Source organism: Rattus norvegicus, chromosome 14, assembly GCF_036323735.1.
Source record: "Rattus norvegicus strain BN/NHsdMcwi chromosome 14, GRCr8, whole genome shotgun sequence".
Lineage (NCBI taxonomy): Eukaryota > Metazoa > Chordata > Mammalia > Rodentia > Muridae > Rattus > Rattus norvegicus.
In genome coordinates, this window is record NC_086032.1 from 62111528 (window position 1) to 62183186 (window position 71659).

Here is a 71659-nt window from a genome sequence, read left to right on the forward strand (position 1 = left end):
AGGTCACATTCAAGAGTTTGGCTTCTAGATAAATGTGGTGGCATACTTCTTTAATCCTAGCACTTTGGAGGCAGAGGCAGGTAGACTTCTGTGAGTTCAAAACCAGCCTGATCAATACAGTGAAACAAGAGCAACAACAAAGTCTGGCTTCTCTCTCACCAGCAGTGAGATGCTGTTAAAGAATTGTGGTGGGAGAAGATGGCTGAGTGGATAAAGTTCTTGCTGTGCAAATATAAGGACCAAAGTTCAGGTGCTCAGAGCCCATGTAAAAAGTCAGGCAGATGTGGCAGGTGTCTCTGATCTCCACTGAGAAAAGGAATTCCAAGAGAAAGTTGGCTATCTAGGCTGGCTGATTTGAGCACCTCAGCTTTCAGATAGACTCCACCTCAATAAATAATATGCAAAGCAATCGAGGAAGAGACTTGTTAATTTCAGGCTTTTTGCATGCATGCATACATAAATATGCATAGATACTTATGAGCACACATGCATACATGCATGTACATAACACACACACAAAAGAATTGTAATTAAGAGAATACCATGATCAGAGTTTTACAAAATGGCTTTGCTAACAACAGTAAGAATGATTAGGAAGCAAAGAATGATTTTAAAATAGATCTATAAATTCATTGGTAAGTCTGTCCTGGAGAGATTTTCTTCTCTTTGACAGTGATGCTCTGAGATTCCCAGCCATCTGACGAGAACTCAGGAGATATTCTAACTGATAACAGCACCAGATACAAGCAAAGTAGAGATGACATCAACCAAGCCAGCATTTGACAACAGTTGCTTCAGAGATCTGGGTGAGAACAATCTCACTGAGCCCAGATGTTATGAGTCAAACTGATTCCAAAAAAAGATATGTTGAGGTCTGTATTAGTTATTTTTCTTTTTCTGTGATAAACACCATGGCCAAGAAAACTTACAGAAAAAAATAATTTATTTGGAGCTTATGGTTCTAGAAGATTAAAGTCCGTGATGGTAGAGAGGCAGCAGGTGTCCGGCAGCTGGAGCAGCTCCTGAGAGGTGAAGGCTTACAGCTCAAACCACATACAGGATGCAGAGAGAGCTAACTGAAACCAACATGAGTCTTCTGGAACCTCAAAGTCTACCCACCCTAAGTGACATTCTTCCCCCAACAAAGTCATACCTTTTAATTCTTCCCAAATGGCCACCAGCTTAGGACCAAGTATAAAAATGCTTAAAATGCTTGGAGGCAGAAGAAGTGCATCTCTGTGAGTTCAAGACCAGCCAGAGCTCCAGGACAGCCAGAGCTCCAGAGAGACATTTCCAAGACTTATGAGAAATATCAGCTCTAACTACCACAAGTTCCTAACCTCCAGCTCCACGATGTATCTTGATTTAATAGAAATGTCACCCAGGAAAGTGAGTGGAATGTGTTCCTTTGGGCAGCCTGTATCATTATAACAAGGGGAAATTTGGAACTGTGAACAGTGGACACAGACAGAGACACCATGACGACACACAGGCAGAATGCGCTAAGTATTTAGAAAAGAAGTGCAATGCGTTTTCCAACAAAGAAATGCCAGAGTAAGGGTTATCCCACAGGTTCTAGGAAGATTGTCTTAGTTAGGGTTTCCATTGCTGCGAAGAGTCACCATGTCACCGCAACTCTTAGAAAAGAAAGCATTTCATTGGGGCTGGCTTACAGTTCTGAGGCTTAGTCCATTATCATCATGGCGAGAAACACGGCAGCAGACGGGCGGATGCAGTGCTGGAGAAGGAGCTGAGAGCTCCACACTTGGATCCACAGGCGGGAGGAAGAAACGATGAACCATTAGGCCCACTCGAATCCCAAAGCCTGTCTGTGCCTAGTGACACACTTCCTCCAACAAGTCCACACCTACTCCAACAAGGCCATACCTCCTGATAATGTCACTCCCTATGGAGCTACGGGAGCCATTTTTACTCAAACCAACACAAGGAACATGGTTCTTTTGAAATCTTCATGTCAGACCTTCAGTCCCCAGAACCGAGAGACTATCAGTCTCTGTGGTTTCAGGTGCTCCAGTGTGTGTAAGTATATGTATATGTGTATAGCTTTGTAGTTGTGGAAAATCAGAGCTTTAATGTATGAAGGCACATCTAACTATGTAGCATTCCCAGCACAAGGACCAGACCCTGCTCCATAAACTGGATCAGTAAAGGAGTGTCTTACCCCCATCCCCAAATGTGAGGGTCTATAGTAGACACCTCTTGCTAGTGAACACTAGGCCATGCACAGGGCTTTGTGACTTATGTCCTGATCTTATAGGGCTTTGGACTAAGAGAAATGACACCCAGGACACGTAGACCTGAGAAATCACCGGCCAGGATCTTCGTGCATACTTGAAGTTAATGTAGGTGACTGAATCTTGGACAATTGACCAGGTCTGGTGCTGTAGTAAACATGTCTGGAAAAGACAGAAGGGAGGAATGTAAATGATTTGAGACCATAGGGTGCATTTTGGGGGTTTCAAAATGTGCCTGCAAGTGTCTGTCAAAAGACAGATTCTATTTCCCATAACTGAAGAGTGCTGTCGTCAGAGACTCCCTGCAGAAGCAGCATTGGAGTTTTTCTGGTGCTGGTGGTGGTAGTGATCTCGTGTGCGTGTGTGTGTGTGTGTGTGTGTGTGTGTGTGTGTGTGTGTGTGTGTGCGCGCGCGTGTAAGAGAGAGGGAGTGTAGTGATTTCATGTGTATATGTGGAGAGAGAGAGAAAAAGGGAGGGGGAGAAAGAGAGATCCAATATTGTTCAGGATAGCCTTGAATTAATTATTCTCCTACCTCCACATTCAGGGTGCTGGGATTACAGGTGTGTGTAGTGTCACCCGGCCCAGCTAGTAATGTGATTTCTGAAGCTAGGTCATAAAAGATGACACAACCTCATGGGTTTCTTGGAACATTTTTTGTTGATCCCTAGGTGCCTTCTGGTGAATCAGTCCAGGCCACGTGATAACTGCAGTTCATGTGACAAGACAAGATCATAAATGGACTCTAACCCCAGCCACCATCTGGATGCAGAGTTTTGCGAAGACACAATTTTGCACTCCCAGAACTCTGGGGGAGAAGAAGTGATCATTGTTAATTTAAGCTCCTAATCTGGGATGTGTTAGGCAGCTGTAATAATGGGTGAAGAGGTTCAGCAGTAGTGTAGATATTAAAACAGATATTGTGACCTCCCTTTGAATATCAGATAATTAAAACAAGGACCCTGTGGTGTTGGAGAGATGGCTCAATGGTTAGGAGCATTGGTTACCTTCCAGAGGACCTGAATTCAATTCCTAGCACACAGAAAACTGCCTTGTAATTCCAGTCCCGGGGGAGTCTGATGCTTTCTTCTGACCTCCTCAGGCACTGCATATACACAGTGCAGAAACCTACAAGCAGGCAAAAAACTTATATACATAAAACAAAAGTAAAGGTTAAAATGTATCCAGATGTGGCAGTGTACACCTTTAATCCCAGCACTTGGGAGGCAAGTGGATTTCTGTGAGTTCCAGGACAGCCAGGGTTATGTGGAGAGACCCTGTTTCCAAGAAAGAAAGAGAAAAGAAGGGGGGATGGGGGAGAAAATAAAGAAGGGAAGGAAATAGGGAAGAAGGGAAGAAGGGAAGAAAGGAGGAAGGGAGGGGGAGATGGACAGATGGAGGGAGTGAAGGAAGGATAAGACACCTCAAGAAACTGAAATTGAATTTCATGCTGGGAGAGGAAGCAAGTTAGGAGCCTGGTGATAGCCAGTGGGGGAGCTTGTCTCCTGGAAAGAGAGGTCATCAAGTTCCGATTATCAGTCAGACAGCCTTGCATTAGAAACTGGAGCTGAACCAATGACGATGGACGTAAGAGCACACCTTCACCAGTACTACTTAGGATACTTCTGACCCTCCGTCTAAACCTCAACCTTAAGTTATGACCCCAAAGAGGCACTCAGGGGGTCCCAAACCTCTCTCCAGTGTAGTGACACTGAACCAACCTCTTTCCATTTTTATTATTACTTATCTGTTTCATTGACATACTGAAGACAAAGGTAGGTAAGCCTGACTTGTGGAGGTGCTGGGGACCAGGTTCTGACTATAACTTCTCCCGTGACAGCATGAGTTATAATATTCATACCTAGTCTTTATTGGACATCTACATGCTACATAAGGTAAGTGCTTTACCCTCACTGTCTCATGTCACCTCCACAATAGCTTACAGGTGTATATATCGATAGGCCATTCCCACTTGACAGATGGACAGACTGAGACCCGATGAGATGAAGGCACTTGCTTAGGCTTCTGTGGTCCCTGGGAATGCACATATACTCAGAGAGAGGCTGCTCCACAGATCACTGCAACACAAGCCCTGAAACAAGAAGAGTAATGGTCCCAAGAGGGGACAAGGTATGCTCGGCATTGATGGTGGTAATGGCGGTCTCCTGGCCTTGCTTTGTGGAGCATGAACCAGAGGAAGCAGCTCCTAGGTCAGGTCTGCACCACCAAGCAGGTGCAGCTTCTTTGACACAATGCAAGCAGAACAAAGCACTTATTTCTCCAGAAATGAATGGCCTGATCTACTTGCGGACCTGTGTTTAAGACCCAAGGGAAGCACAGAAGGAGGAAACAGGATGTGGACTTTAGTACAGTCAGCCAGAGTCACCCCGTGAGGTCCTCTCCAGCTGCACCACAGATCCCGTGACTCCCAGGCCTAAAGCTCCCGCCCCCACCCTCCACCCCCAGCATGGACATGGGGACAGGGTTCAAACTCTTCCACAAGAACAGGCTTGCTTTTCTTTATCTTCATCTGACTTCTCTCCCTTGCTTCCCTCTTGGTGCCGCCTGCCCAGCAGACAACGTTCTAGTGTCCTAAGGTCCTACTACCCTTGCCTGTGACCTTTGCTCCTTATTCTAGGAAAGCACCACCCTCATCTCCTTTGACTTGCCTCATGACCACTGAGGCCCCACTGCTGTTCTTGCTGTCTCCTGCCTCCCCTGTGTCTGCCCCTGCATCTGAGGTCCTCTCATCTCCCTGTGCTTCCTCTCACAATGGACAGAAGGTCTATCAGCCATACTGGCACCCAGCCTACGTGAGGAGTTTTCAACGCACCCTTCATTGATGCCTACACTGATGCCCTTGGGGAAGGATGAGCTTTTTTATGTAGTATCTGCTTGAACTTTTAAACTTCTAGTAATCTAATCCTCTAATGCCTCTAATCCTAGCACTCAGGAGGCTGAAGCAGGTCATGAGTTTGAGGCCAGCCTGGTCTACATAGCAATTGTCAGGTCATCCAAGGCTACACGGGAAGACCCTGTCTCCAAAAAAACATAGTAATTTGACTTTACCATTTGCTTTACCATTTATTAGAAAAAATAAGAGTGCACTCCAATCCCTTGACTTCACAAATATTGTTGCTCAGGGTAATGCTAATACAGGGGTTAGGAGACCGAGCTAACTGTTTTTGTTATTCTTTTGGGGTCCCCTCTCTCCTCTTCCTCTTTCCCCCTCTCTCTAGTCTTAGCTGTCCTGGTACTCAGGTTGACCTTGAACTCAAAGATCTACCTGCCTCTGCTTCCTGTGTGCTAGGATCAAAGGCTTACATCATCACCACCCAGCTTATTTATTTATTCTTATGGAACTGGGAATTGAACCTGGAACCCTGTGCATGCTAGGACCCAAGTGGAAGTTGTTCCCTGACTTCCACATGTGTACTGTGGCAACACACTCACACAGACACACAGACACAGACACACACACACACACACACACACACACACACACACACACACACCACAATTTTTTCTTAAATTGCAGAGTTATTACCAGGACCCACCGTCATCTCATCTTCTGGTTTGCCATGGTGGGGACAACTTCTTTAGTATAACGGACCCTCAGAGGTACTCAAAACACATTCATAAGATGAAAGGCATAGATAGAATTCACTCTCAGGTTGAGGCCAGCTCCCCAGCAAGGGTTGACACACTGGACACTATTTCTGTGCCTCTCTCCTGGGACAAGGGATGGTCCTTGGAGGTAGGACTGCGTGCTCACCAGCTGGGTGGGTGCAGCTTACCTGCCGTACTCACCTGCGTCCACGGAGACTCACCAGTGTAGGGAGCTAATGAGAGCTTGTCTTCATCAGCTCACAAAGCCCTACCACCAGCCTTTGATTGGATTCTCTGGCCTTCAAGCTGAGAGGGACGCAGATAAAGAGAAGTCTCTCTGAGATGCCACAGATTCCCAGAGACATGGAATGTGGGGGTGGACAGAGACAAGAGCAGAGGAGAGAGGAAAGGACTGGGAATGGTGTAGTTCTCTCTGCAGATAGCCTTGAACCTTGACCCCGATTCCTATTTCTGCATCTTACCTCAGTAGCCGAAAGCCAGAACTTCCTGCCTGTGGCATATACTACCATTTTAAACATTTTATTTGAGACCACTGGGATGGCTCAGTCGGTAAAGCTCCGAGACACTAGACCTGATGATCTGAGTTAGATTCCCAGGACCCATGAGAAAGTTGTTCTCTGACCTGCTCATTTATGCTGTGGTAACACACACACACACACACACACACACACACACACACATGCTCACATGTATATACATGCACATGTGCACACACACTAAAATGAGATGTAATGAAATATTTTTTGAGTTATATGAAAAACAGTATCCATGGAGGGAAATGAGGCATCACCCCTGAACAAGAATAGACTCTGGGCAAAGCCCAGGTTCCCAATTGTCATTTGAGGTTTTCTGTCTCTTATTATATTTTCTTACTAATGAAAAATAACATAAGTTCATTATGGTAGGTAAGTGAAAAATGGCAGAAGGAAAAATACAAATGGGGTATACACAATGGCTTGTAATTTCACGACCCCATTATGACTATAAATTTTTATGTCATTATAGCAAAAAGGAATAGTGCAGGAAAAGCAGTGGGGGTATGGGGGAGTGGAAGGGAAACTGAAGGAGAGGAGGAAGAGAAGAAAATCAAAAAAAGATAGAAGATAGGAAAGGAGGGGGAAAGGAGGGAAGGGCGTGGCAGGCTTCGGGTGAGTTGTCCTAGAGTTTGACCTTTGCCAGGATTCTTAAAGGCCAAACTAAGGATCACCTAGTCAGAATGACAAGGAACAATTGCTACAGATCTTGTTTCCAGCTCTCCTGGGTCCTGTATTTTAGCGGGTTCTGCAAAATTGAGAGTCCCCCATCAGAACGGTGTCTGGCTGAAGTTGTTTTGGGGGACAGGAGGGCAGTGGGGAGCAATGTTTGTAGAAAGAGAAAAACTATCCCACTGCTCCTGTCCAGCAGGGCATCTGCGACTTTTAAATTAATTTAATAATGTCTTCGAGTGTGTGTAGGAGTGTAGTGATTTCATGTGAGTGTGCGCACGTGGGTGCCATGGTGTGCTTGTGAAAGTCGGAGGGCTTTGGGAGTTGGTTCCTTCTTACTGAGGGTTCTGAGAAGTGACCTCAGGTGTCAGACCCATGGAGCAAGCACTTCTATCTGCTGGGTCATCTCCCCAGCCCACACATGCAATTCCGAAGGAAGTCCAACCAGTCTGTGTAGTAAAGGGCGTGCATATCTCAATCAGCCTGTATGTTAGCTGAGATCCCTAATGGGCATCTGTGGTACAGGGACTTTGAGGGCCCTGTGCCTGGCTGGAGGTTGGAGTCCATAGGCTTTAGCACCACACTGGGAAGCCATGGAGAAAGTTAGACCATAAGGGATTCAGATGATCTGACCATGAGATTTAAGCTTTCATTATGAAAACGTTACCTGCTCTGTTGCATTTTCAAGTTTTTAGAACATCCTCTGGCTTTAAATAGCTGGGGTGTGGTGCTCTGTGGGCTGACAGAAAGGACAGAGAGGACAGAGTGGGACCAAGCTGCAATTCAATGACTAGGAACAGCAGGCCTAGAGTGTGAGGGAGAAAGGATCCCAGAAGCCCGAATGCATGCCAGAAGTCATGACTAGCACTTAGACATCCTCAGCTGAGGGGACTGAACCTGCATCCCATTGTTTTAGAGACAGGGTGGATCCCAAAGGGAACATCTCGGGACCAGAGCAACACTTGGGTGTCCACATGTGCACACACACAGCCACAGTCTTGCTCATTTCTCTCCTTCACACTATGAATGCTGTACCCTACGGTAGTGGAAATGTGGAAACATGGGGTAGAGGTGGGGTTCCATTTGTAGAGTGCTTGCCTAGCATGCTTCATGCCCTGGATTTGATCCCTGAAGTCCACTGGGTATGGCAGTGTATGCTAGCCATCCCAGAACCCAGGAAATGGAGCGGGAAGATCGGAGACTCAGGGTGATCCTCAGCTATACATCATGTTTGAGGATAGCCTTGGATACATAAGACCCAGCCTCAAAAAGAAAATATGGAAATAAAAAAGGCCACCTGACTTTCTTTTCTGGTGCTAAGATTATAGGTGTGTTACAACATCTGGCTAAAGATTTGTTCTCGTCTGAAAGGCCTAGAGCCCCAGAAGCCCGAATGCATGCTAGCTGAACTGAGGACTTTAGCCAGTCGGAAAACCTGATCACACAGCATGCTTGCCCTCTGGTGACTTTTACAGCCAGGTGGTTATCATCAAGTTTCCGCTGGACTCAGTGGAGGAATTTGAACTTCAGAGTACGGAAGGGAGAAGCAGATTCAGCCCCGGGTTGCTAAGAGGATAAGAAGAGGCACATTGAGGGTGTACTGGGGAGCAGGCAAGACTTCAGGAATCTGGCAGCTGTGAACTGGAAGTGCATCCAGAAAGGGGGCTCTGCAGGAGGACTGAGATAAAGCCAAAGAAGCACGTGGTCGTTGAGTGTTGCAGCTATGCAGTTCAGTCTAGGCACTAGAAACCCATGGTTCGCTGGCTACCTCTGACTGGTAGAAAAGAGTTCTGTTTTTCTTCGTGTAGGCATTTGTCTCTCTACTTGTTTATTCGTTCATTTGTTATTTGTGTGTATGTGTGTGTGCACGCACACTGGCGCTCACATGAGTGTTTACGATATGTAGGGAGGAGGGCTAGATGTGTTGTGGTGCTTACACTGATATCAGAAGACAACTTCTGTGGAGTGAATTTTCTCCTTCTACCTTTCCCACCCGTGGGTCTCCCGGTATCAGCACAGACCTTCATGCCGAGCCTTCACCAGCTGAGCCAACTCAATATAGAAATTTATACCTATATTGAAAACCAGTATAGGCATTTATAAGAAATAGCTTGGGGCTAAGGTCACAGAGGACGTACTTAGAGTGTGTGTAGCGGCAGACTTGGACCTCAACACAAAACAAACCAACACACTGAGATTAAGTTTTGCTTAAGTTTGTGCAATTCAACCAAGGCTTAGGTAACGAATGAAATCTAACTAGTGTTCTCTGCTCAGGGATTCTTCAGACCTGGTCTCTGTTTCACTGATGTTAACAGCTCCCACGTTTTGATCATCCTCTCAATACACTGATAATCTAATTAAATATAGCACTTCTCCCAGTCAGCACATCTGGCACGCTCCCAGGAGCAAAGCCATATAGATCTTATCATCACTACTGTTTGAGGTATGTCAACGGATGCATTTGAGCAAAGGTCACATAGCCACCATTATCTGAAATAACCATTATCTGAAATAACATTGTTCTGGGCTGGGCTGATAGTACCCTTGAGCTTCCTGAGTGTCTAATTCACATGGCAATTACTTGATATGTAACACTAGCATGTATTTAACGTCTTTGAAGTATGAAACTTTGTGGGGAGGTAAATAAAATGACAATAAAGACAATGATGACTCCAAATTGATTCCAGAATCCTAAGAGCCACATCTCCGATTAGACATTCAAAACCTCCTGTAAACTAAAAGTCCCGAGAAAATGTCTTGCTCAGTTATGTCTTGCTACAAGGCTGTCAGGTTTTTGTTGGGACAGACAAGGTTAGGTATGATCTCTATCAGTTCTCTGTCAGGGTTTCCTGGGATTAAATGTTGTCTTGATCTCATCACTATGAGAAATATTTTGGGGAGAAAATACCTATGTTTCCATAAGGTTGAGTAGTTTTTATTAACTCTAGCTGCATTTAATACAGAGGAAAGTTTCTTTGTTGAATGGTATAAAATTAATCTTAGAATGTTCTAGGAATACTGGAAAAGCCACATTTCATATTAGTAGTTTAAGCTTGTGGTATCAGAATGTACCATCGAGTCGTGTGTGCACTAAAATATCCTGGTAGCCGTGTGGTAGCATACTACTGTAATCCCAGCATTTACAGTCAGTGGCAAGGGAATTGCTATAAAAAGTTTCAGACACATCTGATCTACAGAGAGTTCCAGGTAAGTCTGAGGGACCCTGTCTTAAAAGCAAAGAGGCTGGGTAGTAGTGGAAGGACGCGCACACCTGCACTCGTATGTGTACACGTGCACGCGCACACACACACACACACACACACACACACACACACACACACACACACACACACACGTGCGCACCTTTAATCCCAGCACTCAGGGATTAAATCCCAGGAGGCAGAGGCAGGTGGATCCCTGTGAGTTTGAGGATAGTCTGGTCTACAGAGCAAGTTCCAAGACAGCCAGGGCTACATCGAGAAATCAAATCTCGAAAAAAATCAAACAAGTATGAGACTAAAGAAATGACTGAAGAAACAGTTAAAAACACTTGTTCCTCTCCCAGAGGATCTGAGTTCGGTTCCAAGCACCCATACCTAGCTTGAGGGGACCCAACATCCATCCTCTGAATAAGTCGATGAATTAATATGTTGTGTTTAACCCAAACTATCCAGGATATTGTAATTTCAGCAAGCACTCAGTATAAAATGTAAGACTTTTATAAGTGTAAAATGCAGGGTGTGTTTTACACTTCAGTTCAGGGCACCTTACAGTCTTCTTACTCCTATTTTTCATCCCACTGGGCTATCATCAGCTAAAATGCATGCACAGAGAGTTTTACACTGCCAGCAGCTCCAGGTCAGCTAAGCAACTGCTAGGGTCAAATGTCACTGCATAGTGACACTGAGCTTGGGTCAGTTGGAGGCCTGGGCTCTGCACCTAGCTGCCATTTGCCTGATAGTGTCAGTTTTTTGAACCGGGACAGTGCACTTGTCCGGATGTGATTATTGAAAGGAGCTGCTGTCCTGACCCTCAGCGAAGACTTGTTCTAGGATCACCTTTGCCCACCACAGCAAAATCCAAGCGGCTCTAGTCTTTTCTGTAAAATGGGGTTGTTTCTTCCAGAATACTTTGAATCGTCTTATCTATAATGCCCAATCCAAAGTAAATGCTCCAAGGAAATGGGCAAGAACAGTCTCCACATCCAATCTATATGTGACTGAGACGTGTGGACTGTAATCCCAGGTCAATGGCTAGAGTGAGCCAATAAAATGGTGTCACAGCACTGAGTTTGGGGGTTGCTTGTTACGAAGCACAAGATAACAAGTGTAGACACTGTCTCAAGTTCTAATTCCTGAATCTCCCCGCCCACCTGTTTTTCCCTGGGCTCCTTCGGTTGAATTCCCTCAGAATGGGCCTCCTGTCTACTGTGGGGGCAGAGTGACAGCTCCCAGACTGACTCATTTGTTTTAGGTCACTGGTGCACTAGGGTAGCAGAATTCTCCTCCCCCAGTTCTGGCTAAGGTGGTGCCTATGAGCACAGAATCTTTGAGATGCCAGGAGGTAAAGCATGCTTTCTCTTTTGGTCTAGGTTAATTACAGAGGAGCAGAAGGAATTCCAGGGCCTGCCTACTGGAGTGAGCGGTTTGTAGAGTACATTTTGTTGGTGTCCAAGTCAAATAAGTAATTAACATAATTTACCATATTGGAATTAATATTTTTTATTTTTCTTTTTCACTTTACATCCCACTCACTGCCCCCCTCCCCTTCTCTCTTACAGGTGGAATTGATTTTTAAAACAAGACTGAAAAGATAACCTGCATACAGCTTCAAAAATCAGCTTCCAAACCCGGTAAGATTCATTAACCACAAAATGCTATGCTTTACTTAGCATAGCTCTCAGTAGCTAGTCCACAAGACCAGGGAAAGAGAAGGCTGAGTGAAGGTGGGACTAAGTCCTCTCTGTGTCCCAGTGTCACTGGGAACCCCAAAAACTACAGCTTCCCATGGTGGTGTATGGTGAGGTTTGAGTAAGGAAATACACCTCTCTTGTTTACAGCACCCTGCAATTGGAAGCAGTACTTGGGGGCGGGGGTGCGTATTTCTCCCTTCCCTCAACCCGTTTTAAAAAAATACAATTAACACAGAAACAAAGATCCCATTTTTTTTAAAAAAAGTAATCAACAGAGGGCAAAGCCACTTCCTGGGGTGTACCTTACATATTTACAGGGGGAGGTGTAGCATGACCTCGAGAGTTGTGTTTAAAGGCAGTATTACAAAATATACAAAGGTGTTCTTTCTGTTCACAGTACATAAAAGAACCCTGCCTCATTTCCAAATGAGACACTATAAAACAAGTCACTATTTACTATAAGTTATGAAGTATTCTGTACAGATGCATGGCTATAAATTATGCCGCATAAATGGCTCTTGGGGAACGTTTATCTACAGAGGGGCTCGGGCTGGCCCTCAGCCTCTTCCCATGCAGTATGATGGAAGAGGATGGCCGTGGAACCACACAGCCTGACCCAAGTCAAGCTGAGGCCCGTTCTTGTGGGGAGGGGGATGGGATGGGAATGCTTGCAGAGCCACCATGGGGACTGCACATGAGCACAGCGTATGACTATGGCATCCTGTGCCATACAGGCTCCCACATGCACACTCCCAACCCTACTTACTGGCTTCATCTTGATTCTAAGGGCATTTTAGCCATTTCCCATCTCCTCCCTCCTAAGCAATCCCTTGGAACTTTGTAGGCATGGAAGGGGTAGGAAGCTCATCTGTGTAAGACGATGGGTTTGAAATGAATACATGAGCAGGAGGGTGAGGGGGTGGATGAAACAGAGCATGAAAAGCTGGCCCGGAAAGTCTCCTTGCACAAAAGAGAAAGATAGGCAGACCCTTCACCAGCAGATGACCCAGGCAGTAGCAATGGAGAGAAGGCCTGGGACACAGGTCTTACAAGTTCCATCAGAAATATGTAGCAACAATGTCTCCTATTCTAGTCCAGCCCTAGGCATAGAAAAACCAACAATGTGCCAAACACGTCGTGAACCCCATTCACTCCATCCTAGGAAGCTGAGCACCACGGACTTCAGAGGACACTGTGGTCAGCTGCTTGGCCTGACTATACCAGACGATGCCTTAATAGAACATGCCCTGCAGTGTGAGCTAGAAAGGCTCACACCTATGGGCTACAAACATTCAGTGTGTTTGAACTTGGCTGCTCTGGGGCAGGGGTGAGTAGGAGAAGTTATTGGGTAGGAGTGGACTTATAAAATGAGAGATGTGGCTGAGGTTTTATACCAAGAAACAACTGCTTTGTACATATATTTACAAATACTCTTTACATTGGATCTTTCCAGAACCTTCCCTAATGCCTCCCTCTTAATGTCTTTGGGTGAGGATGGACTTTGAAGGCATTATAGGCCATGGGTGGATGTGGTCATCTGTGGGCCATGTTCACAGTCTACATCTCTGTTCTGTCTTATGGGAGGGAGGCACCCCTGACTCCTAGGTGCTCCTAGAACACTGTAGTGTTGGACAGGGCCTTCATGCCCAGAACTTCCACTTGGCCCTTGCCCTCATCTTGGCATTCTTTGCTCATAGCTGTATTGTCAAAGCCCCCAGAAGCCTTGACTGGGACGTCCTGCTCCTTTTCCTCCTCCTCCAGGTTCTTGCAGCACTTGCTGCAGCGGCAGCACTTGCAGCCACACACCATGCAGCAGACACGGCAGCACACACGGCAACAGCAGCAACAGCGCCTCTGGAAGCAGGAGGTGGCCAGGGAGATGATGTTGTCCCAGGGTTTCAGAGAGTGCATCCACAAGGGTAGGAAATTCCAGTCCCGGAGCTTCAGGGGCAGGATGCGAGGGCAGCGGGCCTGCAGCATCCGGAGGCACAGGACCAGGAGGATCAGCAGAATGATGGGCACACCCACGCCCACCAGCACTGGCCAGCCAGCCAGGGACAGGCCAAACACTGTCAGCGGGGTCAGGAGGAAGAAGAAGATGAGATAGAAGACTGCGAACCAGCGATACTTGGCAGAGATGTTGCCCAGGCCTTTAGCCAGACGGATGGGCAGACGGGTGAATGGGATTGGGTACCACAGCAATATTCCAGAGATGTTGAAGAAAAAATGGCACAGGGCAATCTGAAACAGAGAGGGTAGGAAGAAATAAAGGTCACCCATAGTCTTCCTTGTGTATAGTATAACCAAGTTGGCTCAGGGCGTTATATTCTGGGAACACACATCACTTTACTGTCTAGAGATCAGGAAAGAAGGAAGCAACCCCACTGAATAGCTCAGCCTTCAGATCCTAACGGTGTCATCTGACATGGCTTTTGCCTGCCGCTTCATCCATTGCCTCATAGCAGAGTAGATGTTCTACATGCCCACCTCTTAGGAACCCATAGCTCCTCATTCACAGCTCCCCATGGCTTCACCCAGTATTAGTTCTCCCTTATGGATATAACAGAGGGCATGGCTCTCATTAGAAAATAGTCTGCATGCTAGGTATGGTAGTGTTGCCCATCCCTTGCCAGCCCAGGAGGCAGGACCTCTCAAGGCCGTTCCTAATATGTTTGGGGACAGCATGGGCTTCATGTGATTCCGACTCAAACACAGAAAAAACACTGTTCTGTAAAACCAGACACGTTTTAACCCACTCAGAACCCAGTAGCAGTTGCTGACCTGGAGGGAACTCCTCAATGTGTTGCCTGGGCTGGCCAAGGCAGCCAGAATGGCAGTCGTGGTGGTGCCAATGTTGGAGCCCAGCGTGAGTGGATATGCCCTCTCGATGCTGATCACCCCAATACCTGTTGAGAAAGCATAGAACACATGGAATGAGCCCAAGTAATCATGGGAAGAGGCAATGGTGATCCAATGAAGGCAGGGACAAAACCTCACCGATGAGTGGCGTCATGGCAGAAGTGAACACAGAGCTGCTTTGCACTATGAAGGTCATGCCTGCCCCCACAAGGATGGCCAGGTAGCCAGTCAGCCAGGCAAAGGGAAAGGGGAAATCTGGAAGACAAAGAGAGGGCATGCCATGAGTCCCTAGGACTGCTGGCACTTCCTTAGTTAGGACTGAGGAGCAAGCCAGAGTGAGTGAAGGGTTATAACCCCACACATGACCTGGAATTACCAGGTAGGCTTCTAAAACCCTTCCCTCATCTACATCATCTTAACAAGTTCACATAAGCCAAGGATATGTTGAGAGCAAGACCAGATTGACAAAGATGGACACCTAAAAATACACCCCCCTTCCTCAGCCTGGTCTGGCATCCCTGCACATTTGGGGATGAGCTGTGAACTCACCCCTGTACTGTCTGTATGGAATTGGGCCCCTGGTTCTGGCAAACCCTGAGATGCTCAGAGCCCTACTCAGGTGTCCACACACACACACATCCCCCGAAGGCTAGAACAGGGTGCAAGTGTTGGACTTACCAGTATTAAGGGTCTTCTTGATGACAGTGGCAACCTGTCCCCTGAGCACAGAACCCAACAGTTTGACAATCATGATCAGACAGCCGCAAAGGATCAGCAGGGAGACAGTGAGCAGGATGATGCCCACAGCGAGGTCTGGGAGGCTGAAATTCACGAAGATGTGCTGGCCTGAAGAGAGACAAAACAGGCTGGTGAGGAAATCAGGGCCCACCCTGTCCAGATTGCTATCTATTCATTCTTTCTCATGGAAACAATCTTGCCTGGCAACTAGAAATATGGAGACTCACTTGATGGTGTCCCAGTTTGCCTTGACAATGTTGTTTGCTAACTTCAAAAGAAAACTTGGGTGTGTGGGGGGGTGGGGGAGGAACCCACCTGTCTTGTGTGCACACCTGTCGTGCCCATGCCAGGTGCCGTATACACCAGAAGTCAGAATTTGCTACCATAGAAGTGCATCAGTATAAGCACCTGATGTAGGAACTGCAGTTCTTTGCATGAGCAGTATGCTAACTATTGAGCCATGTCTCGGCATCTAAGTTTTGTTTGAGAAAGGATCCGGTATAACCCAGGCTGCTCTCCAACAAGACTAGCTTGATCGTCACTCCTACCTCTACCTCCTATGGTTAAAAGCAGGCACCACCAGGCCTGACCCTGGTCTGTGTTAATTGCACTCCCTGAGACTGGAAAGTCAAGCAATCTTTAAATCATGTGCTGAGGAAGCCCTGGTGCCCAGCCCAGTTCTACCACTGGACCCCTTGATGATTTCCCTAGTGATGGTTACTACAAAGCATTGAGACATTACTAACTAAAGTCCTTCCTATGTATCCCTTGTGTCAAATCCAGGAAAGCATAGTTCTACTGACAGTTAGCAATTAAGGCATTGGGGATGACATGTTCATCCTGATTCTGCAGGGATAATCACACCAAAACATGGTGGTAGGATAGAAGAAAGTGGAATTCAAGAAGGATGAAGGGCTTTCTAAAATACAGGAGTATCAAGTGGCCTCAGTGCCTTGCTCAGAAGGAACTCACTAAGTGAACAGACCCCATATAATCAATTATCCCTGACTTATTGACCAGGAGATCCTAAGGTACACCAAGGGAGCACTGTGGAATCCCATCACAAGCGCTTCAGGTGGCATAGAGTCGCTGGAAGTCCGGGCATAGTCTTCCCTTCTTTCCTGTAATCACTGGTCACTGTAATCCTGATACACTAGTCAGATTCCTGGACTACCCACCCAGCTGGCCAGCCAATCAATTCCCACTCACATTTAGCAATGTTCTCCTTCTCGGTCACATTCTGGATGGTCCAGGTCTGTATGCCATCAGTCCAGCAATATGAAGGAGAGGTGCAGTTATCAGGCGAGGGGACAGTGACATTCTCCTCAATCTAAACAACAATGACAAACATGAGGTGCAACCATGGTGGGAAATAACAAAGTGGGGACCAATGGGACATTATCCTTGGGTTTCTACAATGGCTCCATAGCAGGGTACTTTCCTTCCCTTCATCACCAGTCTTTAGCAGAACATGTATGCATGCATGGACATGCTACACCCCAGAATTAAGGGTGAGCTGTACCCCACTGCACAGCAGGTTGGGCAAATTCCTAGAGCAAGTCATAAATTGTATGCCAGTTCAGAAACAGTCTGGAAAGCAAGATGCCCCTGCTGCCAAGAGTCAGCCTTCCATGAGACATACACAAGACCAAGGAGCAAGCATCTAATAGTGATGCAAAGGTGGCCCTGAAAGGCAGAGGCCAGGTTTCCAGGTGCCCAATTTTTCCCCCTCCCTGACTTCTGACTTGCTGCTTTGAACCCTTCCAGTGACACACTTATTCATCCCAGTGATAACTTACTCATCCACCGTTTCCACACTTACCACATTGCTTATAGTTTTACACCAGATCTTGATCAGGCTCTTGTTCTGGGCTTCTGAGTCACCCATTGCAATTTGTTGGATGACTTTTTTATCCAGCTGAGGGGAACAAGGAGGTAGGGTGGGTCAGCATATCCTCAGAAGTGATGCCTGACAAAGTGATTACTGCTGATAGGGGACCTGTGAGCCCACTGGTATAATAAAGCCCTATATGTAATGACATATACCCTTCCCTACCCTCCAACCTCCTGCTGAGAACAGTATTATCCTGTTGAGAGCTGGTGGCTCTCAACCTATGGTTCTCAGCACCTTTCACAAGGTTCACCCAAGGCCATCAGGAATATCAGATATTTACATTATGATTCAAAACAGAAAATTACAGTTATGAAGTAGCAATGAAAATAATTTTATGATTGGGGGTCACCACAACACGAGAAAGTGTATTAAACGGTGACAGCATTAGGAAGTTTGAGAACCACTGCCCTGGAAACTGGCAGACATTCAGAGCATGACTGTATGGCAAGGGTGCTAATAATCAGCAGGTCGTAGAGACCTACTGTTCAAGTCCTGGCTGGCCCTTTCCACCCGTATCTAGGACAGACACCAAGGATCAGAAGGCATGACTGGGCTCAGCTGGGAAAGGTGGGTAACCACCAATAAAATGGAAAATATATTCACAAATGCTCACTAACCACACCCAATTAGCCCCCATTCCTAATAGGGCAAACCAGGCTATGTCAAAGAAAACAGGTGACACAGATACCCCTAACCTCTGCCTCCTATGGCTTATGTCCTGCTCCCCGGCCTCTTTAGGCTCAGAGAGGTGAGCTGTACGAACAGCCATTACCTGGATGATGAGCTTTGTGAAGGGGTCTGTTATGACTTTCAGAATGTCTGGGGCATCTTCTCCATTCTGGAAGCTGAAGGTTTCCAACACAAGGTTGGTCAGTTTCTCCAGGTAATGGGTGGCAGCCTCCAGAGGTAAGAGCACCAACACAGAGAGCCAGTTGAAGAAGTCATGGACAGTAGCTCCTGCAAATGCCCTATGGGAAGGAAGCCACCACAGCTCTATCGTATTCTGAGGAAGGGGGTGCAAGTCATTCACCTAAGTACACACAGGTGGCTGGGCTAAGACTTTGCTGACCGGTATACTATTTTAGGACTGGAATTGTAACAAGTTCTGTTTAGCAGAATTACATTAAGAATACTCCCAAGCCCTCCTTGTTCAAAGTTTCAAGACTGGAGTCACTCAATTGTTAAGAGCACTGGCTGTTCTCTAGAAAAACCTGGGTTTGATCCCACAACTCCAGTTTCATCAGGTATGCAGATGGTGCATACATACACACATTAGAAGCAAACACAATAGTAAGCTAATAAAAATCCATCAAGGGGTTGGGGATTTAGCTCAGTGGTAGAGCGCTTGCCTAGGAAGCGCAAGGCCCTGGGTTCGGTCCCCAGCTCCGAAAAAAAAAAAAAAAACTAAAAAAAAAAAAATCCATCAAGATTTAGAATTATGAATGGTTTCCCTACATGTTTGTATGTGTACCACACCCACGACTGTTGGGTCACCTGGATCTGGAGTTAGAGTTGAGAGTCACTACATGGGGACTGAGAATCAAACATAGGTCCTCTGCAAGACCAACAAAGACTTAACCACTGAGCTGCTCTCCAACCATGCCTAGACTACTTTTAAATTGCTTGGAAGGTAGAGTAGTGGGGCAGACAATCAGAACCTTCTGATTAACTCAATTCTTTTTTGGGTATGGGGAAGGTATTGAGACAGACAGGGTTTCTCTGTGTAATAGCTCTAGATGTCCTGGACTGGAACTCAGAGGTCCACCTGCCTCTGCTTCCCAAACGTTGGAATGAAAGGCCACCATTAATTGTGTGCGTGTATGTGTGAGTGTATGTGCATCACAGCAGCACAGATCTCAGAAGCCTAGAGACTGGAGCTACAAGCAGCTGTGGGCCAGCATATGGGCATAGGAGTGGAGGGAGCTAAAACCAGGTCTTCTGAAAATGAAGGAAATCAACCAGAAGGTCCATTTTTTGGCCTATGGTATTAGCTAGTCTCAGTCTTCCTGAATAAGGCAACCAAAAGCTCTGCTGATGGCATAGAATAATTCAGATTTCCTGGTGCTCGGTAAATGTACAGGAGTGGATTAACAGTGGATACGGTAATTGCTGTAGCTATCAATAACCCAAACTTTTGTCACTATCTAAGGCAATAATCCAAACCTTCAAGAAGGATGCCACATGTAACCAATATTGGTTGTGCAAAGCATCCTGGGATTTATACACTCAAGGGGATGGATCTAAGCTAAGTCAGTTATATCAACATGTAGGTAGCTCATTAGGTCTTACTTAGGTTTCTTTTCCATAGGCTACAAGGAAGCAATGGGTATAAATAAATGAGCCAAAATTTTCCAGAATTGAAACCTAACTGGATGGAATCCTGGCTGGGCCAGTCAATGACATCACTTTGTTTCCTTTGGCTTCAAGATGAATATGATGGGGGATAGAGAAGGCTGTCTGGCTTCACGAGGTGATCAAATTAGAGAGTGCCCATCTTAATGTGTGTTATCATGTTCCATCAAGACATGTCATCAGGGACCAAATGAGGTGGCTCAGGTAGATGGACCACTGTGATAGCATCTCCTGTTGACTCACCAGCAGACAGGACAAACATGACCAATCTCCCCCCAAAACCTGCTATAATGTCAGCTGCTTGACCGCACCACGATGGCATCATAGACAAGCTGGGAATTGCTTCTATATTTTAATAAGCTCTGGCAGGAGTCTGTGGCTGGCTGGTTAGAAAAGAAGCGGGGGGATGGCCTTCATTCCCATGCTAACCACTGAGACAGAGGGTTTCCCTTTGTCTATTTCCACCTGCCCTATTTTCGTACCTCACACGTCATAAAAAGTATATTCGCCTGTGCTGGCTTACAGGTGAAGAGATTGGCAGAGCTAGCCCGGAATGGATGTTTTAGGAAGTTATAATTATCTATGACTAAGTGAGACAACGAAGCCTGCCCCACCCAACTGGCCTTTCTTACTGCCACCCAGCAGTACAGTCTGGCTGCTGCTGCTTTTTCAGGCACCCTGACAGGATGCCATGTGTTTGCCCACATGCCTGTTTAATCATTACAATAACTTATTGGTGCTGGCTGTTTGTTATTCTCGCTCTACAGATCAGTTAGTAGATTTTAATCTGGGATTCCCAACCCTTGCTGGACTCCCCAGGCTCCTAGGTAAACCCCTGAGCGCACCTTCATGACTGTTAAAGGCATTGTGAGCACAAAGCCTGTGCCCCGAATCACCCACCTTCTGAACTCATTTCTGTCTCCTGCCTGCATAAGTGCCACAATCGTGTTGGTGATGGAGGTCCCGATGTTAGCACCCATGATGATGGGGATGGCAGCGCGGACTGACAGCACTGAAGAGTGAGAAAGAAGAGTGAGGGGACCTGCAAGGTGGGGGAGCCATGCTCTACACACCAATGTGCTGCGTGAACAACCATGGCTAATTATTCTAGAACGAAGTTCTGTTTCTTTAGGAGGTGGTGTGTCATATATAACACTATCAAAATCCAGAGAGGGCAGTCAATGAATCTGCATGTACCCCATTCTTGGATGTAATTTTAGTGTAATTTTAGACCCCCTAAAGTCCCTCTGTCCTCCCATCTCACAGGGATTAGTGAATTAGTGAGCCAGGGAACCAGTGATCAGGGAATGGATGGGTCCTGGAGCTGAAGAAACATGTACTTATTTCAAAACATTGTGTTGTGTAGCTTAGGCTGGCCTCAAACTTACTTTGTAGAAAAATTCTAATAATAATATTAATTTTGGCTAAAATACTGCCATGAGGGAAAAAATGGAACGATAATTGTGACACGCCCTAGGTAATGCATCAGAACTCACAGGAGGAGGCAACCATGCTGACGATGATTGACGAGGACGTGCTGGAGCTTTGCACCATGACTGTCACCAGCACCCCTATCACAAGTCCAGCCACAGGATTAGACATAATGGAGTTGTTGCTGAAGAACTGGCCGGCCATTTTTCCTAGAAGACAAAGAGTGGTCATTTGGAGATAGCTGAGAATGGTGCCACGAAGTCCCAAGTGTCCACACAAGGGCAGATGGCTGTAGCGTAGGAACCTAGCTTTTTTTTTTTTCTTCCTGTTCTTCCCTACGTTGTTCTAAGAGGGAAGCTGTCTGTCCATGTAAGACTCCAGTCCCACCATCCACCCTCCACCCTCTACCTCTGTCTAGCCTTTTTACTCTATAGATTCCCTCCTTAGCCAGCCTCTTTCCGTTCATCTTTATGACACCCCTAAGTCCCCTAAGTCCTCTAAGTCGATCCTTTATTCCTCAGCATCTTCAGCTGCAGCCCAGCCTGAATTCTACAGGAGTCTTTTGGGGGTGTACCTATGTGACCCTCAGTCTTTCCTCCACCCATTTTATAATGGAGGCTTAGAGACTGGATGTGCATTATTTAAGGTAATCTTAAGCCAAACCCCTTATGAATGTTTCTAAAGATCAGAGAGACCACATTCAACGATGTGGCCCCTGACAATTGACCTACCTACCACCCACCCTCCTCCATCTCTCAGGTCAAAAAATCAGGTCAGCTAGGCCCATGCCTTTAATCTCAGAATTTGGGAGGCAGAGACATGAGGATGTCTGTGTGTTCCAAGCCAATCAGAAATAGTGGGCCCTGTCCTAAAACACAGGATTGGGAAGGATGAGATCAGCTCTCTGTAATCCCACTGTGTTCATTACAGGCTGTGTTTAAAGTCTGATTAGTGACCTCTGAGCCTTGGTCATCTCTTCTGTGTGGGAGGGACCTTAGAGAGGGCTCTTCCAGACAGGGCCACTCAGGGTGCTATCTGTGGTTACCCAGAGGGTCCAAAGTTAACTGAGCACACATGGGCACTTCATTCTGGGTTTCTGGGACATTGGCCACTGTGATCTATGCTCAGGCCAGGGAAGGTATCTACTGTGGGCTCTTCCCAGCAAGGGTCAGCTTTGATCTTTCCCACTTGCTTTGGCCTAAGGGAAGACTTTTTTTTTTTCAAACTAGAGAAGCCTTGAGGCAGCAGGGATCCTGCAGATAAAGGGAGTCAACAGTTTCCTGCTGGAGGTTGGGTACAATGGAAAGGATTCTGATAGCTGACATCAGCTCCAGCCTGGGGTTAAAGCCAGAGCCACTTAGATGCTTCAGTTCTTTGCTGTATGATGGGGGATGGGGAGGAGACAGTCAGGTTTGCCCTCACCCATGTCTGAGATAGTCAGTCATGTTGAAGTGCGAGAAGTCCTGTGAGCTGCCCACCTAAATTGAAAAAGTAACCATTGGGGTCCTTACCTCCAACAAGCTGGAAGGCACTACTGAGTACATCCAGGGAGCACACAAACAAGTAGAGAAACCCCAGGAGAAGGATGAATTTCCCAATCCCCTGGAAAATGCAGAGAATCTTCCCTTTGGAGTCTCTCTCTGTGATCAGGAAGAGAGAAGGCAAAATTAGAGTCCTTCGAGCTGAACAGAGATCCTTGGCAGGGGAGCTGACACACAGCTCTACTTCCTACCAACTGGCTTCTACATCAAGGCCTAGATGTGGGGCAGCCTCCACTGAACCCTCATGTTTCTACAGAGTCAGAGGGGAAGGAGAGTTCAGTGTGGTCTGGGCCCAGAGAAGCAGCAGAACAGGATGGACGAACGGTCAAGTGAACTACAGTGTTGCTGAGGTAGTGAGCAGTTAAGCTCAACAGTTAACTGTTTCTCAAATCATCTTCAGAAATCACAGAGAGTCAACCCCTGCAATCAAAAGCTGAAGTTTGTTGAGGGCCTGGGCCTTGTACAGCCAATTGAGCTAGCAAAGTATTTCTCACCTCTCTCATTCAATTCCCTTCTCTGCCTACCACCCTCCTATGCTAGGTGACTCATCATGGGCTTGATTGTAACCCCAAACCTGAAATGGAAATATAAGCTCTTGCTCACCCCAGGTCTTGTGGGTCTATTCTCAGCACTCATAACATAATCAGCATTCACAAAATCATGACCTTGATCCCTAGGACTTTGCGTCCCCTAGTTATCCTGCTTTATGAGGTAAATGCTGTGGACAGGCTAGTTCCCTTCACCCACTTACCTGACCATTTGATCCCATTGTCTTGGAGTTCAGGCAGGTCCCAGGGGTCGTTCCCCTCAGGGGGCTCCTCTATGAGAACCAGGGCGGAATATGAGGGTAGAAGTTCAATCTTGGCTACAGGAGTCCCGCTGTCATTTGCTGAAACAAGTAGCAAAGGCCATGAGAAATGGGGAGCTGAATTTCCATGGGTCCTCAAAGGTGGTTGTCCCCAATTGGTGAACACTTACTTTTGCTGGTCCCCTTGTCTTTGTCTGGTATGCTAGACTGTGGACCTGAGGCCCCTTCGATGAATTTATTGGGGTTGGGGTGGGCATTTTCCAACTCGGGCCAAGGAGCCATGGTCTGTAAGAGAAGACAGAGCTTAAGGGTATAGCCACTGATATAACAGTTGCCTATGGGAAACATTGCTTGCAAATCTACTTAGGAGTGGGAGAGGCCAAACAGGTCTCTATACCAATGGTCTTCACTGGCTGCACTGGAGCAAGTTCAACTGTAAATCTGCGTCAAACCTCACCTAGTGGCCACCTAGACAGCCACACGTGCAAGCGTGTGGTGTATATGCTCCTAGACAACCCACCCATGTTCCCTACCATCTGGGGCTTCTAAAGTGTAATAGTGCCACTCTGGAGGGTGCCTCTGGAGGGTGCCTTTATGCCTCTGGGTATGCGGTACCAGTGTTCTCTCTGTAAGACATACACAGCTCTTCACACATCTATTGGGGCTTCCGAGACTGGTAGTGAAATTAAAAGGCTAATGAGTCGAAGCTAGCACCAAGTCATCCTACCACCAGCAACAGCCCTTTATCAGAGGGGCATTGTCTGCAGGTACTGCAGACTTCCTTGTAACCCATTTTCTCCACAATGTCCCTCAGTTACAAGCCAGTTCACCTGGCTAGCCACAGTTTGTGCACTCTGTCCTGACACCATTAAGCGGAACAATCCAAAGGACAGAAAATTCACAGAAAAGGAAGTACAAACAGCTAACATTCTGACTAGAACCTGAGTTCCAGCCCCAGCACCAATTCAAGATATGCAAATTAAGTGGCATTAGCAGAGTGTGATCTGCGCTGCAGTAGCTAGGAGTGCTGTCCCACACCTGCAATCCCAGCACTCACAGAGGGCTTCCCAGAACCAGAACCAGGATCCAAATGATATCTATTTCCTGCTTACAAAGCACAGGCCCTACCAAGAAAGGGGTATCCTTGGGACCTGAAGTTCTGTCTGTCCTGCGATACTACCCAATACATATTCACTGAATAGAGGGCAACACTTTCCAAAAGATCCTTCCTGCTCAGTCATTTACAGATTTGTGAAATAAGAAATGGGGCAGTGTGTTCTACTAACTAAGAGCAGATCAAAGTGTCACAGCGGGCAAAAGGGGTGGCCAACAGGAGTGCTCTGTACCAAGAATATGTATGGTTGGACCAGGGTAACAAAGACCCTAAATCACTCCCTAGTGCGGACGGATGTCCACGTCTATCCAACTTCAGGTTAAAAGGTATATGGCATGTGATGATTTGGAAGCCAGACACAGACAGACAGACAGACAGACAGACAGACAGACAGACAGACTGTAGACAGAAAGACAGACAGACAGACAGACAGACTGTAGACAGAAAGACAGACAGACAGACAGACAGAAAGACAGACAGACTGTAGACAGAAAGACAGAAAGACAGACAGACAGAAAGACAGACAGACAGAAAGACAGACAGACAGAAAGACAGACAGACAGAAAGACAGAAAGACAGAAAGGCGCGGGCGCCCGCGCGTACACATACACACACACACACACACACACACAAGTTAATGGTTAATGCCAGATAGAGAACTCACTAGGACCCTACTTAGAGAGGTGAGATTGGGAAGGTTGTGAGTTCCAGACCAACATGGAATAACTAATGTAGTAGTTAGATACCTTAGCCCCTGCTCTCCAACTAATCAGGGACCCCCCTGGCCAACCATCTTGACAGAATATGGAAACTCCTGAGAGAAGGAACAGGGACGTGTCTGACTAAGTCAGTACATATTAAGTGGGGAATACTCTTGCTTCAGCTCATATGCAAAAATGGAGCCAATGGCCACTTTCAGGGCACACAAGTCAGATAGAAGAGGAAGAGTCTATGACTCAGAGCTCAAAGCAGAGCTTCCTGCCTGTCCTAGGTGAGTGTACGAGTATCTGACCTGCATTCTCCCTGGGGCTATCAACATGTACACCTGCTTCGGTTTCAACTTCTAGTTCACCTCAGCTAATTCTTCATTCTTCAGTCAAGGCACATGTTTTCTTTCAGCATAACTTTCCTGTTTCTAACTCTTGCCATCACTGTCCCAGATTTTCAAAGCCATCCCTGACTGCTCCCAAATCTCCCAGACCTCTGATTGGCTCTGCCTGGAAGAATTTCCTGATTCAGTTGAGATACCATCCCGCCAGCCAGGGCCTCTGCATTCCCCAACTGAATGGAAGTCACAACTCCCCTAGTGTGATCCACGTCTCCCATGGATGAACCTTCCTAGCACTTATACACCCCAAAGCCCACTGCCTATTGTTACCCTCAATAGATGCCGCGCCTCTAGGTGTGCCTCCCCCACAGTGAGTCTCACTTCTGTCCTGAGACAATGCTTCACAAGTCAACCTACATCTTCCTTCCTCTCTGCTCTGGCCTTGCCCTTCTCAATCCTGGCACGTGCTAACCGTGTGACTCATCTGGCACTTCCTCACACATCACTATGACATCTATTAATTTCTAATAACAAGGACCATTTAATGAGCATCAAAGAGCTCAAGCTGGTGCCCAACATACATTCTTATTCAGGTTTTACTCACAAAGGGGATGGCAAACGCTGAATATATAGTTCTGCCAGGCCGGGTCTCACCTACAATATTGAGCAGTCACATCGAGAAGACTTGTCTTCCCACTAGTGTAATTTTACTTGTGGAATTAGGAAGGGGTGGCAGGCCAATAACTGATATGATCTACATTTCTGGTGTTTTCCTAGACATTAACAGGGACGTACCAAAGGATAGATATCTAGCATTGCCCCTGTCTCTACTAAATTAAATGTCATGATCCCCTCACCCCAAATTTAAGACAATGTACCAAAGGACCATAGACTACTGTTCCAGAGGAAAATTGGATTTTTTAGATTGCAACTCCTCTGCACCCTTGGGTAAGGCTTTTTGCTTTTTGGTTTTCCTGTACATAAAATGACAACTATGTCAATGGGGGTTTTCAGAACAGTGCCCAGCACACTGACTGGCCCTTGTGGTTATGTAGTTATCCTAAAATGACCATGAAAGATTTTTCATTAGGATATACGATTAGAACTTCAAGCTGGGGTTGGGGATTTAGCTCAGTGGTAGAGTGTTTGCCTAGCAAGTGCAAGGCCCTGGGTTCGGTCCCCAGCTCCGAAGGGAAAAAAAAAAACAAACTTCAAGCTGGGTGTGGGGACACACCCAGTACTTGGGAGGCAGAGAAAAGAGAGCAAGTTCAGAACTGCCAAGGAATCAGTGTGACCCCATCTCGAAAGGGGAGGGAAAAAAACCTTTTCAGACCAAGCATTCAAGTTCACCAACAGTAGCAAATCTGAGTTCAAGGCCAGCCTAGTCTAAATAGTCCCAGGCTAGCCAGGGTTACAGTTCACACACACACACACACACACACACACACACACACACACACACACACACACACACACACAGCCAGGCAAAATAATGAACTCTTGCCTCTTGCAAGGCCAGAATTCAAAGGGTTGGTGCAGGAGAATGGCAAGCTGTAGGCTATAGATCTGGATCAGGAGAGTGGATATAAAATAGAAGGTAGGATGGATGTACACCCAAAGATTGCCATGAGCTATTTGGGGTTACTGAGCAGGATGGCCCTTCACATAAGGGACTCTATTCTTGGAGGCGTGCTGAGAAATTTCTAGAGCCATTTCCCACTTCTTAAACAACCGAACCCAGGGCCTTGCGATTGCTAGGCAAGCGCTCTACCACTGAGCTAAATCCAACCCTATTTCCCACTTCTAATAATCTGAAACTCAGGGATTGTCTAGCTCCTGAACTTCCATAAATAAAAAGCTCTCATAGGGCAATAACCTGCTGGTTTCTCTCCCAGCATCCAAGGGTATGAGACTAGCTAGCGAATGGAAAAGCCAGTACTGGAGGCCTGCTGAGGGAATGCATGCTGATTGTGACTAAGTAGCAGTTCCAGCCTGTCTCCCTGATTGGAGGCTGTCCTCATCACCATATGCAAATTGGATCCACTGGGATTGGTTGGCTAGAGCAATTATTCCCTAGAAACTTTGGCCATGATGGATGGTCAAGTGTGACTGGGGCGGTTATTTCCCTGTTTGCTACAGGATGTGTTTCTGTGACCAGATTTCCATGACTGGCCCAAACCCAACAAGAAAGAATGTCCCAAGTCTTTGTGGCATTGTCTTCACCCCTCCCGGTGCCATTTACTATTAGCTTATGCCAAAAGGGAGATAGATTTCTACTAATCACCTGTGCTCCTTCTTGGGAAACTTCCTTGTTCCGAGCCCAATTACTTGGCATAATATAATGCTTCCCCTATGAAGCAATGTGGTACTCAAAATTGCTGGGGCTCTTTTTGTCTAACCTCCATCACCACTTGTCAAGTTTCTGGTAGATCAGGACAGGATCCACTTGGCACAGCCATCTTGGGCCAGCATCTGGAAGCATCCACCCAGCATCCATCTGGCCATTCCCTTCCTGACTCTCCAACCTCACAGCTATGTGTGCCCTGAAAGTAGGGGACGTATGACAACCATCTAGCTAGCCTCTGCTGCTTTGGCACACTAGCCCCCATGCTCTCAGCCTCTTGTGCTGTCTATGCAGGATGAACCAGAGCCTGCATCTAGGACTCTGGAGCAAAGGCTGGACCTGGAGCAAACAAATCTAGGTCATCATTCCAGACAGGAGAGAAAGAAAAGAGAAAGTGGAGAAGAGAGAGAGAACCCAGGGGGAGGGGGAGAGAACCCAGCACACATTCCAAAGCCAGAAGCCTTTTCATACACCATAAAACCTCACAGCCAGGGGTTATAGGGAAGCCTTCAGGCCCTATCTAACCACCAAAGACTTCACCAACGCAACTGCAGGAATCACTCCTCTGTCCCTGACCATATCCCCAAATAGTGATCGAAAATTCTGTGTAATAACTGGCTGCTTTTTCCAACAGACTTCAGACCCAGCAGTCCTCCTGGTATGAGTGCTGGGGAGGGGACAAAATAGTAAACAGGGCAGACAGAGGGATTCCATGTGAACCTGAGGTCACTGACCCAGAGACATGGCAGACACTAAACCTGCTTCCTAAAGGAAAGGTCTTAACTGTCGAGCCCCTCCAAAGGTTTCCCCTATACCCAGATGCCACTGTTCTCTCTGCTTTCCTGTCCAATGCCATTCTTGTGTTCTTGCTACCTTCCAGAAGCAGCAGGCAAGGAGGGAGAAATACTGCATCTAATAGGGTATCAACTGCCTGACAAGACCAAGTACCATCCTAAGGGCCCCAGGTCCTGAGGCCACCCCAGGCCTGCTTCCACAGAGCTGGCTGTGAGCCTCACTCTTGGCTCCACTCACTTCATGCAGCCACACACAATGCCAAGAGGAACTCATTCCTCCTGGCAGCCTCAGAAGGGGAAACTTTCTGGGCTCTTCTAGGACTCAATCAGGGAAACGTGAGGCCGTCACCCACACCCTTCGCTTTGCATTCTTTGGGCTTCTCCAACCAGGACCTGATTGGGACAAGCTGTTTTCAGAGCTTGCCCCACTAAGGCCTAAGGATGAAAAAGTGAAATGGCCCAGGTTAATGGCCCTGTGTCCTCTCAGATATGGCCATAGCACAAGAATGACCACTGAATTAAAGAGAATGGTTGTCACTGACAGGTGGCCCAATGTTGAGACTTACAGGCTGTGATGTAAGTCATGTACACAGATTAACTCAATTTTTAGGGTTCTGTCTCACTTTCTTTATTGGTGTGGGGCCAGATGTACCATATAATCCACAGAACTCAGGGCCATCCCCCTATCTCAGGCTCTCCAAAGTAGTGGGGTTGCAGGTGTGCAAAGCACAGAGCTCAGCTAGTGGGTCTTTGAGACCAACTTTATCTCACTCTACATAGAGATTTGCTTTATGTAAATCCTTTAGTACTAACTGCAGGGCTGTATGACAGAGAGGAAAACCCGAGATACAGAAAAATGCTCAAAGTCAGAATGAGCCAGTCTTGGAGGCCATTAAACTCCATAAGTGTAAATGTTCTCAGAGGCCTGAGTTCTTATGCTTTGAAAGAATGGCCTGGAACCAGGGGGTGGGATATCTGCTGCCCCTTAGCTTCCTGTGAGCATCAGAAGAAAATAATCCCCTGAAGGGAAGGTAGGAGTGAGAGCAGGAGGGTGTGGTTCCCGTGGGGCATGCCTGAAATTCCAACACTGCAGAAGCTGAGGCAGGAGGATTGTCCCAAGCCTCAAGGATGGTCTGGGCTGTGGCACTTGAAGGGGAGGGTGACTAACTGCTCTAGTTCTTACACCGGAGAATGGCTTTAGTTTTAGATTTTAGATGAAAAAATACTATTTTTTTTAAAAGACATTTAGCCTATCACTATAAACCTGGACTCATACAGACTGCCACAATACCTTTTAAATTTGTATTTATGGTATTTTTTAAAATACATTTCAGTCAGGTGTGGTAGGTCAAGTTTATAATCTCAGCACACACTTGGGAAGGCTGAGACCTAACAAATACAAGGCTAGTTGGACCTACATGAGATTTGTCTCAAAAACCCTAAGGCCAGCTGTGTGGGATAGTGACTCCAAAGCACGTTAAGGTTAACCCTTAAGTTGCCAAGTGTCATGTAGTTGACCTGTGACTATTATGCCTTGTTTAGGGGAGTTAAAAAGCTAAACTTGTAAAGATAAGTACGTGACCATCTTTATTGAAATCAGATCCCCCAAAATACTGTTTTGGGGGCTTGCTTTTTTCCCCCCATAAATTCGGGCTATTCTGTGCCTGACAGCTACAGTCATGGTACTCTGGAGGGCTAGGGGAAGAAGGTAACTTGTATGGCATCCAAAGCTATTCCAAAGCCTGCCCTTCTTGCTACTATTTACAAAAGCTTGTAAAACAGAAAAGGTCATTATCAGCTGGCATAGGATAAGACAGTCTCTCAGTCCCCAAACAATGGTCCCTGTAGGGAGGCTCGGGTTTTCCAGAAATGCCTAACAGAACAAGCTTCAGTCTACAAGACAGGAAAGGGGACACACATGACAGAGCCACCCTGCCAGCAGCACAAAACTCTCCTGGGAGCCCACAAGTAGTTAGTACAGGACATGGCATCAACAGGATTAAGATATGCCCACAGCACCTGTGGTAGACACCTATCCCCATAGGAACTGAACTCCAAAACACACACACTCCTCTTTCTGGCCTAAAAATACTGTCTCCCTGGACCCTGTGTATCTCCCTCTGCCAGAAATCAAATCCTAGGTTCTGCTCAAGATATCTGAAGGGCAAAAACCTTTGGCCAAGTCCCCAAGAAGGGCTGCATCCTCCAGCAGCTAGAACAAACCTAGAAATTGCAGGAAAGACCCAGGTGTCATTAGGAGGGTCACTGCACAGCAGGGACCTAATAGGAAGTCACACAGGTTAGTCACCCGGACAAAGCGTGAGTTCAGCCCAGCAGATCCTCCCACCCCAAGCCACAGGCACAGCTAGTAGAAGCTCCAGGTGAGGCATGTCCACTAAGAGTGAGTTGTCCTGACAGCAATCACAACAATCTTTTAAAAAAGTTTTAGGAAAGTGTGCTCTTATATTCTCCTCTGCAGCCCAGAGCCAGTCAAATTCCTTGAGGGGTGTCTAAAGAAGTCACTTAAAAACTCAGTGAAGGTTCTTGAGAGCAGAAGCAGCCGGCAGCGCCGTAGCGGCGGCGGTGTACTCACCAGCGCTCCCTTCGCAGGTAAGGGACAGCAGGAGGCACCCAGGTGGAGCAGGGCTGAGCGCCCGGTATATATACAGCGAAGGTGTTGCGCAAAGAGGCCGGCGGCAGTCGCTGTCATCACGCCCCTCGCACATTCCAGGACCGCCTGCCGCCGCCGCCGCCGCGGCACTGCCTACCTGTGGGCTTAGTGAGCCCATCGCCACCTCGAGAGCTGCGGGGGAGAAACCTCAGACCAGGCCCGCAGTAGGAACGGCCGAACGGCCTGCGCCCCGGTGGAGCCCCGCGAGCCCCGAATCCCTGCCTCCCTCACAGGCGGGGGTTCCTGCGAATGCAGGACAACTGGGCCCTTGCCCTCTGCCTCATTCTCCTAGAGAGTCTCTGTGCTGTTCGTCTCATCTCCGGGGCTGGAGAGGTTAGACACTAAGCCACAGACTGAGTCCTGGGACAAGATTCTCCGCAACAAAGCCAGAATTGTTCCAGATGCCTCTGCCCTGAGACTTGTCTGGCCTGGGCAGTTAGAACAAGGACGTGAATCTCAAAACTGACTGGGAGTGGCAGGCCTGGAAAAGGGCCGTTGTCTCTACTGTGTGGACGCCCTGGGTCAGTCGGTTTTCCCCCACCTCCACCCACTGTAAGGTAGCCGGGAGATCAGCCCCCGGGAAGTCCCCAGGCTAGTATTGAACAGGATGGAAACTGTGGATTTAGCCTCAGATCAGAACTTAAAAGCCTTGCCTGAGGCCAACAAGCCAAGACTAAGTAAGTCATAGGGTAATGGCACACACAGGCTCACACAGAATCTGCTAAAACAGAGCTAGATCTCCTTTTGCCTCAAACTTCAGGTTTCCAAGCTCCCATTACTAATGTTGGGAAGTGCTGCTCTGGGATAAGTTTTCAGGATCTTAGCTGCTGGTCTTGAATTCCCTGCTCTGCCCCCTTGCCTTTCCCTCCCTTTTCTCTGGTGTGAAGTGTGCCCTTGGCTCAGGGCACTCAATGTGTTAACCGGCCTTACATTTCAAAGGGACCTTTCAGTGTTGTGGGGGAAAAGGAAGGTTAGACTTATCACAGTGCTAATACTGTCTACAGCAACACAAAGCACAGGACTGGGCTGGAGGGTTGGAGACAGGGAAGAAACAGGTGGCCCTGCTGAGGAACAGTGTTTGCTCTGCAGGGCAAACTAGGGAGTGCACAGCTCAGTAAGCAACTGTCCAAGAGCACAGGCCAGAGGAAAAGGATCCACCCCCACATGATGAAGGACCTCTTAGCCCTGCCTGTATCCAATGGTGAGCAGGGTAGGCTGCATTCCCCACCTACACTGTTCTCAGGAACCCTGAGGCCTTCACTCAGTGGTCATCTATCCTGTGATCCTGCCTCCCAGTGGCTAAAGGTTTTCTGGAGCTAACTGCCTTGCCCCTTGCTTTAAAATCATTTCCCAAAATGCAGCCCACCTAACAGCTCTGTGAAAACCTTTGGAAAGGCCCCATATGTTCTGGTGGACAGGGAAAGTCAAGACTTTTACAAGTATTTATGGCTCTCAGGGTGGTATCTTCTTGGTTCTAGCTTGACTACATTAATCCTCTGCAGTGTATGTGTCTACATTCACTCTCACCTCCTTTATCAGAACGAGGTCTATCATTTGATCTCTGATACCAAATATCTTCATTTAGTAACCTAAAGCCTGTGTTTACATAAACTTCTATAATTAGCCCAGCCAACCTCCGATTATTGCGATTAATGCAGCACTGTAAGGTAGGATTCGGTCAGATCGTGTCATTAATCTGAAATTGAGGTCCAGACCATCTTCTCTGTGCTTCAGACTTGCTTCTGTGTAGCTGTTACAGGTCTAAAGTTCAGTGAGATGAAAACACTTGAAATCCTATCATTGATTTTTGTGTTTCCATGGTTTGGCTTTTTACTGTAAAAATGTACACATGCTGATACCAGTCAAACATGTTTGACTCCTCATATAAAAACAGAAATTATTTGTGACCTATGCTATGGAGAGCTTACCATGAACTCTATAACAATTTGCATAGTAATGGCAGACACAAGAATCAGATGATCCTCTCTGGCTAGATAGCAAGACAGGTCGGGGCTACAGGAGACTGTCTCAAAAGAAACAAATCCAGGTGCTGTGGCTTTAATCCCAGAGGCTAGCCTGCTCTTTAAGTTACAGGATAGCCAGGGCTAGGTAGATAGACCCTGTCTCAAAAGTAAACAAAACAACAATGAGGGCTGGAGAGACAGCTTAGCACTTTTTGCTCTTACAAGACATTGTTAAGAGCACTGACTGCTCTTCCAAAGATCCTGAGTTCAAATCCCAGCAACCACATGGTGGCTCACAACCATCTGTAATGAGATCCGATGCCCTCTTCTGGTGTGTCTGAGGACAGCGACAGTGAACTCATATAAAAAAGAGATTGTCTCAGGTTCTGTTTCTACATGGAACTCAGCCCATCTGTAACTCTAGTTCCAGGGAGACCTGAGGCCCTCTTTGACCTCTGTGAACTCCTATGAGAAAAATAAAACAGAACACATGGACAATGTAATGTCACTGGTAGTAATGATGGTAAGCCAAAGAAAATGTACGTGCATCAAGAAAGCCAGGGTACCAGCACAGCTCTGAACAACCTAGATCCTCATCCCGGGAAAGAGAAATTAGCTGAGAACACTGGAATTATTATATTACTATATTATTAACTTTTGCTGTGGTCAAGTAAAGAAAGTGCATCTTACCAGCATTATGTTAATTTAAAGCAAAGGCAGGAGAGCACAGTGGCTCCCATTAGTTAAACTCCTCAAACCAGCCTGGCTGAGTTCTAACATCAGGGATGCATACTTAGTTCAGGAGCAAGGATGTGCCATCAAAGTCACTCTGCCTGGGAGGACGGTATGGCTTGCCCAGGCTCAAGTCCCTAACTAGTCTGAGGAATGGCCATTTCCTTTGTGAATAAGTTTCATTAATTTCCTTTCATTTGGTTGAGACAAAATAGTGATCATAGAGAAGTCAGGCCTTGAACTTGAGATAACCCTGCCTCGGCCTCCCTTTGTTTGGATGACACTGTGCACCAGCACACATTGGTCAAGCTCTGCACAGTAACTGTAATGTGATGGCGCCTGACCTAAGAACACTGGGTGGTTCTAAGTCCCAGCGCTTTAGAGGCCATTGGGTTCGAACTCCTTGCCGGCTGTCACATGAACAGTACCGTGGTCAGCAGAGCTAAGAAACCCTGCTTACTCCGCTCAGGACACAGTTCTTAAGTTTCCCACACAGTGACTCATTTCTTCCTACAAGATAAGTTTATCGCTCCACTTTATGGATGAGCAAATTGAGATAGGGATGGTCTTGCCCAAAGTCACAGTGCGTGATAGAATCTAAGCCAGGTGATCTGGCTCCAACGGTTTGCAAGGTCATCTCAACTCTGTTGCCATCTTTGCAACTGGATTTCTAAAAACAGTTTCTTAGAAGCTAAGACTCACTCAGTGTCTCAACGTTGTTGTTTAGCAGAAACAGAGAAGAAACAGTTATGAACACCCGTAGCCCAGTTACTCAGGAGGCCTAGTCAGACTGCATGACCCCCAGCAGTATGAGGCTACCTTGAGTGAGAAACTGTGACAAACTAGAGATGCTTTCCTGCTGGGAACAAGCTGATCAGCCTCTTGAAACTCAAATCATCGTTTACTAAACCCAAAGCCACCCCCTAATTCCTTAACTCGCAGCCCTTATTCTGAATTGACCACACTTTTGTGTGTCTGCCTTCTTAGGGGTGGATCTTGTTTCCGTCCTTACATTATGATGTAACTGTGCAACTTGTGGAGAAAGCTCCCTGTTTCAGCAGCACCCAAGTCATCAGCGTTAATTTTCTACTCTTCATCTATTATAGTCTGGGTCCGCCCAGCCTGAAGAGTTATGCGTTATGCTAGAATTCACTGTGGCTAGATCATGGAGGGAGGGAGGGAGAGAATCAATGTGCCTGTCTCTCTAAGAACACAGTGCTAACCCGGCATCACCCATATAAATGCTCTCCCTGACAGAACTATAATCCTAGCACTAGGAAAACTGAGGCAGGAGGATTGCTTCACATTTGAAGCTAAACTGAAATGAGTATCTGGGCCACAGACGTTAGATTGTCTAAAGGATGTTTTAAAAAGAGAACAAAACTTTGTTTTGCCTTAGGTCCCAGAGCCCCTAACAGCACTACTCAAAGTATTTTGTACTTTAATATTGCCTAAGGGGACGACCGCTGGAAGGCTTAAATGGATGGATAACTAAACCTCGCACACTTCCGGAGGCTGAAGGAAGGAGCATAAGTTCCAGGCAAGCCTGGCTCCAGTGAGGCACTGTCTAAATAAAATCATTGTCTGATACATATTGACATACAGAAATAGGGTATACTCTCAAAACAAAACAGAATGCTAAGCCCGGACTGGCTGGCCTTGAACTCCATGTCCTTCAACCTTAGCCTCCTAAATGCTTGGATGAGAGACCATGTAGACAAACCGAATTATAATCTCCAGTATGAGATAGCCAAGGCTCTGCCCTTGTCAATTAATCTATCCATGCAATTAGTGGATTAATGGTTAATGGAGAGTGGTCTGCAATAAACTCCAGTTTGGCTTAGATCTTCTAGCACCGATTCTGGGTTTTGCCAACAAGGCCACCAAGATGAACTTTGGACCAGAACTATGAGCCAAAATAAACATTTTCTGTGACTAACACGTGTGTGATATAACATCCAGTGGCCAGGTAGACGGATTTTCTGTTTCATAATTCTATGATGAAATCAATATATTGCACCAACCATGGGCAAGGAGTAGCTATGTATGGCTCCTACACAGATAGGTTAGATACAAGGATACAAACTGAGCATAGATAAGGAGGGAAGATTATGTATCATTAAGAAAGTCTGTATCCGGGCTGGAGAAATGGCTCAGCGGTTAAGAGCACTGACTGCTCTTCCAGAGGTCCTGAGTTCAATTCCCAGCAACCACATGGTGGCTCACAACCATCTGTAATGAGATCTGATGCCCTCTTCTGGTGTGTCTGAAGACAGCTACAGTGTACTTATATATAATAAATGAATAAATCTTTAAAAAAAAAAAAAAGAAAGTCTGTATCCAAACGTGCCAACTTCGAAGTCAGAAAAGAACTGTAAATCCTCGTTTGAGCTTCCTCGCCCATTAAATGGGTAGAGCGTACAGACCAGACCCCCTTACCTAATACACAGGTGATGAAAATCTAGTTCCTCAGGGGTTGGAACACAAATCAGTCAATCAATCAATTAATCAATCAATTAATCAATCAATTAATTAAACACTGCCGGGTATGGTGGAAGTGGAAGTTGAGGATAAGAGTTCAAGATTATCCTGGGTCACATAGTGCATTTCAGGGCAGCCTGTCTCAAAAAAAAAAAAATCCCAATAAAGTAAAATCATGGGCTAGGAGTGTGGTACAGTGGTTAAGCACTTGCCCAGCATGGGCAAAGTCTGGGGTTTAATCCTTAGCACTGAGAAATAAATGAAAAACTGAACATTGGGAAAGTCAAATAAAGTAGGTGTGGACTGCCAATGTCCACGCTGACCCTGATGTCATCTCAGATGCAAACGGACCTTGGCCCCTTGTTTCTGGCCAGCGTCTCTGGGCCCCCTCTTCTCTTCCTGCCTGTTGGCTAAGCCCCTGGCTGGAACAGTTCTCTTTAAGAACTGGGAACTACTGCCCTGTGAGAGGGAGAAGACCACCCACAGCCAGGCTCTAGTGTCTCTTCCTGGGTGCCACGCCCCACCCTGAGTCACCAGGCCTGGGAAATTCCCAGGATGGAATGAAATGGAAGAGCTCAGACCAGCTCTGCTCACTGCTAACTCTAATTTGGAAAGGTGGAGATGACCAATATGGCCTGCATAGCCCCAGCTGACTGGGCGGGCCAGGCCCAAGGGGCAGCTGCATGCTAGACCTGCCTGTTGGGGTCCCCCTGTGGATGCTGAGCCTGAACTATTGCCCCAGTTTGCTCCCCTGACCTCAGACAGTAGATGCAAGGAGCCTGAAGTGGATTGTGTCATAAACACCTGAGACAGTGGCTCCCAGTGAACCACAGGAGCAAATCCACTTTGAGCTCCTGCCTTCTCTCTCAGGAGCTGCTCCCAGACCCCATGGCAATTTTGATAATCTTAGGACGATTGCTGCCAGGGAACCCATCCTCTTGGGCCAGGATTCAAAATACACCAAAGGATGCATTACACACTCACAAGAAAACCCCAGACTTCAAAGAACCAGGTTTAAATGAGGCAGCGTGAAGGGGAGAGAGCACAGGGCTGACAGAATGGTCGCCCATTTTCAACCTCACTTAGAGACTATCCTGAAAAGCAATTCTCAAAATCATGCTTTGGTAGTGGGCAAGGGGCGTGTATTTTCCCATGTTCTGCTGCAACAGATTTTAGCGCAGCTCCAGTGCAATCGATTCAAGCAGGTCGCATGGGCAGAGGAGGCAGAGCAGTGGAGGGAGGTCTGGGGATGTCTCCCTTCAATGATAACACACTTGTCCAGCATCTTCAAAGCCAGTGTTGACCCCACCCCCACCCCAGCACTAAAAAGAACATTTGTAATTTGAGCTAAAACTTTAAGCAAAAAAATAAAAAATAAAAACAAAAGCAAAAACTTCGGTAGCTCATGTTTGTGATCTCAGCACTTAGAGGCCGGAGAATCATGAGTTCAAAGCTCTACCTAACTGTATAGCAGTTTCTATGACAGCCTCGGCTCAAACAGTTCTGCCCCAGCACTTGTGAATAAGTGTGCACACACTTGCACACTTATCTGTGAGCTGGAACCCAAATCTTCAACATGGAACTCTAGGGTCACCCCAGTGTATGTATACTCTTCCACCACTTTCTTCTCCAAATGCACTGGTCAATGACAGAGTCCTGACCAGGTTCTGTCCTTTCCTACTGAACCAACTTACAGAGTTCTGGGTCTTGTTACCTACAAAGCAAGTACCCTACCAAGCGACAACCCCAGTCCTTCCAAGCTTCTAACTCTCCAACAGTTACAATATAGTGGAAAAGCTCCCACTTCACTACCAGCCAGAGCCTTCCTGCTATTCCTCAGCCTCCCCTTTGCATGTGCTGTCTCAGGACTGTTGACCTTCCTGGTCCCGTTCTTGGAAAGTTCAAACAGCTTCCTTGACGTTACCTTAGATTATTTTACCTCAACTTTGAACTCCTCCCCCTCCCTCCCCTCCCTCCCCCTCCCAGTCCTTGAAGGGTAGGTATGCCTGCCCCCACCTCCTGGGCCATCCCTCTTCTATTGTTCTGCCTAGTTTCCCAACACTACAAAACACTGCTCTGCACTCACATCCCCATTGCTCCTTAACTGAGGTTGATATTTTGTTTACTGAATCTAGACCTGACCACGCAGGACTATATGTGTAATCCAAGCTACCCAGAAGACTGAAACAGGAAGATCAAAGTTCAAGGCCTGCTAGGTCACAGAGTGCATTCAAAGCCAGCCTGGATAACTGAAACCCTGTCTCTAGGTAAGGAGGATGTGACTGGTGCACTCCTTGCTCTCGGAGACTTGAAAGAAATCTCTCCAATCTAACTGGAGTGGCCAGATGGTAGCTGATAGGGAGAACGTAGGGAGAGAAGCGTGAGCCTTGAGGCTATGTAGGACAGATCTCCTGCACCAAAGCATTTTAAGTTCCCAAGCAAAGAAACAGAGCGAGCCCAAAACATCCCTTACAGAACCCAGGTCAATTTTATAGGTTGGGAGGGAGTGAGGGGAGGTGAGAGGTATCATGAACTTCTACTTCCAAGGAGGTTCAGCAGCCACCAAACATCACCCAGGCACCGTCCTTTCACCTGAGAAGCTTCTCTATGATCCCTGGTAAGGACATAGAGACGCTTCTCTATGATCCCTGGTAAGGACATAGAGACGCTCTGAAATCTTTTAAACTCAGAAAGCCCTCAGTAATTTACACTTTCAAGGAATACCTTGTTCAGCAGGGTTCCTGCAAAGGGCAGGCGCGTATGAATTCTCCCCTTTGCACCAAAGCTCGGTTTTGTTTTTGTTGTTTGGTGTGCTGTTGGTTGTTGTTTTTAAGCTGTATATATTTAAGCAAGCATTTAACCCCTGAGGCGGGTGTGAGGGTACATTTCTGTATTCTCCATACCTGTAATCTTTAGTTTTCTAGGTGAAAGGAGTGTCGCTGGCCTGGGCTACAAGGTATCTTTTCCATTTTGTGGGACTTTTAGTGTTGCCCCACTGATAAGCAACCAGAGGGTCCAGATGGGACCTTGCAACTAAGATTGGTGAAGCACCAGCTTGGCACGTCATTTGCAATGATTGTGTCGTCCCTTACAGAGCTCCTGACTCTTGACCCTCCTAAATTGTATTCTGGGCATTTTATTTCTTTCTAGTTTTTATTTATTCCCTCACAACCACCACCACCATCCCCCCCAAAAAAACAGGATTTCTGGGTAGCCCTGACTGTCCTAGAACTCCGTAGACCGGGCTGCCTCTGCTATCCAAGTGCTGGGACTAAAGGCATGTGCCACCACTCAGATTCTTTGTCAAAAGAATTTCATGTAGCCCAAACTGAACTTTCTGGATATCGAAGGATACTCCTGATCTTCCTACCTCCTCTATTCTGGGAACTGATGGTGCTGAGATTATAAGCTAGGATTACAGGCATGCACCCCCAAGCTTGGTGTACGTAGTGCTAGAGGTCAAATCCGGTGGATGCTCGTGCTTGCTAGGAAAAGGCAGCCAACTGAGCAAACCAACACCACCGACACGTTCAGCATCCCACATATCTCAGGCTGGCCCAGAACTCTGTGTAGCCAAGGGTAACCTTAAACTACCCAACCTCCTGCCTGACTTCCAAACACTGGCGTGTAGGCATGTGCCGTCCACCTAGTAGCTCTGAATGCTTTGTCGATAAATATTTCCAAGGAACTGAGTCTCCCCCTCCCCTACACTTGCAAACGTTTTCCAGTCCTGCTGCACGACACTCCTTTCCCTCCTTCCCATCTTTCATGGAGTTGGGAGCCCTCTACATCAGGGGACCTTCATCAACAGGCTGTTGATCCATCCCAAAGGAGGTAGCCCCACGACCACCCCAGACATCACTACTTCCCTCCTACTTTAATTCCCAGAAGTAAGAAGGGCAAACCATCTGCTGAACCAGGATCCAGAGCCATGCACGAGCCCTTTCTTCTATTTAACAATCCACCCTTCCTCTGGAGGAGGGAAAGACCTCCCGCTAAGCAGGCACAATCTGTGCAGAAACCGTATTTCCCAAAGACAGAGTAACACGACGTGGGGATAAACCCTGGGCTTTGAGTTGAATCTTCTTTATCTTCTGCCACCCGGGAGCCTGGGAGCTAACCCCTCTCCTGTACTACACAACCAACCAGGGATGACAGATCCCTGTACTTTTCACATCTGAACTGTTCAGGCCACACACATATTGTTAAATTATCTGCTGATTTTACCTCCGTTTCTCAGATAAACTCAAAAAGCTCAGAACATGTTCATGTTCTGGCCCAAGTTTCAACATAGTTTCTATGAATCAGAGTCAGACCCTAACAGCCAACTTCTCATAGGCCTAGAATGATCAAGTGCAACCCTTTCTTTAGTTCCCAGCAGGCTGCCTTGAGGGGTGACATAGCATAGGGACACCCCCATTACACCAGGTAAAGGTACTCTCACTCCCAATACATACAAAGCCATCATGGTTGGCAAACAAGACAATCTATTCACTATGCCTGCTTCCAACATTCACACAAAACCTCCACATTTACAAAAACCATTGCTAAACAGAAGAAACCATTTCTGAAGCCCCCCAACCCACAGCAGCTTTCTTACCTGGAGACCTGGAGACCTGGAGACCTGGAGGGCTGGAGGGCTGGAGGGCTGGAGGGCTGGAGGGCTGGAGGGCTGGAGGGCTGGAGGGCTGGAGGGCTGGAGGGCTGGAGGGCTGGAGGGCTGGAGAGATCCTGGGAGCAGTTGCAAAGCTAGGAACTGCTGAGAACTACTGCCTAAGAACCAGACACTAGCTTTTATACATCCAGGTTAAGCTACGTCATTTAGCCACACCCTTAGAACCAGAAAGCTCAACCCAGAATCTTCTCTAATCCTCATTTAATCTTTCTTTTTCTTTTTTTGAGAGGAAGGGGCAGTATTGCTAAATGCTCGACTACCAAACTATGTTCCTAATGTCAAACTGGTTTTGGATTTCGTTTGTTTGCTTTTAGGGTGTGGGGATGGGGGGATCTCATTATGTAGTAGTGACTGGCCTAGAACTCCAGGCTGGTCTTGAGTTTACAGTGTTAGGATTAAGGGCCTGTGTCACTAAGGATTTTGGGTTGGGTTTTGGTTTGGTTGGGCTTAGTTGGGTTTGGTTTTTTGAGATGGGGTTTCACTACATAGCTCACAGAGACACACTTGGCTCTGTCACCCAGTGTTGAGTCCAAGGCATGCACTACCATGCCTGGCTAATATTATCATTTACTTTTAATTTTACTTTCTATTCACGTATTTACTTATCTTGGTTTTCTGAGACAGGATTTCCCTCTGTAACTTTAACCGTCCTTAGCCTAGCTCTGTAGACCAGGCTGGCCTTGAATTCAGAGATTCCCCCTGCCTCTGCCTCCGGGGTACTAACATTAAAGCCACGTCTCACCACCATACGAGGTTTTTTTTTTAGGACAGTGTTTCACACTGTAATTCAAGCTGGTAGCCCAGGCTGGCCTCAAACTTGAGACATTCCTCTTGTCTTAGCTTTTGAATTCTGGAATTATAGGCACGAGCCACCAAGCCGAGTTCCCAAATTATTTTTATAAAGTTACTTATGTAGAGGTTATGAGAATGGTGCCATGAAAATTGTTCCTACAACCTGGGATGGTTTGCTTTCAAAATTTTGTATGTGTTTCCCTTCCTGGGCCTAAAACACGTAAGCAAACACTCCACTGAGCTGCAGTACCCAATTCTAAAATCAATTTTAATGTTGAGTTGTGTAAGGCAGGTTGGCCCTTACCAATAAACCTGACACACAAAGCTAGCTTGGGCTACAGACTGAGACCTTGTCTCAAAACAAACAAGGGCTGGAGAGAGGATGACCCACTGGTTAAAGATATCTGTTACTCCTTCAGAGGACCCAAATTCAATTCCCAACACCTACACCAGGTGGTTTGCAACTGCCTATAACTAGAGCTTCAGAGAATCCATGCCCTCTCCTATATCCCATAGGCTCAAAAACAGATACTGTGGCACTCCATAGGAGAAAGCGAAAGAATCAGGAATTGAAGGCCTGCCTCTGTTACGTATTTCGAGTCTGTGGCCACAGTGGGCTACATAAGATCCTATCGCAAACAAACGGTCATTTAAAAGGTCAAGGAAGATCAGTATGCTTCTAGAGTAACTAACTAGCTCACAATTCAGGGAAAATTAACTCAGGCTTGCTGCGAATCCCAGCTCAAGAACACAGTCTTCAAGACTAAGATCAGTCAGGCATGATGGATGGCACATGCCTTTAGTCCCAGCATTTGAGAGGCAGAAGCCAGGATTACACAGTGAGATCCTGTCTCAAAATAAAAGAACTCAGATCACAGGATTAAAAAAAAACACAAACAAACAAACAAACAAATAGGTGTAAATTAGACCAAAAGCCATGTATTTGGTTAGTCAGCTGTCCTAGTAGGCAAATTTGGTTAAGAGAATTTTCCACATTGAAACAACAAAAGCCAGTATGCTCTGTGTTATTTGTAAAGCCCATCCACATTAGTAATTCAAACACTGAGACGATGTCACGTGAATTAAAGAAATAAACAGAAGTCCCATCTCAAATATAAGTGCTCTACACTGCTGAGCCATCTCAGATCTCAACATCTTCTGCATTTGTTTGTTTGTTTGATTGATTGATTGATTGATTGATTGACTGTTTTCATAGGTACCAACATAGCCTTGGTTTGCATGTAGCTCACAGATCTGTTTAACTCTGCCTCCAGAGTGCTGGGATTAAAGGCCTAGGTCACCACAGCCAGTCTTTACTTTTTACACTTTAAGTTACATTTTTAGTTGCTATATAAAGTCGTGTGTTTTGTTACATATATGTGTTTCATACATATGTCACCATGCCTTGCTCACAGCCACTCCCCATTGTCCTGACTCCTTGAGCCCATATTAAAACTTCCCCAATGGCAGAAGTTGTTTGAAGCATTACGGAGGAAACAGTGAGACCACTAGTGTCTGCCACTGTTCTTAATTCAAGTGGATACAGTTGAGGGGTGATGGGTGCAGTTTATTAAGAAATGTAAAGGAAGCCTGGCAGTGGTGACACACACCTTTTATCCTGCACTTGGGAGGCAGAGGCAGGCAGATCTGGGTTCAAGGCCAGACTGTCTACAGAGGGAGTCTGGGGACAGCCAGGGCCACAAAGAAAAACCTCCAAACCAACCAACCAACCAACCAGCCAACCAACAAAAAGCATGAAATATTCATTACAAAATAAGAAACAAAGGAGGAGGAAAACTGTTCTCAGAATAGGTGAATGGTGCCTTCACACCTGGTAAAATTATAGCACTTTCATTGGATGAACCAGAATCCTTTTTGTCACTGAAAATTAACATTTCAGAAAAACACATAGCAAGGAGATCCAATGCAACAAAGAAATTATGAAATGAGTCTGGATGTAGCCCCCTCACAGGGTAGATTCCTGGACAAGCCTAATAGCCCAGGTCCCGGGTTAGGAGGGATGCAGTTGTATGGGCCCTAAAACCATTCTTGGTTGTTTTCAGTGTGTCACTATGTAGCTCCAGGCTAACGTGCAAGTCATGACAGGCTACCTGAACTTGTTTGGATCTTCCTGCCCTGGCTTCTCACTGCTGAGGAGAATACACCACCATACCCGCTCCAGAAGAGTCTGCAACCATAAAGCCTTTTTAAAAATTTATTCTTAATATTTTAATAGTTATGTGTGAGTGCGGTATATGTGCATGTGTGCTGGTACCTGTGGAAGCCAGAGGCATAGGACCCCCAAGGATCTGGACTCACAAGCAGTTGTGAGCTACCCAATTAAGTGTTGGGAACTACACACAGGTCTTCTGCTCTCTCTCTCTCTCTCTCTCTCTCTCTCTCTCTCTCACACACACACACACACACACACACACACACACACACACACACACGCATATTTTGGGGTTTTCGGTTTTGTTTGGTTTGGGTTTTTTGTTTGTTTGTTTGTTTTTGTTTTTGTTTTTCTAGACAGGGTTTCTCTGTGTAGCCCTGGCTGTCCTGGAACTTACTCTGCTGACCAGGCTCACCCTGAACTCAGAGATCTGCCTGCCTAGGCCTCCCGAGTGCTAGGATTAAAGGCATGGGCCACTAAGGCCCAGCTAGGAAGCACTCTTAACCACTGAGCTATTCTGCCAGGGTCTCTCCTCACACTTTGGGAGATAGGATCACATCTAATCTAGGCTGATCTCGAATTTGCGGTGCAGCAGAGAATGACCTTGAGCTCCTCATTCCCCCCACCTCCACCTCCAAGGCTAGAATTATGGGCATGAACCACCACACCTGCAGTGCTGGGGACAGAACCCAGGGCTTTGTACATGCTAAGCACTTTATCAACCAAGCCCCAGCCCCAGCTCCCATAAACCATTTTGTTTGCTAAAGCCTGTCATCCAACCTCCAGCTGTTTTTTTTTTTTTTTTTTAATGTTTTTAAAAGAGATGTCAGTCAGGTGTGATAACTCAAGGCTAATTCGAGCTTTCTAGAGGCAGAAACAGGTGGTTCCAGGATAGCCAGGGCTACACAGGGAATCCCTGTACCTCAAAAAAGAGGGGGGAGGGAGGAGGGGAAGGTTAGTAGGCTTGGTAGTAAATTCTCAGCACTAGGGAGGCAGAAACAAGGGGATCATGGGACTCAGGATCATCCTAACCTATGTAGTAAAGTCAGAGGCTAGCCTGAGCTACCCTGGATCCTGTCTCAAAAGAAAAAAAAAAAAGATTACTACCATGACCTGAGTGGAGTAATTGCCTAGAATATGGGAGGAAGCCACAGGTTCACTTCCTACTCCCCGCTTATCCACCCACCAACCCCAAAAGGAAACACAATAAAGAGTCTCGTGCCCACAGTCTGACTTTAATTTAGAGGAAAGTCAAAATGGCTGAAGCTGAGTCTTTTCTTAGGAAGACACTGCAGTGGCTGCTCTGCCTTCATCTGTGGTCGACCAAGGCGTCCCCACCATCTTGTCTTGCAGTTAGTCTTATCAGCTAGTGTTGAGAATGATGCCATGGCTAGTTACAAACGGAGGCTCTGAGCCAGGCACATCGGAGCCCTGGCCAAGTGTGTCAACTGTCTCATCCCCCTGGCAGCCCCAAGTACTTCGCCATTCCCACCTGCGGGAGACAGAGAGTACAGAGAAAAATGGAGTTCAAGGAAACTGGGTGACCTGCCCAAGAGCATTCAGCTGACTGGGGTTGAATCAGAGACAGGCAAGTAGCGATCCTTCAGAACCTGGAATGAGTTAGGGGATGGATGAGTCAAGTAATACACCCTTAAGGACCACGGAAGGGTAAAGCCATCCCAGAGCGTGGGCCACAGCAGATTCAACATGCTCCTGAGGTCTAGCCTGCTCCTAACCTGTCAATGTTGGAAGGAATGGTTGAGTTGTTGTTGTTGTTGTTGTTGTTGTTCTAAGACTTATTTTATGTGTGTCAGTGTTAAGCCTGCGTGTATTTCTGAGCTGCATGTGTATGCCTAGAACCCATGGAGGTCAAAGATGATCCTCAAACTATGGATGGTTATGAGCAGTCTTGTAGATGCCAGGAACCAAATCCGGGTCCTCTACAAGAGCAATCAACTGCTGAGACATCTCTCTAGTCCCTGGTGCACTGATATTATGAAATAGGGTCCTGACTGGCTGGCCTAGTCCTATTAGAAGGCCCCCTGGCCCAGCCTCCCTGGAAATGTTGGCATTACAAACCTGTTCCCACCCTGGCTAAAAGCAGGTTCCAATATCACTCTCCTTTTGTTTTTCTGAGACAGGCTCTAAGGTAGCCTGAGTTGGGCCTCAGGCTGGCTGAGGTCAGGCATAAACTTGGAATTTTTTGTGTTTGTTTGGTTTGGTTTTGGTTTTAGTTTTCAAGTCAGGGTTTTTCTGTATAGCCCTGGCTGTCCAGGACACTCTCGCTGTAGACCAGGCTGTCCTGAAACTCAGAGATCTGTCTGCCTCTGCTTCCCAAGCACTGGGATTAAAGGTGTGTGCCACCAATACTGGCTAAACTTGGAGTCTTAAGCCTTCAGCTCTTACCTCTGAAATGTGGCTGCCTACCATCCCAGTGTAGGCTTCGTGGATGTTCAAACCTGGGCCTCTCACATTCCAGACCTGCCCTATGATCCCAGCAAAATCATGGTTCTTGAGTTAAAACCCTCTAACTGTGTTATGGCTGTTTGCTTGGTGTATGTGAAGCCCTATCTAACACCACAAGAAAGAAAGGAAGAAAGAAAGAAAGAAAGAAAGAAAGAAAGAAAGAAAGAAAAGAAAGAAAGGAGAAAGAAAAGAAAGGAAGGAAGGAAAGAAGGAAGGAAGGAAGGAAGGAAGGAAAGAAAGAAAGAAAGAAAGAAAGAAAGAAGGAAAATCATTGACTTGAGGCCATCTTGGTGCCTGATAAACTCTTCTTGTTTCCAAAGGGTAAAATAATGTGGGAAGGAACAGCTGCTCCCAGGGGACATTTGGAAACAGGGAGGTATTGTTGGCCGTCACATCGGAGGACAAGGGCTGCTACTGTTACTAGTAGGCAGAGGCCAGAGGTACTTTGAAGACCCTAGAATACACAGGACTAACCCTCAGCAAAGAACTGCCAGGCAGGTGTCATTGTACCAGGACTGAGAAACCCTGGCAGGCTGCAGATTTCTGTTTTCTTCACCACAGGTGGAGGTTGCCCCTGTAACCCAGGCCTGGAATCCGGCATTCCTACTCCAAAGTTGGCAGGTTAAAAAAAAAAAAAAGGTCTGTTCTTATCACAGAGCTGGGAAAAGGGAATTTAAGGAAAGTTAAATGATTGTTTTCTTCCTCTGGTCCTAACAAAAACAGATTAAGGGAGTCGAACAGATGTTTGAAATGCCTGGGATGACTTCCTGGAGACCTAGTGAAAGGGGAAGCTCCTGGAGACAGAGAAGTTCCACTAACTACCTGAAGGGATGCCTGCCTCACACACGCCAGCCTCTGATTGCTACCCCAAACTGTCAGCCAGCAATCAGGGTCTGAGACTAAGCTCTGGTGATCCCAGGGACTTCTGGGCTGTCACATACCTTCTCAGTGTCGATCTTTCTCTTCCTGTCTCTGGCTCCTGCGACATGCTTTGTTCGTTCACTCATTCATTCATTCATTCATTCATTCATTCATTTCTCTCCCAGCTACAGGCTCAGTTCACAGTGCTACTGTCAGCTTGGTGACCCGAGACTTCCCTCACCCCTACGAGCAGTTCTCTCTGCTCCATCAACTCAAGGTCACAGCTTAGCACGGGTGAGTCCCTTACAGCCTTGCTGTGGTGGTCAGCGTGGTCGCAGATTTCTGTGACCAGGAACTGAGCAAAGCCTGGAGAGACGCAACCAGGCAGGAGCGGATTATCTGAGGGCGGGGCCTGGGAGAGATGAGAATGGATTAAGGCAGAAGAAAGAAGTTCTTCAAACTTAAGAGTCTTTTGGGTTACACAGAAAGGATACTTTAAAAAATATCCTAAAACTAAAACAAATAAAAAAAATTTCAACAAAATCCAATTTAATCTAAGAATGCAAAAAAGAAAGAAAGAAAGAAAGAGAGGAAGAAAGATGAAAATAAAAGAAAGAAATCAAGAAAGCTGTCCATTTTAACATTGCCTCCTGGATGGAGGGGAGGACATCAGCAAGAGAATGAGGAACCCCCACTTTAGGACCCCAGGGCCTTTGACAGGACCGTGAAAAGGATTCAGCCCCGGACCAACATAGTTTTTTATCTGTTTATCAATGAACAAATTTCGTCCTACTGGAGATTCAGAAATAATCACAGTAGCAGTCTCGGCAGCATGTGCCAGGAGACAAGCTCTGAAGAGGACAAACGAGACAGGAGGATCAAGAATTTGAGGCCAGCATGGGCTTTACCTGGGCAGTGTTGCTCAAGTTTGAAATGCTAGCCCTTGGGAGTAAAAAGGGCTGATGAGGAGCTCAGGCCCATCCTGCTGGCTATGCTGTCAGTTCCAGACCAGGCAAAGCTATGTGAGACCTTATCTCAATAAACAAAATTAAACGCCAAAAGAAAAACTGTTTGCTGTGATGGTGTCAGCACACAGGAAACTGAAGCAAGAGGCATACAACACAAGCTTCAGGACAGCTTAGGTGACAGGGTAACAGTCTTATGAAAGAAAGACAGAATAGCAAAAATATTAACATTAGAAGTGAGGCTATACCCCAATTGATAGGCACTTGCCTCACACAAGGTCATGAGTTCAGTTCCCAGTTCCACATAAAACGAGGCTTAGTGGCACATATTTTGGTTGTTTTGATTTTTCATAACAGAGTTTTCATAACAGGGTTCATGGACCAGGCTGGCCTTGAACTCACGGATTCACCTGCTTTAGCCCCCTGAGTGTTGGGATTAAAGGTATGTACCACTACCACCCTGCCCATACTTGTAGTCTGAGTACTTGGGAGCTGGAGGCAGGAGGATTAGAAGTTTGAGGTCATCTTCAGTTACCTAGGCAACTGAGATCTCATAATGAACACACACGCATGCACACACACACACACACACACACACACACACACACACACTGTCAACGAGGTTGTGGCTGTGGCACAGTGTAAGGTACCAGCCTGACTGCATGAAGTCCTGGGATACCATGAGCTCCCTTGTACCACAGAGAAAGAACAAAAGAAGAAGCATAATTGAAGTATAATTGAAGTTTATGGTGTAAGTTGCAAATAAAAGACTTTTAGTGTTGTTTGCTCAAGCTGTGTCAGCGGGTTCATAAATCATGTAACAGTATTTACTAAATGAATTTATGGGTTTGGGATGTAGTTCAGTTGGTAGAGTGCTTGCCTAGCATGCTTGAAGTCCAAGATTCAGTACCCAACACTAATTTAACTGGGTGTGGTAGTATATGCCTCTAATCCCAGTACTCAGGAAGTACAAGCAGGAGGGTCAGAAATACAAATCTTTCTTAGCTAAAGATTTCAAGGCCAGCCTGGCTACAGGAAACCATATCTAGAAGAAGGGGGGGGGGGAAGAGGAGGAAGAGGAGGAAGAGGAGGAGCTGAGGAGACGGTGTTGGAGGAAGAGGGGGATGGGAAGGGGAGAAGGTAGATAAGGGACAGAAGATGGCTCAGTGGGTAAAGCCCCTTGTTGACAAATGGATGACCTGAGTTTGACCCCCAGGTTCAATCACATGGTGGAAGAAGAGAACTCATTCCTGCAAGTTGTCCACATGCACGCCATGGTGTATGGACATATACACAATACATTAAATGTTTTGTTTTGTTTTGTTTTGTTTTTTTAAAGAAAGCAGTATACATTAATTAATAGCGCAGTTTGTCCCGGGACTCATGATGTCGGTGCAGGAACCCTTCCTGCCTCTGTCTCCCAAGGGATGAATGCTAGCCTCCACTAGCCTGGGTGTAGGGACTCAGATCTGGGTGTTCCTATCGTATGGTAAGTGTATGTTGGAGGGAGGCAGGCACAAACCGTGGAGGAATGGGACAGGTAGGAATGTAGCCTGAACAGCGGAGAGGTGATTCTGTTAATGGGAATGCAAGAAGGAAACAGAAAGTTTCGGGTCAAGAGGTTGGCTCTCTGAGATCCCATAATGAGCTCTGATAAATCCCAGGCAAGTGGCAAAGCCACTGCAGCACTTAGACGTCCAGCTCTCTCAGATCTAGAGATGGAAAGTGGATACAAAAATAGACACCTGGACAGAAGCAAAGTCACTCTAGCCCTGCAGCTGCAGCTCACAGAGGAGCAGCCTTTGAGCATCCTTCCCAGAGGGAAGCAGCGGGTCCCTGCAGCAATGGCGGGAGGCTGTGTGGGCTCTGGCCTCTGAGCTCTGCCTGCAGAGCCCACTCATACCAGCCTGTGATGACTGCAAAAGTAATTCAGAACTTTAAAGAGGAACGGGGTGGAGGGTCAAGTAAAGTTAATGAAGAAGGTGTCTTCTGTCTCTGTCCCTTCCCAACAGGATCCTCCCCTTGTGCCTTTTCTCCCCTCTGGGACATGGCAGCTTTGCCTTGGCATTGGACCTTTGGTTTTCCACACATGGCTTTCACAGAGCCTTTCCTGATCTAGCAGATCCTCTCTCCTATAGCTGCCAAAGGAAACACTTTGGTGTCTCATGCACAGGCCTTACTCCAACAGCCTGCCCCTGGGGAGCCACACTCTACATTGGACAGCATCCCTGCATGGCCTGTAGCAAGGGCCACTAACTCCTCCTGGCAGCAGCTCTCCCACTGCCCCTGAGACCTGCCAGCCATCAGTCTATAGCTCAAGAATACTAGAAGGTTCTCTGGAACCAACTGGGAGGAACGGAAAAGGGGGCCAAGACACTCCACTCTCTGGCTTGCCTGAGAGTGTTCAGGCTTTTCTTCACTGCGTCTACCTCTTTTGCTCCCAAGCGTCCTGGAAAAATGGTGACATTTTGTTTACTATACACTCTGTGAGGTTGGTGTGTGTGTGTGTGTGTGTGTGTGTGTGTGTGTGTGTGTGTGTGTGTGAATTAACTGTAGTTATTTTATTTTTTATTTTTATATTGGGATTTTGAGACAGGATTTCTTTGTGTAATCTTGATTATCCTGGAGCTTGCTCTGTAAACCAGGCTGGCCTCAAACTTAGAGAGATGCACTTGCCTCAGCCTCCTGAGTGCTGGGATTGAAGGTGTGTACCAATACCACTCAGCTTGCTTTGTTTTTAAATATTGCATCAAAATATCATTTCTAAACCAGGTTTAGGACACGCACCTTTAATCCCAGCACTCAGGAGGCAGAGACAGATGGATCTATGGGTTTGAGGCCAGCCTGGTCTACAGAATGAATTCTAGGACATTTAAGTCTACACAGAGAAACTGTCTTTAGAACAAAACGAAACAAAATAAGTCTTTTTTGTTTGTTTGTTTGTTTGTTTTTGTTTTGTTTTTCCAGAGTTGAGGACCGAACCCAGGGCCTTGCGCTTGCTAGGCAGGCGCTCTACCACTGAGCTAAATCCCCAACCCCACAAAATAAAACATTATTTCTGTGGATTACTTTTTGACGATTCCTTTAATTTTGTGACTAACAGGAGACTCCTTCACTTCACCCTAGGCTAACACATTAGGTTGATCCTGATGTATAAGGTAGAAGATTCAGATTTAAAACTAAGAGAAGCTGGGTGTGACCCACACCTGTAAAATCCCAAGACTCAAGAAGCTGAGGCAGGAGGACTGGCATGAGTTTTAGGCCAGCTTGGGCTATAGAATAAGACAATGTCTCGAATGAATGAATGAATGAATGAATGAATGAATGAGTGAGTAAATAACGGAGCCAGGAAAGCTCTGGAGAAACCAGGCAAAGCTAGTCACACAGAGTGTGCCTGGGTTAAAACACCAGCAATATCATTCTGGCTTGGCCCTAGACATGGCATGTGCTCTCTGTGCTCCATTTCCTGTTCTATCCAGAAAGAATAGTGGCTGCGGGGAGAACTGGGCTAACTCAGTAAGCCTGGTAGTGCCTGAGATGGCGAGTATCCAGAAGTTGAGCCAGGCTATTCCATTCTTAAGTTGTCACAGGTCAACTAATGGGTAGACAGTGGTGCTGAGGATGAAGTAGCTCGTATCCTGTCAAAAGTCAAACTGTGACAGGTGTTAGCAAGAATTTTATGTGCAATGCCTGTGCCTGGTCACAGGCCAGGAGGCATGGAGCAAGGAGCTGTTTCCTTCCCCTCCCTTTTCTTTCTAACCTTCCTCCTCTCCAGATTTCCAGAGAGGCTGGGCCTTGCCAAAGAGCCGAAGATGTGGACTAGTTTGAAAGCCAGCCTCTGCCCTCAGAGCTGGTCTTATGCCATGGCCCCTCAGTACCTCTGGAAGTGTCTAGCATGGCTAGGGCACAGGAAAATAAAGAACAGGTTTCTGGGTTGACTGTTTTTGGTTTGATTTGACTTTTTTGTTTGTTTGTTTGTTTGTTTGTTTGTTTGTCAACCTGACACAAGCTAAGCTAGAGGAACATGAAATGAGGGAACCACAATAGAGAGAGTGGCCTGTAGTCAAACCTGTGGGACAGTTTCCTCTTTAGAGATTGGTGTGTGGAGGCCCAGCCTATTTTAGGTGATCTGGGATAGTATAAGAAAGCAGACTGAGCAAGCCATGGGGAGCAAGTCACTAAGCAGCATCCCTCCAAAGTTTCCGCTTTAGTTCCTGCCTCCAGGTTCCCATCTTCAATTCCTCAGTGATTTCCCTCAGTGTTGAAGTGTGACCTGAGAGTTAGAGGCTGAAATAAACCTTGTCCTCCCTAAGGTGCCTTACCACAGCAATAGAAACTCCGTGTAAGACAGAAGCCAACCAATTAGCTTTCAGAAACTTCCTCACATCACCAGCTAGTATCCAGCAGTTGGTTTTCTGGAGCAACATGGACAACACTACCAGTTACTGCTGGGGCCTCCAGGGCCTGGGATGAGAGGGAGCCCTCCTAACTGTGCTTCTGTGTTCTTCAACTTGGTGCTCTCTGAATATTTTTATTACCAATTTGTAAATGAATACTAACCTTCAGGTGCATCCCAACACTTGAAAAGCTGAGACAGGAGGATCAGACATTCAAGGTCAGCCTGGATCACATAGGAAGACACTGTTGGGGACGGTGAAGAAGGGAAAGGAAGGGAGAGCTAAAAGGTGCCGTGGGCCGGGTGGGGAGCTGCCTAATACAGCTGGCCGTGGTGGTATGTACTTGTGTCCTAGACATTTGAGAAGCTGAAATGAGAGGATTCCTTGAGCCCAGCTCTTGAATTGAGCACTAACCTGGGCAATATAATAATAAGACAATACCACACAAACACACATGCATATACACACACAGAGAGAATAAATAAGTAAAAATAGAAAATATAAACAAATCAAAAAGCTATGAGATACCATTGGGAGTACACTAGAGGTGATTAAGTTACAAACCACCCAATTTTATAAATGCCCTTGTGGGACCTTGTGCTGGTTAGTTTTTTGTCACCTTGATACCAGCTAGAGTCATTCTGGGGACCCAGAGAGTGCCTCCACGAGGTTAGACTATATCGAAGTCTGGGAAAGATTTTTTGGTTAATAATTGGTTTTGTGGGGTGGCCCAGCCCACTGTGTGTGGACTCACACTTGGGCAGGTGGTCCCGCATTACATAAGAAAAGTAGTTGAACAAGCTAGGGAAAGTAAACCAGTAAGCAGCTCTTCTCAACTGGACACCAAGTTTTTAAATGAAAGAAACCCCTTCCTTCCCAAGTTGCTTTCACTTACAGTGTTTACCATAGCAATGGAAAGCAAACTAGGACAGGCTCCCAGAATAGACTTTTCTAATTGGCAAAGTAAGCCTGTCTCTGACAGTCTAAGTCTCTTGGGTCTTCAAGACCACCTAGATGTATGGCTTCCTGCTCATCTCAGACAGACCAGGAGCAGCATGGCCTAGATCATTTTCCTTGAGACTCCAAATGGTTCAGGCCTAAAAGAAGTTTCACAGAGCAGGTTTAAGAATGTGCCGAGAAGGTTTAACCTGCCCTTAATCCTTTCTTGGTTCACTGGAGTGTGTACGAGGAGGGGAGGGGGAGGGGAGGCTGTGGCAGCCATCAGCTCACATTTGGGATTAACTGTGAAGTCCAAGGGGCACCAAACCACAGTCCTTCTGAAAGGAATTCACTTACTCCTTCCTGGCTTAGTCACAAGGTTCAGAATAAAGCACTGTTCAACAAAAGAGACACAGGATAGTGACCAGGATGCGCGGAACTCAAGTCGTGGCTCTGTCCCTAAAAGGGTCATCAAGAAGGCTCGGCTCGTCAAACCTCTGCAACTGTGTATTAAGGAGTGGGCTACTTTCTTGAGCTCTGTTCACCTGACCTCTGCCATTTTTAGCCTTCTCTTTCCATTCTCTTCTCCCACAGACCCACAAGAGCAGAGGTCACATTGAATTAGCTGTATGTAGGTCACCTAACCCTGGTGCCAGGAATTGGATTTTCATGTTACAGCTTAAAGTCAACAATTTCACACAGGTTGTCCCCCCCCACCCCCCCACCCCCCCACCCCCGCTCCAGGGTCACAGGGGTTACCTGGACAGGTGAAGCTTGCCTCTTACCTCAGGTGGTACATGTCTTATTTCCATCGCTTTAGTCTCTGAAACCTGGGTACTTGATATGATACCAGGTTAGACCAGCTCCCTTGAGTTTAAACTGGAGATCTCGGTGCCTTAATGCACTGAGGACAAACCGTTCAGGACAAGTATTGACTTGTGAGCCACATAGCCTGGGGCTCGAATGCTACAGGAAGTCCTCACCATGCTATGCAAAGTGCAATCTTCTGCCTCTCCACTCTAGTGGAGAGCTTAGACTCTGTTCTCCTAACCCCAATCCAACTGGTTGGACCAGGGGAGACATCAGACCTGAGCTGGACTAATTAGCTCCTTGCATAGTATTTTGAAATAGTGCTGAAATGTTAGTCCCTCAGTGCCGGGACAATTGAAGGAATACTGAGGTCTGTGGACATCCTTTTTCTACCCTGTGAAGCCAAGAGCATGGAGGCATGTACCTATGATCTCATCACTTGAGGATAGAACCAGAAGGAGCAAGAGTTCAAGGCAAGCCTTGGCTACGTACGGAGTTCCAGGCTAGCCTAGCCTACACATCTTGTGTGATTGTCTCTAAAAAAATTGAGTGTGCTGCTGCATACCTATAGCTGTAGCACTTGGGAGGTAGAGGCAAGATGATCGTGAACACAAGGTGTTCCAAGATTACTTATGAAGTCATAGGCCAGCCTGCACTACTTGACTACTTGACACACTGACTCAAAAATTAAAAGGTCAACAAAACAAATGACAACAACAACAACAACAAAACACGAGAGAGAGAGAGAGAGAGAGAGAGAGAGAGAGAGAGAGAGAGAGAGAGAAACATGCTGTTAGTGCTTATGATGCTCCACTCAGCCAACCCATACAAAAGCCTGTAGAATAAGTGACTTTTAGCTCATGTAAAAGACAGTAGGAAATAGGATCAGAGAAGGTGAGGCTAGGCAAAGAAGGCAATGGAGTTTTGGGAAAGCTTTCCAGAAAACCATGAGGAACAGGCAAAGCTTAGCAGGTGTGTTGCCTGGCTAACTTTCTCCAGAGTAGTTACAGGAGTGTGCTTTCATGCCCTACTATATTACTGTTCATATAGAAGGGACAACAAGATGACAGAAAGTAAATAATTCATTTTAGTAATTTCTGTTTCCTTTATTTTAAGACAGGGTCTTAAGTATTCCAGTCTGACCTTAAACTCAATGTATAGCTCTATACAGCCCCTATAGGCTCATATGCTTGAATACTTGGTCCCCATTTGGTGGAACTGTTTGGGAAGGATTAAGAGGTGTGGTCTTATTGGAGGAGGTGTGTCACTGTGAGGGGGGAGGTCTCAAAAGATGCTTGTCATCCCAGTGCGCGCTCTCTCTCTCTCTCTCTCTCTCTCTCTCTCTCTCTCTCTCTCTCTCTCTCTCTCTCTCTCTCTCCTCTGCTTATGAATCAAGATATAAGCTCTTATTCAGGCATGCCTTTAATCCCAGCTCTTGGGAGGCAGAGACAGGAGGATCTCTGTGAATTTAAGACCAGCCAGATCTACCTAGCACATTCCAGGACAGCCAGGACTACATGCCTCAAAACCCAAACAAAACAAAACGATGTAAGCTCTCAGCTTTTCCTGCTGACATTGCCCTGCCATCATGAATTCTAGCCCTCTGAAATGTTAATCCCAATTAAATCCTTTATTTTATAAGGTGCCATGATCATGACTTTTGTCACAGTAACAGAAAAGTAACTAAGACACCCAGCTTTATTTGGTGCTAAGGGATTGAATTCAGAGCTCCATACATGGTAGTCAGGCATAAAATATACCAACTAAGCCACAGCTCCAGCCCTCGCCTTAATAAGTGTCTTTGTTATCTTTGTTTGTTTGTTTTTAAGATTTATGAGTTGGGGGGTTGGGGATTTGGCTCAGTGGTAGAGAGCTTGCCTAGCAAGCGCAAGGTCCTGGGTTCGGTCCCCAGCTCCGAAAAAAAAAAAAAAAAGATTTATGAGTTGGACATGATAGTGCATGCCTTTAATCACAGCACTCAGGAGGCAAAGGCAGGCTGATCTCTGTGAGTTCAAGGCCAGGCTGGTCTACAAAGTAAATTCTAGGACAGCCAGAACTGTTATACAGACAAACCCTGTTTCAAAACAAACACAAAAACAAACAAACAAACAAAAAACAAAAACAAAACCGAAAAAAGCCCAATACCAAATTATATTTCTTTCTATCTATCTATCTATCTATCTATCTATCTATCTATCTATCTATGAATGAACGAACGAACGAATGAATGATTGGGAGTTTTGCCTGCAAGTACACTTGCATACCAGAAAAGGGCATTGGGTTATTTGGCAAAGATCACACAACCAGGATCGGCTTCATAAAACTGGTTTGCGTATTGCGAGTGGGGAGGAGGCAGGGGTATTCGTACCCTTGGGTAGGTGGCCACTATCTCTGGGGCAAGGTTTGTGTGGCCGTACACAATTGGGCAGGACAGAGGTGTTAGAAGGTGCTTCATCTGCATACTGAGAGGTTGTAGGGGGCAGGGTAGAAACCTTATAAAATCAAACAAGGAGTGGCAGGGCAATGTAGAGTTGATGGTGGGAGAGCTGACTTTACAGCACCAGCTTGGAAGTGGGAGAGAGCCAACTCCTGTCATCCTCATCTGAGATGTGCGGTGTTGAAGTTCTCCATGACCTTCCTCCATAGTCCTGGGCTATATGGTCCCACAGGATTCCATAGGACTACAGCTATAGACTGTTGTGAGCCACCACGTGGGTGGAAATGAAAATCAGGTCCTCTGGAAGAGCAGCTAGCAGTGCTCCTAACTGCTGAGCCATCTCTAGCTCCTGCTTGTTTGGACACGAGGTCTTACTATGTAGCTATGGCTGGCTGTCCTAGACTCACTATGTAGATGAATCTGGCCTCAAAATCATAGAGATCTGCCTGCCTTTGCCTCCGGAGTACTAGGATGTGCACCTCTACCCAACTTCGCAGTAATACATTTCTAACCCTAGGGTCTAGTTATTTAAAATAAAAATGTATAGGGTCTAATAGAAGTTTCACACCCAGTTCATTTGTATTTTCATTCAGTGAAGGTACATTGAATATCTGCCATTAACCAGGCACCAGTGTTGAGGACCAGAGGAGACAAGAAAAATAGCATTTACATCTTTCATACGGAAGAGATCACAGGCAAGGAGATATTAAACAAGCTAAGCACTGTGTGGGTGGGGAATGGAAAGGTGGCAGGCGTTAGTGAAGCCTGGCTGAGGGAGACACAAATAAAGTCATTCTCCTCCCTGCTCCCTGCATTTCTGTGTCATCCTCCTGGACCTCACAGTCTTCCCAGATGAAGACTTCTTGCCTCAGAGAATCATGGGCAGCATCCCAAGATGGGGACAAAGAAACCAGACAATCACATTCTCTTTCCAATGAGCTCTTAGGGAGAACTCCTGGTTTTTAGAAGGAGTTATTGTGTGCCTGGTAGGTAGTCAGAAAGCTGTCCTGTAGAACCTGCAGATTATGTCAGCCATGGAATTAAGGTTCCCTGTGGATGAGATGGCTTCCTTCTCCATGGTTTAGCAATCAAAGGCTCTGCCCTGAAGACTAGAATCAATAGCTGAACACAACCATCACTAATTCACTGGAAGATCTGGAGGTGTTTTAGTCTCAATCTCTCTCTGTCGTCCTAAAATGACCTACCTTGGAGACTTCCTCTGGTCTGACTCCTTGACAGGAAGCTGTGTGACCAGAAGCCTCTTGCTGATTGCTCTAGGAATAGCAACTGTCCTGCTCAGCTCCAAAAGACAGTCTGTGACACCACTTACACCCTCTGCACGGCTGGTGTCCTTGCAGGATTCATTTCTGTGCACCTGGTACCTTCCCCTGAAGGTTGTTCATAAAACTTCCACCTGCTTCCAGCAAGAAATCCTGGGACAGAGTCCAGTTATGCTTCACACGCCACAGGCATGTGTGTAATCCAATTTAAGATGGTACTTGATTGGGTTTCTGGAACCATTCTGTCACTCTTCAACCCCAGGAAGAAGAATAAGAAATGTCTGTGTGTGTGTCTCTCTGTGTGTGTGCACATGCGCATATAAAAGCCCCAGGTCAACACTAGTGTCTCTCTCAGCAACTCTTCACCTTTAGTGAGACAGAGTCCCTTACTGACTGAACACAGTACTTGTTGAGACCTGAAACTGTGTGTGTGTGTGTGTGTGTGTCTGTCTGTCTGTCTGTCTGTCTGTCTGTCTCTGTGTGTGTATGTTTGTGTAACAACAATGAAAGCAAAATGAGAGCATGGGAAGGGCTGGAAGGAAAAAAAGGAAGGGAGAAATTATATATAATATTAAATATTATAATAAAATATATGTCTGTATAATGTAATATATTTATATAATGTATGTAAATATATACACGCATATGTATATATGTATAATTATATGTATTATATGTATGTCGTTTGAAACAGGGTTTCTCTGTGTAGCCCTGACTGTCCTAGAGCTCACTCTGTGGACCAGGCTGGCTTTAAACTCAGATCCACCTGCCTGCGCCTCCCAAGTGCTGGGACTAAAGGTGTGTGCTGCCACCCCCAGCTGTAATTATATTTTAATTTCAAAAATAGAAAGAAAGAAGGGATGTGATAGCAGCAGCTGAGGACATACCTGAATGCTTGCCTAACAGGTACATGCTCTAGCTCTGTTCCTAATACCGGGGAGGGGGAAGGGAGGAAGAAACCGAGAGAAAGAATCTCTCATACATGCAGGCTCCTTGGGGCCAGCTCAGATCTCTCAAACTTCTGAGGACATATTTTCCAGGAGATGGGTGGCCAATGACAAAAGCAGCATCTGGAAAAAAAAAAAAAAAAACAGAAAGAAGAGACGAGCTCTGACATTTAGCCCATTGTGTAATTTATCAGGACTCAAAAGCCGAATTCACCAGGCAATTACGTCACTACAGCATTTAACAGGTCAGCAGAATCTGTGTCACTGGGGTAAGGGGCAGGGTCTATGGGAAATCACTTGTTTAGAATATGTAGGACTCTGGGTTCTAAGCTCAGGAGAGAGAGAGAGAGAGAGAGAGAGAGAGAGAGAGAGAGAGAGAGAGAGAGAGACAGAGACAGAGAGAGAGAGAGAGAGAGAGACAGAGAGAGACAGAGAGAGACAGAGAGAGAGAGAGAGACTCTTTTGATCTGCCTGAATCAACTGCTACTGCAGCAGCTTGCCCCAGGAAACTAAGCAAGGAGAAGGAGTGTGGACCTTCAGCATCATGGCTATGATATCTACCTCCTAAGTTCAGCCAAGAACATCACACAACTTCCGGGGTAATCACCGAGAGTCTAACAGGGAAGGGAAGGAAAAGGACTTTGCTGTGATACTGGTTGCAACTAGAAAACTGATGTGTATCCATGGACAAGAGTCCCCCTGCTAAATTCTATCCCAGCTATCGCTCCCGCCCCCTAGTCGCCTGTGTGATTTGGCATACATAAATGCTTAAGTAGTTCCCCTCCATTACTGCTGAAGTAGAACTAAAGGGTTTATAAAGTGTGAAATGAGAAACGGACTCGGGTTGGCTTCATGCTAGGTGCTGCCCAGGTGAGTGCCTGGCCTCCCAGACTTCCAGCTCTCAGGTCAGAACGTGATCAGTGACAATTTTAAGGCCACATTATGAAGTCTGCCCAATGCTTCCTAAATTAGGAGAATGTGATGGGTCACACGAAGCTTTCCACGTGCTAATTGTTTCCAGGACCTTGTGTATTCAAGGTGACTAATAAGCAGTTAAACCATTAAATACGTAAAACAAAAAAAGGTTTTTTTTTTGAGTCAGGTTCTCAGTATGTAACCCTGGTTGCCTGGAACTCTTTATATAGACCGAGCTGGTCTTGAACTCACAGAGATCTGCCTGACTCTGGCTCCTGAATGCTATGTGCTACCACAGCAGGCTAAAGAGAACTGTAAACCCAACATTTCCCTTTCCAAAGGTCCGTTGTCAAGGTTGGGGATTTAGCGCAGTGGTAGAGCACTTGCCTAGCAAGCGCAGGGCCCTGGGTTCGGTCTCTCTTGTCTCAGAAGCAGAGAGCACAGTCTCCGCACCTTCCCTTAAGTTTTCAGTTTCATCTAAAAATGGTGACTCTTTTGTGCTTTCTCTTGGGCTATCATGATTGGGGTGAAGCTGGGCTAGGACAAAGAAAGGAGCCATGAGGGAGACTAAAGTATTTAGTGATACAGTTCTCACAGTGTCTCTGTTGAGTCACAAAATTAATAATAGCGTACGTAATGTTTCCTTCACCTTGCCTTTCAGAGGGTCGGGCACGCAGCTCAGTTGACAGGGTGGAGAAAACCCTGGGTTCATTTCCTAGCCCTCTATAAAAATGTGTTATTGCGGGACTGGAGAGATGGCTCAGTGGTTAAGAGCACCGACTGCTCTTCCAGAGGTCCTGAGTTCAAATCCTAGCAACCACATGGTGACTCACAGCCATCTATAAATGAGATCTGATGCCCTCTTCTGCTGTGTCTGAAGACAGCTAAAGTGTACTCATATATAATAAATAAATAATCTAAAAAATGTGTTATTGTATGTGTCTGCAGTCTCAGCACTAGGGAGTATAGGCAGGAAGATCAGGGGTTCAATGCCATCCTTGGCTGTATAGCATGAGACCAGGTCTCAGAAAACAAGAATACCGCTTCCTCTCTTATCTCTCTGAGTGCACACTCCTTTCTCTTTCTCTCCCCTCCCTTTTCCCCGTGGTGACTCCCCGGGCTTTGGTCCTTGGGGCCACTGAACCCACTCACCTGAGAGCAGCTTCCCAATAAACCTGCCTTTGACACAATCTAAAAGGAAGGAAGGAAGGAGGGAAGGAAGGAAGGGAGGAAGGAAACGAGATTACTGAGGCTGGCAGATGGCTGAGCGTGTGAACACTCCTGTCACACAAGCCTAATAAACTGAGGTCAATGCCAAGAACCAAATGTAAAGGAGCCAGATTTGGCAGCACACAGACGTAACTCCAGCATCCCTAATTCAAGATGGGAGGTAGAGGCAGAGACTCACCTAGAAGCTGGCCCAAGGCTGAAACAAGGAAGACTGCATCAACAGGGTAGATGCAGAAGGCCAACAGCTAGAAGTTGTCCTACGGCCCTCAGAAGCTCACCACCACCTCACATACTCCCCGACAACTGACAACTCACACATAATGAAAAAAGAAGAAAAAAAGCCGCCTTTTTATTTTACCCCCTGTTCATCTGCTAAAACCCAAAGCCAAGTAGCCACCTTTGACTCTTACAGCTTTAAGCCCACCCACCTCCTTCTAATCCTATCCCTCCATCTCCAATCTGCTCTGAACCAGCTCTAAGTTAAGGCCAAACTCTGGGCCCTTCCCCCGTGCCTGGCACCAGTTACTGTGGTCCCCGCACTGGGCCTGGCTGTGTCTCTGTGGGGCAGCATGCCCACACTCTCTGACCACAGCCAGACCCACTCCATCTTGCCTGTGTGATTATAAAGCCCAGTCCAGGCTGTGCCTCCTTATCACACGTCAGGTCCGCTTTAGAGTGCCCAGGCACCGCCCCTCCAAACACAGTGCTCCACAGGTCTGCCTTGCACTGGGGTCTTATTGCTTACAAAACTATCATCTCCCTCACTAGGTTCATGTCCTGGGCTGGAGCCATGACTGGCTAGAGGAGGGTACTCTTATACTGAGGGGGTGTCTAGAAATCCTGGTAGGTTGCAACCCGAGGGGCTGCTTACTTGCTGTAGGCATCACACAGCACCCAGCTTGGCTAACTTCTCAGAACACAGAAGGAGGGATTCCAGGAGTGTGGCCATTGTCCATCAACCAAGATCCTGTCGTGTTGGAGACAGTCTCCTCACAATGAATGGGGCCTGTTTCAGGGTGTGTCCTCGTGTTTGGCTTAACGCTCTGTTGTTCCCATCTTGAAACTCAGAAGACATTTTTGCTGGACAGTCAACATTTTTCTTTGGCAAAAAGCCTAGAAAACTATATAGAGGACCTGACCATTACACAGGGAAGTCTTGAGGTTCAGGGCCTTGCCTCTTTCTTCTCATCCTTGTCTCAGGGAGATGGCTAAGTTCCATCTCCTCAAACAAGTGTTCATTATCTTTGGCTAGCCTAATTATGTAGCACAGGATGCCCTCCACCTCAATTCACAACATTCCTGTTGCCTTAGCCTCCACTGGGATCATGGGCATGAACGCATGTGTTCTTTTTTTCAAAGGCATGTAGGCACTTACATTTAATAAGATACGCATTTACCTGAAAGAGTTCCTATATTCTAAGGGGACTTGTGAGGTTACATATATTTCATGTGAAAAGAATTCTCAGGCTGGAGAGATGGCTCAGTGGCTAAGAGCACTGACTGCTATTCCAAAGGTCCTGAGTTCAATTCCCAGCAACCACATGGTGGCTCACAACCATCTGTAATGGGATCTGATGCCCTCTTCTGGTGTGTCTGAAGATAGCTACAGTGTACTCATGTAAATAAAATAAATTAATAAATCTTTAAAAAAAAATTCTCACTTGGGTACCAGTAGCTGCTGCACGATTCTCTTAATACTTGCAAAGCTCCCTTGGTGAACAGTTGGGAGGAGGACACAGACTTGGAACTTAAAGCAGAAATTGAAGGTTCAGTCAGCCGAGGCTGCACCGTGAGTTCGAGGGCAGCCTAGGCTGCGCTGTAAAGCTCTGCCTCAAGACAAACAAAACAGTATTGGAGGTACAGTTCAGTTAGTAGGGTGCTGTCTCATTTGTATAAGCCCTGGGTTTGGTCTCTAGTACGACATCAACTGGATGTGGTGGGACATGTTGTAATGTCAGCACCAGGGAGGTGAACGTAGGAGAATCACTCGGTAGTGAGTTTGAGATCAGAACTTTTCTCAAAAGCCAAACTAAACCAACAATGCCGAGAGGCCTGGATGAAGGAAGAGAAGCAGGAGAAGGAAGGAGGAAAAGAAGGAAGAAGAGGAGAGGGGAAAGGAGGAAGATGAAAAAGGAGGTGAAGAGGAGAAAATAAAAGTAGCCCAAGCACTCCTACTCAGGAAAAGAGGAAGGTGGAAGGCATTTCACTTGCCACTAGGTCTCCTGACGTGAGTTCAATCCCTGGGCAGAGCACACGTGGTAGAAAGAGAGAAACAACTTCTGTGGGTTGTCCTTGAACCTCTATATGCTGGAATGAAAACTATGGCTGTGAGCTCAGCCAGAGGAACAAAGGCTACGCCATCATCCCCAAGGTTTCATCTGCAAGGATCCTCCTCTGTGCCTACCTGTTTTCCCAGCCTGAATATCCAGATACCTAATCATGAATTCCCTTTCTACCTATTAATCAAAACTGACTAGAAGCCAGACACATTGGTGCATGCCCATGATCTCAGCTAGAGGCAGGAGGGATAGGAGTTCAAGGTTTTCCTGGACTACAAATAAGGTTCAAATTTGGCCTGGAATACCCGAGGCCTTATCTCAACAAACAAACTAATACAAAACCGATTTCCAAGCTGAGGGCCCTCTGGCAGCTAAGACAGAAGGATAGTGACTATCAACAATAAAATAAAACCAAAAACATCTGAGTTGTTGGAGACTCCTCTTCCTTTTGTTCCCCACCCCTGCACTGCTGGCATGGACCAAGTGTGACAACAGATAGCATCAGTGGCTTCAAGATCCACCCAGCACTGCTGCCCTAGATCCACCCACAATGCACGTTTGTCATTTAACTGGCTAGGACATTGCTATTAGTCCCCACCCTTCTCTCCATCTGTCTTCCTGACCTAGAATTAAGAGTTAAAAACATGTACTGTGTCTTTGTCTCTTTGAGACTGGACACAGGGTCTGGAACCAGATGGCTGGGGTTGTTGGTTAGGGGTTTTATTTTCCTTCCTTTCTCCTTCCCTTCCTCTCTCCCTCCCTTCTTTCTTTCTGCATTTTCTGGTTTGTTTGTTGTTTTTTTTTTGTTTTTTTTTGTTTTGTTTTGTTTTGTTTTTGGGTTTTTTGGAGGGGGGGTTGTTTTTGGACAGAATTTCCCTGTGTGGCCTTGGTTATCCTGGAAGTCACTCTGTAAAGCAGGCTGGTCTTGAATCAGAGATCCGCCTGCCTCTGCCTCCCCAGCACTGAGTCTAAAAGCATGCACAACCACCAAGTGCTTGTTTTCAAATTGGTTAAAAGACGACCTCTCACTGAGTAACCAAAGTTGGTCTCCATCCTCCTGCCTCTGCCTCTGTTAAGATGATAAGCCCATGCCACGTGTATAGATTAACAGGAGACAGTGTTTCCTCTGCACTTTGGGGTAGCTGCTGCGAGTTCCAACCCTGAGCTGCTCCAACCCTATTCCCATCTGCAGAGTGCTTTTCTAGCATTTGATCCTTTGCATACAGGGACATGGCAGTGGCACACCTGTGATCCCAGCACAAGCCATAGAGACATGAAACTGAAGGTCAATGAGAAGCAAACCAGTCCCCCTCTAAGAGGAGAGCAATAGCCTGGAGTTCAGAGTCTTCAACCCCAGGTCTTGGGAGTAGTAGCAGGAAGGCCTTGTGAAGGAGGTAAAGGAGTTTAAATGACCCTAGTCCAAAGGCAGGGCCTTGATAAGATTTATTTATTTAATGTAGGAGTGCTCTATCTGCATGCACACCTGCATGCCAGAGAGGACATCAGATCCCATTACAGATGGTTGTGAGCCACCATGTGGTTGCTGGAAATTGAACTCAGGATCTCTAGAAGAGCTGCCAGTGCTCTTAACCGCTGAGCCTTTTCACCAGCCCTGATTTCCTTGTTATTTCTGTGTCATTTAGTTCTAATAAGCCAGAAAAGTCCTCAGTCAGGGTCTTTCATCAGCACTGCCTTCCCTGGGACCGTGTAGGTGAGCGTAGTCTACTGGGACGACACATGTTTTTCCAAGCCCTCTGTTCCAATCCTGCGCCATCTTGAAGAACAGCTAACTAAATCACATCATATTTTTCATCAAGAGACTCTTCACCAGCCAACCCCAATCTGCAACAGAAACCTAGGCCATGGTGAGTTCAAAGCCAGCCTAGGCTATAGAGTTTTCAAAAGTGCTTCATCTCTGTGTGTCACCAGCTTAATACAGCATTCCCAGTAGAATTGTTGTCTGTGTCCTCTTGAGGAGGCCTGAGAGTACAGTGTGGCTGGCAATGCCTGTGTCCCCTCTTTACCACTGGAAGCCCCTCCCTCCATCCCAAGGACTTGTTATCCCAATGCTGATGCTGATGCTGCATCCTGGGTCCAGTCATCTGAAACCTCTCATGTCTGCATGCTTGTTTTCATGTGGCAGGTTGCCTGGCACCAACCAGGCCTTGCTTTTCCATAAATCCTGCTATGTTTTGCTTCAACATTTGTCCTATTTATTTATTTAGGCGATGTTGTGATCGGTTTGTGTTTGCCTTTGAGCTGGCTGCAAACTCACAATATACAGAAGATGACAGTGAACTTCAGAGATCCCGGCTACCTCTGAGTGCTAGGATCACAAACCTGCACAGATATATCCAATCCGTGTGGCCCTGAGATTCGAATCCAGGATTTCATGAATGCCATGTGCGCTACCAGCCTCTGTTTGCTTGAGCAGGATCTCAATCTTCATCAATGATCTTTCTGCCTCTGCTTCCTAAGTCGTGAAATTACAGAGGCGAGCCACTGTACCTGTCCCATCCCTACCTCTATAGATTTGTTAAAAGTGCTAAGTGACCACCTCAATTTATTCTTTATTATTTTTACTATTAAAGACAGGGCTTCTCTGTGTAGCCTTGGCTGTTCTGGAACACCCTCCGTAGAGCAGCCCAGTCTCAAATTCGTAGATCCTCCTGCCTCTGCTTCCGGAGGACTGGGGTTAAAGCCATGTGCCACAACCACTAGGCTCCAATTTAGTCTTTTAAACTGGTGTTTCACATATTAACATATGTGTAGTTACATCACAGACATATTAACATATGTGTGGTTACATCGCAATTTATCTTCCTGTTGGCATAATGGCTATTTCTCTTAAAAAATAGTTTTTTTTAATTGTATTTTTTTTTTTGTTTTTATGAGTCAAGGTTTCTCTGTGCAACCCTGGCTGTCCTGGAACTCACTCTGTAGACCAGGCTAGCCTCAAACTTACAGATTGTCCTGCCTCTGCCTCCCAAGTGCTGAGAATTAAAGGTGTGTGGTGTTATGCTCAGCTGAAATCGGTTTGCTTTTTAATCAAATCTGCGTTTACTGATTCATCTAGACTGGTTGAGTAGAAAGCTCCTAGGATCCTCCTCTACCCTTCGTATTGGGGTTACATGGAGTATGGTGCACTGAGCCTGGCTCTTCTGTGTGGCTAGCAAGTTCTCCCGGTTCTGTGGCAAGCAGATTACGGACAGGACTATCTTCCCAGTACCAGATGTGGTCAATGATTGCTGAGTTTGACAGATTCTAGAATCACCCAAGATAAACCTCCCAGACTGTGTGGCTGAGTGGGAGGCATCACCCCTGAGCTGGGTATAGAGGAGAGTGCAAGCCGAGCGCCAGTGTTCATCTTTCTCGCTCTTCCTGACTGCCGGTGCCAGGTGACCAGCTGCCTCAAGCTCACGTCTCCATGACAGCCTCCTTGTGGACTGTACCCACCATAAACCCTGAGGTCATTCACAGCAATGAGGAGAGGAGCCAATACGTGGATATAGTTTAACCTTCTGAGGTCTCTTGGGCATGGCATTTCTACTATTCTCAGTCAGGCAAGAGAAATGTGTAGCAGTGCGCAGAGCAACAGCAGGGACCGTGCCTTGAGTGCAGAGGCATTCCCACCTCTGTCTTTTTTTTTTTTTTTTAATTAACTTGAGTATTTCTTATATACATTTCGAGTGTTATTCCCTTTCCCGGTTTCCGGGCAAACATCCCCCTCCCCCTCCCCTTCCTTATGGGTGTTCCCCTCCCAACCCTCCCCCCATTGCTGCCCTCCCCCCAACAGTCTAGTTCACTGGGGGTTCAGTCTTAGCAGGACCCAGGGCTTCCCCTTCCACTGGTGCTCTTACTAGGATATTCATTGCTACCTATGAGGTCAGAGTCCAGGGTCAGTCCATGTATAGTCTTTAGGTAGTGGCTTAGTCCCTGGAAGCTCTGGTTGCTTGGCATTGTTGTACATATGGGGTCTCGAGCCCCTTCAAGCTCTTCCAGTTCTTTCTCTGATTCCTTCAACAGGGGTCCTATTCTCAGTTCAGTGGTTTGCTGCTGGCATTCGCCTATGTATTTGCCATATTCTGGCTGTGTCTCTCAGGAGCGATCTACATCCGGCTCCTGTCAGTCTGCACTTCTTTGCTTCATCCATCTTATCTAATTGGGTGGCTGTATATGTATGGACCACATGTGGGGCAGGCTCTGAATGGGTGTTCCTTCAGTCTCTGTTTTAATCTTTGCCTCTCTCTTCCCTGCCAAGGGTATTCTTGTTCCCCTTCTAAAGAAGGAGTGAAGCATTCACATTTTGATCATCCGTCTTGAGTTTCATTTGTTCTAGGCATCTAGGGTAATTCAAGCATTTGGGCTAATAGCCACTTATCAATGAGTGCATACCATGTGTGTATTTCTGTGATTGGGTTACCTCACTCAGGATGATATTTTCCAGTTCCAACCATTTGCCTATGAATTTCATAAACTCGTTGTTTTTGATAGCTGAGTAATATTCCATTGTGTAGATGTACCACATTTTCTGTATCCATTCCTCTGTTGAAGGGCATCTGGGTTCTTTCCAGCTTCTGGCTATTATACATAAGGCTGCTATGAACATAGTGGAGCACATGTCTTTTTTATATGTTGGGGCATCATTTGGGTATATGCCCAAGAGAGGTATAGCTGGATCCTCAGGCAGTTCAATGTCCAATTTTCTGAGGAACCTCCAGACTGATTTTCAGAATGGTTGTACCAGTCTGCAATCCCACCAACAATGGAGGAGTGTTCCTCTTTCTCCACATCCTCGCCAGCATCTGCTGTCACCTGAGTTTTTGATCTTAGCCATTCTCACTTCCCACCTCTGTCTTAAAGCAGTGCCCTGTGATGCATGCCACAGCAGCACTGAGGGGCCACTCCAGAGTCCCCGCTGGACACCTACTGTTGAGGCTGCTTCAGATAATGACTCATGCCAGGCAGCACCTGATCTCTACCAGGAAACGAAAAATCCCCTTGAAGAGGTGACTGGTTTCCTGCTATGGCCACACCTGCCCCGGTGCTGGGAAGACCCTGGTGGGTCCCTGGTCACTTGTGGAAATGGTCTGTTACCTCTGCCAGGAATTCCAGATGCAATTGCAGCTTACATGAAACATTTGGGGGGAGTTTATCAGCCACTAAGGCTTAACACTGGTTACTTTGTCACTTGCAGTTACTGAATCACTGAAAGTGGAGATGCCTTCATTGCGGTTCAGTTCCTCGGAACTCCCCTAGATGCTGTGAATGAGGCTTTGCACTCAAGCATGCACACGCTGGGGCTCTGCCACCTTCTTTGCACAGAGCCTTTCCGGTTGCACTTTGGATCCCTTGTCTCTTATTGGGAACTTAAAAGACAAGCCGATCTGGGGATCCGTCAGCAGAGTGCTTGCTTAGCATGTAGGAGGCCCAGGGTTTAGTCCCCAGCACCACATAAACTGAGCATGTGGTACACACCAGGAATTCCAGCACTCAGAAGATGGAAACAGGATCAGAGGTTATCTTCAGCTACAGAGTAAGTTCCAGACTAACCTAAGATCTTATCTCAAGGGAAAAACAACAACGACAACAGTAACAGCAACAAGAAAAAAAATTGGTTGAATCAGGTATGGTGGCAAACTCCTAGGCCAGATAGTGGATTCCTGGACATTTTAAAGTATAGAGTAAGACTCTATCTCAAAAAGAAAAATGGAGCTGGGGGGAGGATGAGCAAGGAAGAGGAAGATGAGGAAGCAGAGGGAGACAAGAAGGAGGAGGATCAAAAGGAGGAGGAGGAAGAGGAGGGTCATGAGGAAGAGAGGAGGAGGGGAGGGAGGGAGGAGGAGAGGGAGGGAGGGAGGAAGAAGAAGAGAACATCTCTGGCTCCATTGTCAGTCCACTGGGCACCAGCACTCTGACCTTCTAGAATACACTGCTCCCTCACTCAAGTTTTGAATGGTGGTACCACCTCCCTCTTAACTGCAAAGGTGATATGGGAGTTGGGGTGTTGACTTGACTAGACAACGTGTGTTCCTACACCAATCAGGCTTGAAGGCAGGCATGAGATGGAGTCAAGGGTAGTGATATAATAAGACTCTGTAGGCCACAGGAATTGGCTCATCCTGGCCTTGGGACTGCTCTGGAGTAGATGGCAAACTTGAACTTCTGCTGTTGGCCCTCAAGTGTTGAGATTATAGGCATGTACTGTGTTGGCTCAGCTGAAATGAGATTTTCAGTTTCTTTGGAAGCTCTGCTGCTCTTTTCTGCTGAATGTGAACTTGAGAGGATGTGAACCTGGACTCCCAGGACTTACCAAACTTCTAACCAAGATTAAAACATTGCAGAAGACTCTCAAGACCTATTGGCATTTCACTCCCAGATCAAGCGATACCAAAGGCTGAAATAAACTCTCAGCTTTCCCCTTCATTATTAATGTGTTTGCTTATGGTAAGCTGAGTTAGGTTTCTACGTTTATAGCGTATAATGTTGGCCGTGAGATCATGTCTCAAAACAAGCAAAGGAGCAAATAAAAACAAAAATAGTGGGGCAGAAAAATCACTTGGGCAATATAATGACTTTCTTAACATATTTAAATATCATATAAAAAAGAGTGATATCTAAGCTAGGCATGGTGGCACATGACTTTAATCTCAGCATTTGGGAGGCCGAGGCAGGAGGATCTTTGATAGTCTGGGGCCAGTCTGGTATATATACTGGACACTAGAAGAGCCAGGAATACATAGAGAGAGACCTTGTCTAAAGAAACAAGGGAAAGAAAGACTAGACCGAGACAGCAAAACTTATCAACTGAATATAGGTCAGCAGCTTGATGTTTTGCTTTGTAAATATTTATTCATTTATATTTATTTAAGTTTTTATTTCTTTCTTTCTATGTGTGTGCACAGATGAGACTGCAGGTAAACACTTGCCATGGTATACACGTGGAGGTCAGAGGACAATTTCTGAGAGTTTTTCCATTCTGTCTTGTTGAGATGGGGTCTCATTGCTGCTGCTGCTGCTGCTGCTGCTGCTGCTGCTGCTGATGGTGGTGGTGGTGGTGGTGGTGATGATGATGGTGATGATGATGATGATGATGACAACAATGACAATGATGTTTGCTCCGTGCCAGCTGACTTTTTAGGTCATTCTCCTGTCTCTGCCTCATATCTCAGAGTAGGAGTGCTGGGGTTGCAGAGACACAGAATCCAGTTATTTGGAGCTGGGATTTTTGAGACTTGCAGAGACAAAACTCAGATCATCAGGCTTGTGCAGCAGTCATTTTTACCCATTTAAGCCAGCTTCTCAGCCCACTTTGTTTCTAGAAAGACAGGTCTCTGGATTGCATCAATGAGGAGCAGGATCCCCACTGGAGTGACCGTCTTGTTCAACATGGAAACTGACCCTTGTGACCTTCTGGGAGTTACTACTTCAGGGAATGCTCCTTTTGCTTAGGGGATGTCATACTTAGATAAAGTAGCAAGTGTGATTTCCATCCATGACCCTAGCACATCAGGGTCTACAATAGATTCTTCTAATAATAAAAGGTTTTATCCAGGTGTGGTGGCACACACTTGTAATCTCAATCTATGGGAAGCAAAGACAGAGGGATCCAGAGGTCAAACTCAACCTTGGCTGCACAGTGAGTTAAAGGCTGACCTGAGCTACATATGACCCTGACTCAATAAATCCGAGACTCAGAAAGAGAAAAGACAGAAATGAAG

General features: G+C 46.4%; 1 protein-coding gene and 1 long non-coding RNA gene across 3 annotated transcripts; one reads left to right on the plus strand and one right to left on the minus strand.

Moving 5' to 3' along the window:
- Window positions 1-11785: 11785 nt before the first annotated feature.
- On the minus strand, window positions 11786-41493 carry Slc34a2 (solute carrier family 34 member 2). 2 transcript variants are annotated; one of them, XM_063273681.1, is made up of 13 exons: window positions 41381-41493; window positions 23795-23909; window positions 23568-23705; window positions 22787-22915; window positions 21341-21484; window positions 20745-20856; window positions 18265-18460; window positions 17421-17516; window positions 16808-16928; window positions 15539-15706; window positions 14999-15115; window positions 14783-14907; window positions 11786-14242 (listed from the first exon to the last, which is right to left on the minus strand). In XM_063273681.1, exons 2-13 carry the CDS (start codon window positions 23904-23906, stop codon window positions 13613-13615), a joined length of 2088 nt encoding a protein of 695 aa, XP_063129751.1. In that variant the 5' UTR covers window positions 23907-23909; window positions 41381-41493; the 3' UTR covers window positions 11786-13612. The 2 variants fall into 2 exon arrangements, with proteins under 2 accessions (XP_063129751.1, NP_445832.1); NM_053380.2 differs by lacking the exon at window positions 41381-41493 and adding an exon at window positions 31518-31545 and having other exon boundaries at window positions 12240-14242.
- LOC120096615 (uncharacterized) lies at window positions 31744-48806 on the plus strand. Its single transcript, XR_005493277.2, has 3 exons — window positions 31744-32116; window positions 38908-39039; window positions 47925-48806. It is a non-coding gene; the product is annotated as an uncharacterized LOC120096615 (long non-coding RNA).
- The last annotated feature ends 22853 nt before the right edge of the window (window positions 48807-71659 follow it).

Bases quoted from the DNA above. Each gene is read 5' to 3' on its own strand.
- Slc34a2 (XM_063273681.1), bottom strand. From the start codon at position 23,906: ATGGCTCCTTGGCCCGAGTTGGAAAATGCCCACCCCAACCCCAATAAA. The intron at 23,706-23,794 runs GTAAGTGTTCAC...TACTTGTTTCAG, and splicing joins AGACAAGGGGACCAGCAAAA to CAAATGACAGCGGGACTCCT. The intron at 20,857-21,340 runs GTGAGTTCTGAT...CTCACTCTTCAG, and splicing joins CAGCATGGTTGCCTCCTCCT to TGCTGTCAGTCCGCGCTGCC.